At 34.1% G+C, this 72,089-nt stretch overlaps 2 long non-coding RNA genes across 2 annotated transcripts; both read left to right on the top strand.

The window, feature by feature from the left end:
• The first annotated feature begins 12,301 nt into the window (after positions 1-12,301).
• Positions 12,302-33,153, top strand: LOC129228252 (uncharacterized). Its single transcript, XR_008580907.1, has 4 exons — positions 12,302-12,347; positions 13,062-13,154; positions 21,642-21,827; positions 32,948-33,153. It is a non-coding gene; the product is annotated as an uncharacterized LOC129228252 (long non-coding RNA).
• A 4,812-nt stretch (positions 33,154-37,965) lies between these two features.
• On the top strand, positions 37,966-71,730 carry LOC129234455 (uncharacterized). Its single transcript, XR_008581541.1, has 5 exons — positions 37,966-38,011; positions 47,260-47,350; positions 64,218-64,400; positions 68,328-68,410; positions 71,656-71,730. It is a non-coding gene; the product is annotated as an uncharacterized LOC129234455 (long non-coding RNA).
• The last annotated feature ends 359 nt before the right edge of the window (positions 71,731-72,089 follow it).

The following is a 72,089-nucleotide window of genomic DNA, read 5'->3' as shown; positions in this document are numbered from 1 at the left end:
ACATATTGAATATTGATATTTTCTTATTTATTACAATTTATGCATTAACTATGCTTTGCAGCATTTTCACCACGTTTGTCTTTATTTGCAGTACACAATTTTTCATCGCTATTTCAATCGATGTTTGCAACTGGCTAATTTCAGCCAGAGTTATGAATTCAGCCTTGATTTTAGATTCGAATTTTTCCATACTTTCCTGAATAGCTTTGTCCATAGCTTGTTTGGTAATAAGCTTACTTTCCTCACCCTTGGCTGTAACCTTTGCATAAGTGATATTGCCACTTTTATATCTTCTCCTCGCTTCACTTAAACTTAAGTGATTGACGCATTTGAATTCCATGATTTCTCCTTCTTTTAGCCTATTTGGGCATGAGTTGAAGTTAGCGGGATGTGCATTTTCGCAATTAGTGCATTTTGGAGGAAAAGTGCATATTTCTTTGTGTCTCTCGATGCAATTTATGCAATTGCTTACAGCTGTGCATTTACTAGTGACATGGAAAAATGAGAAACAGTTACAATGAAGAATGATATTTTCTTTCTCATCATTAACATTTTTTCATAATCTGGCACTTTATGGCCTATGATCGTGATTAAGATCATTTCAGTATGTATCTGCCCCTGACGGGCGCTTTTTTGAAAGCGTCGTGCTTCCAATACGTTGATTTTATTTCCAAGTTCCAGTTCAGATGCTAGGTCAGTTAACCCTATGTCATTGTTTATATCCCTGAGGAGAAAGCGTGAAGTGTAGTTTTTAGTAATTAGATGGGTTTGAACCTTTATGTTGAGGATGGTGCCGAAGGATGCGATTTCTTTGGTGCATTCATAATTATCTGTAATAATCAATAGCTTATCTGTTCTAGTAAATTTGACACTAATTATCTTTTTGGAGTATTTAATTTTCGTAATCATCGTTCTCCCTTGATAAGTTTCAGTTTGTTACGTGGAATTTTTTCCGTGTCGATAACTGATAAGAATATGGGGAAGGTAGTGACATAATTTTCGAATACTGTTTTAACCATGTCCGTAATTGGCACCGCATTAGTGTAACTGTGAGGCTCCATAAGGATGGGAGAGCATGCAGATAAGAGAAGATAAGCAAGCAAAAAACAAAAAGGGCCTTTTACCTTAGGAGACGAGACCATGGAATGTGGCTAACTCACCACCGAAATGAGGCCTGCCTGCTCACCAGTGCTTGAAGAAAACTCATACGCGAGAAAACTGCCCAGTCTCTAATAGCAATGCAGTCGATAGAGGGAAAGAGTCAGATCCATGATAAGTGAAATAAACCATAAACGAACGGTCCACATAAGGCCACCTCGCTAAGAAACCAAAGGTCGAACTTTCTGAGTTAGGCCTAACACAATAACATTCCACAGAGTTCAGAATGCAAAACCAACGAAAATAGCAAGAAGACAATTCTCAAAAAGGAAAAAAGAAACGACGGAGAACATTCGCACTCCTAACCGGAAAACTCAAACGAGAAACTTTTCGTCTCAAAAACAACGTAGAACACGGGCGAGCCTTCCTCCCAACACTACGTCTGTCCGATCGCTGCTTGACTTATCGCTACTACGGAATCTTTCGTTCTATCAAGAAAAAACAATTTTAAACGTTGCCACTAACGTGAGCACTACAAATAGTAATTAATTTAAAAGTATAAAGCTTAGCTGCAGCTGCAGACGATAAGAACTACCGACATTCCACAGAGTCCAGAACGCAAAACCAACTAAAATAGCAAGAAGACAATTCTCAAAAGGAAAAAAGAAACGACGGAGAACACTCGCATTCCTAACCGGAAAACTCAAACGAGAAACTTTTCATCTCAAAAACAACGTAGAACACGGGCGAGCCTTCCTCCCAACACTACGTCTGTCCGATCGCTGCTTGACTTATCGTTACTACGGAATCTTTCGTTCCATCAAGCAAAAAAACAATTTTAAACGTTGCCACTAACGCGAGCACTGCAAATAATAATTAATTTAAAAGTATAAAGCTTAGCTGCAGCTGCAGACGATAAGAACTACCAACCAGTACAATGGTAGGTGAATCTCTCCTCTGTCTTGGGGAAAGAGATAGGAGTAGTAATCCTGATAGGGTTCTGTTTTACATCATAAGTTAGAAAAACTTTTCAATGAAAGTCATCCTGAAACCTTATCTTTAAACGCGTTTTACTCAAAACTTGAAAACGTCCACTTACATCCTTTTGCTTCTTACTGCCTCATATGTAGAACTCAGTAAATGTAAGGGAATGTGAGGCAAAGTGAAATTGCGGAAAATTTACTCTGCTTTTAGCGCCACCTGTCTGGTAATACTTTAATTATGTAGTAACACATGTAGTCTATTCCAGTCAGGAAAACATATATCTGAAGATCAAAGAGTATGATAATACTGGAGGTGCGACGTCGATGGCCAAAACATCGATGTTTCAAAACATCGATGTTAGAAATTAAAACATCGATGGTATTGATACATCGATCTTTTTATCAATGTATAACATACATTTTTGAATATACTACACTCATTTAAGCAATAGAAAAGAATACATACCCGACGAATATTTTCAAAATACTGAACCTCAAATCATGAATATAATTTAATAAGAATAATTTCGCAACATCTTGGTATTATAGTAGGAAAAAAATTGATAATATATATATAAGACACGCACCGATTGATACAAACTAATTATAGTTATAAGGAAATATTTTCAAACTGAATGAAACTAAAAGTAAATATACATCAAAAAAGAATCTAAGAAAATATGTATCATAGTCAGTTGAATGATGAGAAAAAGTTGTGCTAATTAATTTAAAAATACAAAATTAATTCTAACAATCATTTTAAAGAAAAAGAAATATGTGTTGTTTGTTAGTTAATAATTAAACACAAGTTGTATGTAATAGAGTGACGACTTATTTTGAAAAATCGATAAGTAGCCCCGAATATTGGTGTTGACACTTTGGAAAAAAAAAGTTTGTTTACGTTGTCCCCCAGAAGCGCATTTCTCTTTTCGCAGACTATCCCACCAGTCAGAGAAACATCTCTTGACGACGGAACAAATGTTGACATCACCATCAAATACTTTAAAGCAACTTTTACCAGCTCTGAATTTTTAAAGTTGTAATTTTGACCGTAGTAACGTATAGGATTTTCCTTTAGTTCAAGAACTGCAGCCTTGAAAGACTGCAAGTTCTGGCACCAGACTACCAGTGTCTGGTTCTTCCAATAGCTTGGACCTCTTCCTCACTCTCTAGTTATTCTTCTTCTATCTTGCAGTGATCTCCCCAAAAATCATCCTCTACACAGAAAAATTGATCTTATTGAATGTTTGCAAAAAAATGATTTTTTTTTTTTTTTTTGACAACTCCAAAAGTAAACCTAATTACCTAGCGGGAAATTGGAGCAAATTTTATGATAATTTTCAATTAAATTGCAAAAACATCAATCAACATCGGAAAAACATCGAAGCTAAAACATCGATGGTCCAAAAACATTGAAAGTAAAACATCGATGTTTTAACAAAACATCGATATAAGAAACTTTCTTCCTGCTGCAGTTTTTTGGTGCTGCCATCTACTAAAACAAGCACGAAACAATTCTTTTCCAGAAGTTTTAGTGCTGCCATCTTTCTACAGCATACAAAACTTTTTTTTTTTTTTTCTGTGAGAGAGGCAAATTCGAGTGATGCTAAGGCAGAAAAAAAAATTGCTTATTCTAAGAAATTCTGGAAAGTACCCTAAGTATTAAGCATTGAAAATTTGAAACGGGGGGGGGGGGTGAGAAAGCAATGGGAAAGAGTTTCTTGCTTTTTCGTTTATTTTGCTGACAGTGGAAATTGACTTATAGAGTCATTTATTTTCGAAAACAGGTGCATATTTTACAAAAGAAGTAGGCAAAACGAGGCGGCAAATATCAAGCGACTCTTTACACAAGTGTTTTTAGGTGTTACAGAGGGAGATAAATAAACACTTTTTGTGAGACTGAACCGGAACACGTATACTAGCCACTTAAATAGATTCGTCTTTAGTAAAATTAAATAAAATTATATTAAATATTGATTGTTTCCTCGTTTATGAACTGGCTTCTAGCGTAGACGCCATGCTACCACCTATGGCGGCATATTTTAGAGGGCGGTACATTTTACGATGTCAAGGTAAAATAAAAATACATACATATTCGCTTGGGATTGAAATTATGTCATGCTTAAAACCGTACAAAAGATTTTCCTTCACAAATTTTCTGAAGCAGCCTTTGCTTAGAAACAGGGAGAGGATGAACCTGTAAATGTTGCTGGAGGCATTTACGAGCTCAGGGGACATAACAGGGAAACGGGAATAAACATATTGCTCTCCGTCATGGGTGCAAAACGGAGAAAGATAGTTTTATCTCCAAGTTGAAAAAATTAAAAATGTGAATTTAAATATTTTCCAGAAGGAAATGAAAACTTCGAAAAACGCTATTGAAGATATTTTCGCCAGCATTGATTTTCACAGAAAAGATTATAAAAGTACACATTATCTAAGTCTTTCTTTTTTTTTTCTCATTCGCTCTGGATACGAGGTAAATTACAAAATAAAAGTGAAAACTTAATCATAAAAATGTAATGCAGAAGTTAGAATACATAAAACAATCTTATATTTATTTGGAAATGAAATGCTCGATGGTGTAATCAAGAAAATTGTAGGGAATCGTGCGTCTATTTGCAGGTTTTTATAGGCTCCCCTATACGTGAATCAATCATCTTTACTAATTAAAAAGCTGAAAGTCGCTCTGTCTGAATCTCTCTCTGTCTGGATGTCTGGATCTATCTCTGTCAGGATCTCTGTGACGCGCATAGCGCCTAGGCCGTTCAGCTGATTTTCATGAAATTTGTTACAAAATTAGTTTGTAGCATGGGGTGTGCACCTCGAAGCGATTTTTCGAAAATTCGATTTTGTTCTTTTTCTATTCCAATTTTAAGAAAATTTTGCTGAGCAAATTATCACAACGTGGACGAATAAATTACGAAATTATCACAACTTGGAACTGTAACATGGGCAAGCAAATGAGTATAGCAAATTGGCGAGAAATTTATCATCCATTATTTGTAAATATACAGGCGAACCAAATGAACTTTTTAATTTTCTACTGCGGGCAAAGCCGTGCGGGTACCTCTAGTAACCAATAAAAATAGTACAGAAAAGATAGTTTTTTTTTTCTGCCTTTGTGTATTGGGTTACAGTTTTGTTTTTGTAGTATCATCATCAGGACATCGTGCTTAACCAGCTCCTTAAAAAACCAAGTTAGCTAATTACTTTGCGATAAAAAAACGCGTTCTCCCCCTTCTAGCCGCAACCATGCATAGAAAGTAAAAATGATTTTTATATGCGAAATCTCCCCTGGAAAAATTCGAAATGACTGGCCGGCATTCATGACTTAGGAAGTATAAGTATGAAGAGTGTTGGAATTAGATTGTTCAAATTCGAAATAGGGCATTTGCATTATTTTATGAAACGAGGGGGCTGCAACCCCTGTTCGCTTCGCTCGTCAACCCCCGATAATTATTGACTCGTGGAAATACTTGATCAAATGTTCACCAGTACAGGAATTAAAGTAGTGAGCATGGAGTAAAATTAGCATAACGGAAGAACCGGCGACAAAACTAGCATTGGGCACTTCTAGTCTCGTGGCAGTCCTGATTTTGCAAACATATGGTTTATGATCTTTCAGTTCGAAAAAAAAAATAAATAAATAAATAAAAGAGAGAGAGACAAAAAATATGATAGCTTACAGGGGCAGCCTATCTATTCACATATGTGATTTTTTTATTGAAAATTATTATCCTGAAAATCATTGCTAAGTTGAGAAAATTGGAAATAATTTGTGGTGTTTAGGAAATGAGGAGGGGTCAAATGCTCTCTTCGGAAAATTTTTTGGAATGAAATTCAAAAAACATATTTCTGGACATCCTTTATGATGGAAGAAAAATAGTTAGAATTCTGGAGCTGTTCCAGAATTTTTTTGCTATTAAAGTTAGAAAAGCACAATTTTAAGATATTTTCATTAAGACGTTCCAGAAGGGGATTGTGCTTATCCCAGTAATTGCAAGAAATTAAAATCTCAAAAAAAAAAAAAAAAAATACTATTATTATTATTATTATTATTTTGAATTCTGACATTTTGAATTTAAATTATGTATTTCGCAATCACGAGTTGTGACAGGGTCCTACTCATTGGAGTTATTGTTTCTAGAAACGGCTCCTGTCCCCCCAAGCTTGCCCCTCTTCCAGGGCGGTTACGTGTGTATAGTTGTGTGTGTGTGCGCGTAGGCGCGCATGCATGCATGTGTAGGCTTGTGTGTGTACGGAGACCTGTGTGTATGCACGTAGGCGTGTGTGTATATGTGAGTGTGTATGTGTGTGAGCATGTGTGTGTACAGGATATGGACGCTTCCGACCAGGAAAAGCGGATTCCGACGCGCCTGCAGAGGCCGGTGAGCGGTGGTACAGGTGTACCTGGTCCAAGCTGAAAAAGGAACCACAACGCCAAGAACGGTCAAGTAAGAACAATAAGCAATCGTGATTGCTCAAAAAAAATTAATTAATTAATTAATTTAAAAAAAATTATATTAATTTGAATTTTTGGCATCTTGAATTCAAATTATGTTTTTCGCAATCACGAGCGTGTGTGTGTATGAATGCGTGTGTGTGTTTGCGTAGGCGCCTGTGTGTGATTTTGTGTAGGCGCATGTGTGTGGGTGCGTGTGTATGTGTGTATGTATGCATGTGTGTGCGTGTGTATGTGTGTATGTATGCATGTGTGTGCGTGTTGTGTATGCAGTGCTTTGTGTATACGCGCGCGCGTGTGTGTAGGCGCTCGTGTGTGTGTATGTAGGCATATGTGTGTGTATGTGTGTGTAGGCGTGTGTGTGTAGGATATGGACGCAACCTGGAGACGGTTTCTGCAAGAGGAGCAGCATAGTGAGGCCGGTCGACGCGACGGTGGTGCTGGCGGGAAAATATAATGATAGGAATTCAAAACAGTCAAATGAGAACAATAAGCAATCGTGATTGCTCAAAAAAAAAGGCTATTTTTGGTCAAATGAAGAAGAAAAGGTAGGTAAGCGGCTCTCCAGCAGACATTTTTTGACATTAAAGTCTCACAAATGCAATTTTAAACTATCTTTGCTCTCTCTCCCTCCTCTGAGTAGAACCCTCCTCTCCCTAGTAGTGGTTTTTGAGTTTAGTTTTCTTTCAAAATGTTTAAAATTATCAAATTTAAAAAAAATCTCAGTTTATAAGCTTTTAGTCGGGCCGGGAAAAATCTGTTCGCTGGCCGGATTTGGCTCGCAAGCCGTAGGTTAAAGATACCTGATTTAGAGGGTGGCCTGTTCCCTTGCAGGGAAAAAGCTGCAGGTGGCAAATGGGGTGCTAAGGGGGGGGGGGGGTTGGCGCATTTTGAAGTTTTGCCTCACCTCGGAAAATTTCTAGATCCGGCACTACCGTCACACTATCTCCGTTATATTAAAAACTAGCTACGTTGCCCGGCTTTGCCTGGTCCACCTTGAAAATAAAAATTGTTTCAAGTGACGTACATTCAACAATGAGGCTTAAATAAATAAATAAATAAACATCATGCAAAATTTCCCTTCCAAACAGTGACGACAGATATTAAAATACTTTTAAGAAATTAAATCCAGAAACATGTGTTTCAAAAGCGTAATCATGGAAGCACAAAATAAAATAAGTTGAAGGAATTAAAATGCGAAAGAAAATGGTTAACAATTTAAATGGACATGAGATTTTTTGAACTTTATTTAAAAAGGCTTGTAACTTATTTCCTTTCGAGATATAAACTTAGTTGTTCGACCATAGGTCGAGATAGAAATGTCGCTTTTTTCAATGGCGTCAAAAAAAAAAAAAAAATCTGTGGGACATTTTTTTCACTTTTTATTGATACATTTAATGAAGGAAGTACTGCCTAAATTTCAGCTAAGCCTAAAAAAAATTCGAGATAAAAACGCAAATAAATCCCGCCGCAATTAAGTTAGAACATTGAAACAAATTGCGTAGAACGCGGGAAATTCTGCCCTTTCCAACAGTATTAATATATGTGCAAGTAATTTTTCACCCCCACATTCGGAAATTTATGTGAAAATTGGGCCTAAATTAAAATAAAAAAAGAATTACTCGTCGATTTTTTTTTTCGAACCGGTCTGCAAACCTTTCCGGGGCTAAAAGAAAATATTGTGAAAATTTCAGCGAAATCGGCCGAGTAGTTCTCGAGCTTTGCGCGTTTACACAAACAGACGCTTTTTGGAGACTTCATATTATACTATGTAGAGACTAATATGTAGCCATCACGAAGCGTTCGTCTCTATCTTTCTTACGAATTGATGGTACTACAAATTCTACTATTCAACTTAATCAAAGAGCGAAAATCGTAAATCATTTTCCAAGACTTGCTTAAATCAATTTCTAACAATTTACTTGTTAACAAATAGAGGAGGGCTACGAGTAAAAGATTTAAGTTATTGAGACTACTCCGGTCATTTGCGAATAATTAAAGCGTGAAAAAGTTTCTTTGGGCAATTGTAATCAGGGTTGTCCTATTTTGTCCACCGCGGAAAAAACCGCCGGAAAAAACCTCGAAAAAACCGTTCCGGACAAACTGTCGTTTTGTCCATTTCGTCCATTTTGTCCACTTTATTAGTAAACTGCAAGTTTTGAGTTAAAAATTTAAAGTTTGATAATAATAAATAATTATATAGAGTTTTCCTATTCAAGTAATATTTTAATATAAAATAGCATGCATATAAGCAATTGATTGTAAAATATTTTAAAGGGAAAGTGTGTTAATAAATCAAATGAGTGTTAAAAAAATTAATTAGAATTTCGACATCTTGAATTCAAATTATGTTTTTCGCAATCACGAGTGTGTGTATGTAGGCTTGTGTGTGTTTGTGTGTTTAGGGTATGTGTGTTTGTGTGTAGGGGGTATGTGTTTGTGCCTGTGTGCAGGCATGAATGTGTGGGTAGTTGTGTGTATGTGTGTGTGTTTTTGTGTGTGTGTATGTGTAGGTGTCTGTATGTATGCGTGTGTATATGTGTTTGTATGTGTGTATGTGTTTGTGTGTAGGTGTATATGTGTGTATGTGTTTGTGTGTAGGTGTATATGTGTGTATGTGTTTGTGTGTAGGTGTATATGTGTGTATGTGTTTGTGTGTAGGTGTATATGTGTGTATGTGTTTATGTGTAGGTGTATATGTGTGTATGTGTTTGTGTGTAGGTGTATATGTGTGTATGTGTTTGTGTGTGTGTGTGTGTGTGTGTGTAGTTGTGTATGTATGCGCGCGCGTGTGTGTAGGACATGGATGCAACCTGGAGACGGCTTTCGCTATAGGAGCAGCATCGTGAGGAGCCGGTCGACGGTGATGGTGCGGAGGGTGGCGGTGGGAAAATAAAATGATAGCACGCCAAAAACAGTCAAATGAAAGCAATAAGCAATTGTGATTGCTCAATAAATTATAATGCATGTATTAGCATTTATAAAACAAGCACATGAGCTGTAAATTTTAAGATGTTTATCTGTGATATGGAGGTTTATTACCCATGATAAGTGCATTTATAAAATTAAAAAGTAGGAATAAAAAGTTTTTAAAGGTTAGAGTTTCAAAACATTAGAAATCATATTAAAAAGAAAAAAGAAAAACTACTTGATATTAATAAAAGAAATGTTGGCATGAAGTGAAATCTGTTCTTGCAATACAAATACAAATGTGATGATCAGCAACAGGCTCTGATTAAGCTGTTCCTAGTCAATTTATTAGTCCCAAGTGAAGATTAATGGCCCTTTTAAAGCTATGTACCCTCTTGCCTATTGTAGCCTCGTCCAGTACACTATTCTGAATACCCACAACCCTAGTAAAGTAGTAATTTTTCTTAATTTGTATGTTATTAACATATCCATAAAATATGTTGAGTACATAAATATTTTACTATGGGGTGACATCAATAAAAACTCGAATAATATAAGTTATAAAATATTTTTAGTGTATAAATCTTTGTTTTGTATGTATGTCTCCAAGCATTTCATTTGACTCTCCCTTTGAGTTTATTTTCTACTATTGCATATAATAGTCTAATCATGCCCAATAGCTTATTCACATAGTTAAATTTTATTACTTTTAAGTAAATTATGATCTAAAACTAGCTGCACCAATGTGTAATTAAATTTTTTTTTTAGGTTTTTGAAATTCTAAAGATAATGATTCTATTTTAATTAAATTATTAATACATAATAGAAAATGTATTAGAATAATATGCTAATATTATTACACCATAGCAATAAATTTATGTATGTATAATCAGTTTATTTTTCATTTCGTCCATTTCGTCCAGTTTTGTCCATTTTGCCCAGTTTCTTCCGGCGTCCCGGACGTTTTATAAAAAAGTGGATAAAATAGCAACCCTGATTGTAATTGAAAATATTTTAATGGGATTTATCTTTCACGTTGTTGATTTTATTAAGTCTTAATAACTCACTCAAAATATGGCAAAACAGCCCCTTTTGGAGCAATTGTTGCCAAAATTGAATAAGCACCAATTTCCATGTAGCTTCACTTTTACTCTAAATTTCATCTAAATCATAGCATTACTTCGTGAGGTATAGTAGCCGCAATGAGCAAGAAGAAAAAAAAAGCTCGATTGCACTTCCTCCTCCCCCCTCCTTGGAACTATTCGCAACAAAAGTAAATCAGCTTCTGTACTTTCAGAAGCATACCTCTGTACCATTTTTTGTGTGAATCCTTGTTTTACTTCTTGCGATATAACTGTCAAAATAGAGAAATAAAACGTTCGATTGCTCCACCCTTTGAGCAATTGCAACCAAAATTGAATCAGCACCTGATCCCTCGGGGGTCTACTTATGGAACAACTTGTGACTGCATCCACCCGTTACTTCCTGGGATATTGCAATTACGCATAACGAAGAAAACGTTTGATTGCTTCACCCCCTTGAAGAATAGGCGCAGAAACTATTGGGCACTAATTCAAAAAAAGGTGTATATGTTTACCAAATTCCTTTATATTTCATGCAGTAGTTTTTGCGCTAGAATCGCCTATTAATGGGATGAAATTGGTCCTAGATCGCTTAGCATTTATGTCATTCGAAAGAGCTTTTCTTTTTCTGCATCAGATTGATATTGTTCTAATTTTCTTAATTAATTAGAACAGCAGATATAAGAGTTCCTAGTTTAGCGATGATTTAACGAAAGTTCTAAACTGAACTCAATTCAAGCCCGGAGTTCAAGAGTAAAATATTTCTAGAGATCATGAATTTGAAAGCAACTGCAAAATGGCCGTATTGCTATGTGCAAGAGACCCTAAAGCTGTGAAATTTAGTTTGGACCGTAGGGGAGGGGTGCTCTTAGAAGCGTTTTTTCCCCCAAAAAATGTAATAATACTTGCTTTAATTCATTTGTAGTATCAGTAATGCAATTAGTCTTTATATAAACTAGGGGGCTCCACCTCCTGCTCGCTGCCGCTCACCAACCCTCGGAGATTGCTTCACAATCTTATTTGGTTCACAAAGATTCAAAGTGCCTGTTAAAAAGAATCAGATTAAATAACACGTTACGATTAGAAAAAGAAATCGCTCTCCCTTCCCATAGAAAATAGGTTCAATAAAGAGTACATTAAATTTAGAAAAGTATTAAAATCTCACTCCAACCCGTAGACAAAAAGAACTTGAAATAGTTATTTCCGAGGTCAGAACTAGTCAAAAGGAAATAAATGAATTAATAAATGTAGTGAAGTAAAATGGAGCTATTTCAAGGGGAACAACTTACCCTAACAACTTTTAGTTCCGCTCTCACCTGTGGTCAAAAAGTAAAGATATGTTAATTTGAATTTAAAATAAAATATCACTGCATTTATTTCTAAGATAATGTTTATTTGTTTGTCTTGCAAATGAGAAATTCTTTAAAAAGATGCAACAAAGAGGACAAAATCTTCCATTTCTAGTAAACAAAATTCCGAAATCACCTACTTTTCTTAGTTTGCCAGACGAATTTTTGTAATATATACAGATAAATTTATCCATTTTCCCATTATTTACTTTAAACGCAGTTAGATTAGAAAAAAAAAACTTGAAAAAAAAATGTCAAAAATACTAGTATTTTTGAACAACGCACAGCTATCTTTTGATTCATCAGTTATCAACAAAAACCGTTAGAAAAAAAAAAGGAAAACACCGTTAAGAATATAACTGTCACATTTTTATCAAAAAGGTTATAAAAGATGTGACGATTTTCGTTTTACTTACTGTTAATTGAACTAGAAGCTTTTACTAGCAACATATTTTTGTCGGTAAGTTAAGGCTGAATATTGTTAAATTACGTTTTTATTTATTTTTAATAACAATAGCATTTTTGCCAAATCATAAAAAAGGATGAGTTTGGTACACTTATTTCCATGTTGTGTCCTTTTTGAAGTTCTAGTTTTTTTTGTTTGTTTTTTTAAGAGCTTAATTGTGTATCTTATTTCTTACGTTTTATATGTATTCATGAAACATTTATTGTTATCAAAAGTTTTGACACTTAAAATTTTAAAAATTGGCTTAGTACTTTACTATTGAACTTTATTAATATTTAACTTACAAACTCAAATTCTTTATATCTATTTCGCTTGACTCTATGATTACCTATAGTACATACTTTTGCTAGGATAAACAGCCTAAGAACTATGTGCCAAAAAAGGATCGTCGGGGGAGAGGGTTCCGTCTACAAGTGGTCGTATCGAAATTCGTGAATGTGGAAAACAGAATTTGAATTCAAGACGTCAAAAGTCAAATGAGTGCCAGGGGGATGTTGGAATTCCCCCCCCCCCGGTTCTCTGTTTCAGTTTAAAATGCAAACTAAAGGAACAAACACTTATCGATCTGCTCGCATTTAACCTCACGTTAGAAGCTCTTCTTTCAAAAACGAGACAAATGTCCCAGACATGTAGTATAGACTCAGACAGGTAGTTTTTTTAAAAAAAATTAAACTTTTACTTAAAAATTTACGGATTCATTTCTTTCAGAAAAGATGCAGTGGCTTTCCATTATTTGCACGGTTGCTCTGGTATGCACCGCAGTTGGTAACACGTGCCCTGATGGAAGAGTTTGCAATGGAGGTAAGTTTATTGGGGGGGGGTGGCAACTAACCCACCCCCTTGACCGAAGCATTGGGAAAAATCAGGTTTCTTTCGCCAGTTTCACGCAAAAAGTGTCAACCATTCGTCGCTATTAAGTGACGTGACTTGAGATCTTTGCCCAATAGGGTGGTTCTTTTTTTTTTTTTTCCGCTAGAGTCCAGTAGGACACCCCATTTTTTTTACACTTACTAATAGCATTATGCTGTAAAAGTTTTTTCTTCTTACTCAAATTTTAAGACGGTGCTCAATGACCCCTTAATTTAACATTAGCCGTCGTATCATAGAAAATGCCACAAATTGAAGAATATTTAATTTCCGCAGTTTTTTTTTTGTAAATATTGTTTATGTATATGCATATTTCTAGTGTATGTAATAATATGCAGCATTCTTTTTTCAGTTCGATGTCTTTTTTTAACTCCCTTCCCCATACTATTGAAGTTTGGGGGAGGGGTTAAGCACACTCTTTTAGTTGAAATAGGAAGCTAAAATTCTTCCAGTATATTGCTATCCACAAGTCTAAAAATATTGAGGGGTGTCCCGGTATGTAGGAGAAATTGTATTTTTTTTTTTTTTTTGAGCAATCACGATTGCTTATTGTTCTCATTTGACTGTTTTGATGTCCTTTGATTTTATTTTCCCACTGCCACCCTCCGCACCATCACCGTCGACCGACTCCTCACGATGCTGCTCCTATAGCGAAAGCCGTCTCCAGGTTGCATTCATGTCCTACACACACGCGCATACATACACAACTATACACACACGCACGCACACACACACACACACACACACAAACTCATACACAGACATACACCTACACACACATACACAAACACATACACAACTACCCACACATTCATGCCTGCACACAGACACATTTGCCAACACACACATACACATACCCCCCTCACACCCACACACTTATGCCAGCACACAGACATGCCTACACACACATACACATACCCTCTACACACAAACACGCATACCTCCCACACACAACTCGTGATTGCGAAAAACATAATTCGAATTCAAGATGTCAAAATTCAAATTAATTTTTCTTTTTTTTTTTTACATATATTTTTGAACCCCCTTTTGCCCAAGCTTTTGCCAAGTCAATGATTGGACTAGCTCCCTCCATTTACTAATTCTAATATTTTAATAATTTTAATTATACATATAATTAACTAGAGGACCCGACAGACGTTGTTCTGTTCAAACTTTGTAAATTGAAAAGTTAAAAAAATTCAATAAACTATCAAGCGTTTGAACCATTCTGTTTAAAAAAAATTTCAGTGACTGGAAGTACTTCTTTTGACTGAAAAAAACAACCCCATTGTTTGCTTTTGCAACTATCAGCAAGGCCATGGCCGAATTACATTAGCCCTTGGTCTTTGGCGTTCACAAATTTGGCGACAATTGGGAAAATTGCTAAGACTCCTAGTTTTCAAATTCTTCCCGCAATTTCTACATTGTCTGGGGGAATTATCATAACGTAGATCGTAAAATATGCAGAATTGGCGAAAACATTTCCCCATTGTTTAAATTCCGTGGCGCCAAGTTTGTGGACCTTTAAGAAATTAAAATGAAGCGAAACTAAAAGACGTAATCATGGCAATGCTAAACAAAACATCAGTAATTTTAATGGAGATTAGATTTATTCGAACTTTTTTTTAACGGCTTGTAACTTTTTTTCCTTTGGAGATAGAAGGTTACTTTTTCGACCGCAGGTCGAGATATTTCTGGAGTAAAAAATGTCACTTTTTCCAACGGTGTCAAAAAGAAAACTGTGGGACAATTCCTTCACTTTTTATTGATAGATTTAATGAAGAAAGAATTGCCAAAATTTCAGCTAAGCCTAAAAAAGTTCGAGCTAAAAACGCAAATTACTCCCGCCGTAATTAATTTAGAGCATCGAAATAAATTGTTTAGAACGCGGAAAATTCTACCCTTTTCAACGATATATAATAATAATATGTGCAAGTAATTTTTTACCCCTTTAATAGCCAATAATAGTCAATTTACTTGAAATTTGGGCCTAAATTTGAATTTAAAAAAGAACTATTTATTGGATTTTTTCGAATTATAGCCTATGTTACTCAGTAAGAAAGCACCTTTCATATAGTGAAAGAATTTTTCAAACAGGTGCAGTGGTTCCGAAGATTACCTCGAACATATAAACACACAAAAATCCGCCCTCTCTCTTTATAATATTAGTAAAGATTATATATATAGTAATATTTTAATAATTTATTTTAATTAATTCTAATATTTTAACTAATTCTAATTTACTAATTCTAACTAATAAGCCTGCCCGCAGTTCTTGCATTCAGCGTTGCATGCGAGTTGTATGCGAGTGTTGTCTCATGTCTCACTCTTTCTGCGAGCTTAGTGATAGCAATACCGATGAACCGAATACCTGTATTTTGAGCGATTTTGCAAGCTCGTAATAGCGGTATTTTGCTGAGCCGAATAAAACCGAAAATATTATACCGGTGTGTTTTCGGTATTAGCTGAAAATAATAAAAAGTTTTTCATTTAAGAATTTTCAATTGAACTGCGCATTTCTCTTCAGATGAGACAATACCAAAATCAATCTATTGATGTAAAAGTTAGCCTTCAAAAGCACGAATCAATAGAATATCAATGAATGAAAGTAGCGGAAAGATTACGAAACAATGTTTTCATCACTAGATGGTGTGATGAATTGCATTTTCGTGCGTTTATGCGCATCATGTTTTTGTTTTTTAAATATCCTTGTTTGAATACTTGTCCTTTTATAAAAGGATGATTGTCATTTTATAAATGTTAATTTTAAGTGTAATTACGAATGCATTTGTGCTATGAATAATTTATTCCTATCATTAATCGCAGAAATATTTAATGTTTTTTGAATAATTGATTTAACTGTACCGAATTTTGAAAAAAATATTTTCTTGTTAGTATGAAAAATACTAATTTGTTTTCACCAGTATTGGTGCGCTGTCCGGTCTCGCTATTTATCTGTATACTTGGCTAAGTAATATTTCGTAATCAAGTAGTACCTTGGGAATTTACATAAAGCAAAGTCACAATCAACAGGAACATATTTTCAAATATTTACACAATTGTAAAGAATTTTAAAAAGAAAAGAAAAACGTTTGAAAGAAACTAACAAAGATCGAATTTAGTTAAGTTAATCGTAAATATCAAGCCGAAGGTGTAAGTAAAAACAAACAAAAACCTATCCTGATCAAGAGGAAATTGTTGAAGATGATGATAATGTTGGAAAGGAATTGACTCTCGAAGAGAAATTATAACTAGTTATATTTTTAAATAAAAACATACTACACACAGCACAAAAGAAATTCACACACATACACGAATTAATTATGATTTATCCAAAATCAGTCCATAGAGACAACTGTTTGAAGATGAAGGACATCAAAGCAATTGTGTATCACGCTTTATTATCAGTAACACTGACCTGTTTGAATTCAGAAAGAGCATCTTCAGCTGCAGGAATTTGTGAAATGAGTTCCAGGCTAAAAGGCAATTTAATAGATGCATTATGTTTCTTATTATTATTTATTTATTGTTATGACATTTGTTCCTTCATTTAATAGTTGTTCACAGTAAGTTTTCATAAATAATTTTTTGTACAAAATTATGAAATATAGCAGCAAAACAATATTTTTTTTTTTTTTTTTTTTTTTTTTTTTGATAATTTTTTGAGAATACCGCCGGTATGCCATGTTTTAAAAAATACCGATATTGTATTTTCAGTCCGGTGTTGCAATCACTATGCGTGCAATGTCTTCCTTTCGAATATACTATTCGACTGCTTTTTAAGACTGTCCTTTTTTAATACTAGTACTTGAAGGTTTATGCTTTTTATTTCAAAATATGCTTACTTTTCCTTTTTTGACTTATTCTTAAATGAAAAGTAAATGGTATATAATAAAAAATCGTTTGGTGCAGTATAACCCTCAAGGGCTCTTGCGCCATAAAAATCAAATAATTAAAATCCTAAAAACAACATAGATAGCTTTTCACAGATAGGCTCGACTTTTGCATTGAAAAAGGGGTTTCTTGGAATTCCTAAACACTTGTCTGCAGTTCTTACTTCAATTTTAGTACTTTTTTTAAAAAATACTTTTTATGTTAACTATTCGCACTAAAATAAAGGCTGTTTTTTTCTATGAAGAAAATTATTTTATTATATCAAGAAAACGTTTTACTTGTTATCATGAAAAGTCACTTTTTATTACCACACGAATAATTCTTTAAACTGACTGCAAAGTATAACAGATATCTACTGTGTGATAGGGATGCGAGGGATATTAAAATTTATTCGGGAATCCAATAATCACGGGTCTTTTTAACACGCTTTTATTAGCTTCCCCTGTATGTTTGTATGTATATATCTTGTAACGGAATCTTTCACACTTTCTTGCACTTTTTCTTTTCTTCATTCCCCTGAAATGACACAGTCTTACCAGTAAAACAGTTGAGTTACCGGATCGAGTTCAGCCTTGTCACAATAAAGCCTTTCCCTGCATGTTAAACATTACCAAAACATATTATAAAATGATCATGCCGTGGCGCGAGTTTCATTGTTGAAACACGCGCGTTACTCGATCCTTTAGCTTATCTGTGAGTATAATAGCAATTTATAACAAAAGCAGTTTGGAAGTCTCTTGTTTTCAGTTGCTGTGCGGGGTTGAATCACCGTTATTCCTTGTTATATTAAAATATAAATAGGAAAATATTACAAATTGAAAATTTTAATAGGAAAGAAAATAAGACAGTACCGATTCCGAGTCACAACTGACTACAACTTTATTTATGTCGAGGACTGCATACTAAGTGCCTTGCCTCCATTATTTTTTATACCGATAGATGGCAGCACCATCACCGGATCGAACAGTTAGTGAGAATTTAGAACTAGTGCAGGAGCTAATAGCTACCTGGTGCTAGCACCACCAGAGGTATCGTTTCACTTGGAGGACATTGAGACCACGAGCATATTTAACGTCGCCCAGTCTCCTTTAATGACGACGGTGGATCTTCGACCATCAAGGTTCGAACTCAGGACCCTCCGGCCCCGAATCCGACACTCTACCGATCGGGTTACCACGGCCCTAAAATAAGACAGTAGTTTGTAATTAAGGGCTGAGGTACATTGGCGTACCTGATTGGAGCGTGGACCTTTCTCTATGTCGTTCTACCGTACCTGATGCCTTTCTCCACTGTGACTCCACGGGGGCCACAGTGGAACAACTTACGAACCTTTCGAAAATCAATTTAATAATAAAGATTGCATTGAAGAAAAATAAAGGCAAAAATCAGTGATAGCTAGAAACTTCTACAATCATGTTTCGCAATTGAAATTAATTTAGATCTAAAATTAAAGAAATGATGACAAAAGAAATGAAAACTGTTTCACTAAGCCTCCCTCTCCCCTATTGTCTCAAATTCGTAGCTTTGCTGCGAGTAATTCAGCATCACTGAGAACTATAGTACAAATTATACAAACTACATGGGTAACGCTGCTATATCACTTGAAGTAAAGCTAAAAGTAATGTAGGAGTAAGGTATATATTTTATGTCCAATTTATACCTCCCCCTCCTCTAATAGTTTCAAACCAAATAATCTGAAAAATTAAATGATTTCCTTCTGTTCATATGTGTCTTAATACTGCCGTGGCAGCAGATAGAGGGCAATAACTGCAAATTTTTCATTTTTTTGCATTCTTGTCATCTATTGTATGTCAGCTTTATTGTAAAATAGAGATACCCGCACGGCTTTGCCCGTAATAGAAAAATCAAAATGCCTTTTGGTTCGCCAGTATATTTACAAATAATGTATGGTGAATTTTCTCGCCAGTTGGCTTGTGCCCATGTTACGGTTCCACGTTATGATAATAATTTCGTAATTTACTCAACCATCTTATGATATTTTGTTCTTAAAATTGGAATAGAAAAAGAACCACATCGAATTTTCGAAAAATCGCTTCGAGGTGCACACCCCCATGCTACATACTAGCTTTGTGCCAAATTTCATGAAAATCAGCCGAACGGTCTAGACGCTATGCGCTTCACAGACATCCTACAGACATCCAGACATCCAGACATCTTCCAGACAGACAGACTTTCAGCTTTATTATTAGTAAAAAGAAGCTTGCTTATTTAGTTTTCACTGAAAAAAAAAGTCTCATTCCGAAGTTTCGCTATTGTTGATATTGAATATAAAACGCGTTTCTTCAAATATCGCGAAAACTCTTTTAAATATCAATTTGCCCCACGGGGCAATAGTTCTCGCTCCCCCCCCCCCCACTCCTCTTTTTTCCCCTCCCCTTTCTGAAACAGCAAATTTACTGCTTAAAACAAAAAAATAACATTCAACTAAAGTTTTGCTATAAAATGCAATGCTCTCTCTATATGTACTGCACTTTTCAAAATAAAGTTTCCATCTTTTCATTTTGAAAACTGTCAGTTATCTTTGCTATTTACTCTTGCCCTACATTCCCTAACGTTTGGAAGTTTAGCTTTACAATAAACGGTGGCAAAAAGCATTGCAATAAGCTTTGTAACGTTTTCCTTCTCTAAAATAAAGGGTAATTCTAATTAAAGTTCGGATTTCACAACGCTCTATAATTTTAAAAATGCTGGTCAAAATGACTTCTTATTTCGTCAGAACTGTTGTGAGACCCATCCATAAGCTCATTATTTTTTGCATTGAAAAAGGCGTTCCCTGTAACGCCGAAACACGTGTCTGCTGTAATTTACAAATTTGTGCTTCTACTTACGTTGTTTGGTTTGACTTTACCATGGGAATTTGTTTGGCGAAGGAAAGAAAAAGCTCCAAAAAGTGCAAACAGATGGCGCTGTATGGATAACTTAATAGGGAAAGCCTACTGAAGGGATTCGTAACACACGGAAATGTTGTTAGGCGAAAGGAAACAATAAATTCTAAGGGCTTGCGAAAAATGCTTTACGGTCAGACGATATTTTTCACATTGCCTTTTCCCCACAGCTTTGTATACGGTGCTCATGTTGTATCTTGGTAATTAGCAAATCTCCGCAACAATGTGAGCAGTGTTGCCAGATTGGGGGAAATTTCTCCATTTTGGGGAAATTTGGTGCTCTCCGGGGAAATTTTGGGGAAATGGGTTTTGAGGGGAATTCTTTGGGGAAAAAATTTTTCCTTGGGGAAAACCCGGGGAAAAAATATTTTTTTCGTATATAATTCGCGTCTTGACATCTGGTAGTTACATTGTTTGTATCAAACAGCATTGGTTTAGCTTTGCTCAACTTTATAGAATTCGCATTTCGCATTATGTGGAATATTATGCTACGGAATTCGCATTAATAGTTCTGCGTGAGTAACTAGTTGATACGTGAAACAGGCAAAAATAAGTGTGATGAAGAATATTCTTAGATAAATATATATATAAATCATAGTTTAAATGTACATACAGAAGCAGAGTAAGTAAATGCGAGCAGAAAAAAAATATTTGGTTATTTCTTATCAATCGATCATGCGCTTGTATTTATGACTAATGGCACCCACACGGCTTTGCCCGTAGTAGAAAATTAAAAAGGTATTTTGGTTCCCCTCTATATTTTCAAATAATGCATGATGAATTTCTCGCCAATTGGTTTGCCCACGTCATGGTTCCGCATTATGATAACTTGGTAATTTAGTCGTCCATTTTATGATAATTTTGCTCGGAAAAATGTTCTTAAAATTGGAATAGAAAAAGAACAAAATCGAATTTTCGAAAAATCGCTTAAAGATGCACATTCCCGTGCTACAAACTAATTCTTTGCCGAATTTCATGAAAATCGGTCGAACGGTCTAGGTGCTATGCGCGCCTCAAAGATCCTGACAGAGAGAGAGAGATCCGGACAGAGAGACTTTCAGCTTCATTATTACTAAAAATATAAGAAAGATAAAAGATAAAGAAGACAAAAAAAAAATAGCAAATACGGGAAGAAAAAAAAAGTTGGGGAATTTTATACGAAAATTTGGCTATTTGGGGGAAAAAAATGTTTTTTCAAGAGACAAAAATATCAGAGGAAGTCGACTCATTTTATGAAAATATTAGTGGAAAAATAATTTTTGAATTTGGGGAATTTTGATAGAAAACATCGCTTTTTGGGGAAAAGTTGGTAGGGAATTGGGGAAATCTGGATTTGACCATCTGGCAACACTGAATGTGAGTTCAGTCAGCTCCATCTATCGGAAAATTTTCGAACTGTTTTTCTTCCTTCACCAAACAAGTTCTCAATGCGCCACGACTATTCTGGGGAAATATCCAGTCATATTTAATAGTAGTTTTTAAATTAGAGCTTTTCGAAATCGGAACTTTAATTATAAGCACCCTGTATACCCGCGAGAATTCTTTATCCATCAACATAAAACACGTAGGACATCTACTTGCGTTTTCTCTAACAATTTGCTTTTCTGTCTTTCCCCTACAGATTGTTGCAAGCGGTTCGTTTTTGGACAGAAATACTGGTGCTGTCGACCACCGTGGGTCTGCTCGCATATGTCATATTTCTCATTCTGCATTTTAAATCCATTCGCGTTGAAGAGTGAATCATCCAGAGATGCTGCGACTGAAAATACCGTAGCTGGAAACGACGAAGTCAAACAACTTTCCAACAGTGAGTAGATGTTTCTTCATGATTCGAAATTAACAAAAGTTTAATTGCACTTTAGCTCAGAGAAATACAAACGTGTTTTGAAAACGAACAGCAGGACATTTCCCACATAAAACCCAACCCAGAGGCACGACAGCCAATGTGGGCCAAGGCCTACTGTGCCCATCTCAGTCTTCCTGACCAAGGGCCTCTGAGGTGCTAGGCAGATGTTCTGGTAAGGTGGTCAGCCTAACGCGAAACCCCCAGGGTTTAGCTCCCAAGCACGCTTGGTGCTTATTTTCTCTCATAAAACACAATTAAAGGATTTTTTAAAGAGGTAAAGAACTTAAGTATCAAATAAAATGCAGTAAAATGGTGTTAATTGCCATGAATTTGGTTTTATTCGAAAGATGATTCCTTGCCATTTTTATTTAAACATGATTTCCAGCATATAGCCACCTCGGCTCGCTCGGAGAAAGTCCAAATTTTCTATCACTTTTTGCAGCAATGGAGGCCGTATGTCAGTGATAAGGGGCCATTCATTAATTACGTAAGGATGATAATTTTGGCAATTTTTGACACCCCGTTCCCCCATGTAAGGATAAGATTTTTCAACCCCCGCCCCCTTATCTTACGTATGATTCCATTTCGTTTTTTCAAAATAATAAAATAACGAATCTTGCATCATTGGAATCGTTATAAAATTCACTATTATTAAATTTTTTCAATAACATTTTCGTGGAAGGAAATATTTACTAAAAGGAATCTTGACTGAATGTTTTTTCTACAAATACTTTTTGAAAATGATGCGATACTAATTAAAAATAAGATATGCCATACACAGTGCGATTCTTTTATTATATTTTACACTATTATCTGAAAAACAAGTGAAAAAACTCATCCTAATACACTGTAAAAAAAATCCGAAAACGTTTCTGAGTATATCGTGCAGCTGTGGTTCATGAAAGTTTCAAAAACGTTTCAGAGTATTTCGGAATCCTCTTTCTGTAATGTCCAGAAACGTGTCTGAGTATTTCGGAATCCTCTTTCTGTAATTTTCAGAAACGTTTCTGAGTATTTCGGAATCCTCTTTCTGTAATGTCCAGAAACGTGTCTGAGTATTTCGGAATCCTCTTTCTGTAATTTTCAGAAACGTTTCTGAGTATTTCGGAATCCTCTTTCCGTAATTTCCAGAAATGTTTTTGAGTATTCTGTGCAGCTGTGGTGCATGAAAGTTTCGAAAACGTTTTCGAATATTTCGGAATTTTCCAAACAATTTTCAAAAACGTTTCTGAGAATTTCGGAATCCTTTTTCCGCGATTTTTTCTAAAAAATAATTCTTTACTATAGTATTGCATGCCATATCAGTTTCAATTCTTTCATATCTAAGAGCAATGAAACAAGCAATTTTAGAATCATTCGTGGATTTTTTTTTTCTGAATTTCTAATGACAAATAGCATGGTTAACAGCATAACATGTGCACAGTTATAAATTTTTGAAAATTTATGAAATAATATAGTAGTTTCATTCATAATCACAAAATCGTCGGGGGAGGGAAGGGGAGTACTTTCTCAAAAGTGGGATTATTTGTTTAAACTTCAGTTTTTCTCTCAATATTTTCAAGACAAAATTATCAACATATTGTATTTTTAATGCAGAACTTAAAAACATATCTTGTATCAAACTTGATAGCTTTTATTTTCGGATAAAATTTGACAGAACTTACCTACACTTTGCGTTCCGAAATTCGTTCACGTCAAGTCAATTTCTTTGACGAACAAAGTGTACCGAAAAGTACCAACAGAGAAATTGATGAATTTAAATATGACACCAAAGTCCCCCTGCTGGAACCATTCGGGTTTATTCTTCTGTTCTTGCCCTTTTCCAGCTCATCACAAATATAAATACTTATTCAAAATAGGTTACTGATTTTATTTTTACAGTGTGCGCAAAATGCATTATATATTTTATTTATTAAAACATTGAACTCTATTACATGATTATTCCATTTCATATATACGAGAATCCCCCCCCCCCCCACCATAAGAGTGATGGTGCACCCATAAAATGCTTTGAAGCGCCCACCCCCCCCCCTTGAAAAAGCAACATCATATACATTATAAATCAAAGTATCATATAAATTATAAGTCAAATACTTTAATATGGTGTAAAAATACAAAATTATTTTATTAAGTCTTTTTTTTTTTTTTTTTTTTTTTTTGCTTTTGGTAAAATTGAGGCTCGTAAAACGAAAAAAATGAAGACACTTTTAAATACATATATGTATCTATTTGTTAAATAAATTAATACACATTTAACTAATTTAAAGCGTTTCGCTAATGCAAATATTTAAAGAGATATCGTCATTTAGATAATACTGAAGCACTATGTTCCTAATTACAAGAGATAGTTTTTTTTTTTTACTTCATACAATCTAGCTACACTGTTTACAAGAGAATGAAAACATGCAACCTTAAAGACGAACTATATCAAACCTGACAATTTGCATATTATAACATTTAATTCATAATGCTTGATACATAAATGTTCAGCCAAATATTAACTGAGATTGACACATAAAAACAAAGTACACAATAACACTTATTTAAATTTTTTTATAATATTCAATTCATAAATTTTACAAAATAAAACTAGACACACTTGCACTTTAAATATGTGTTCTATGTAATGTAAAATATTTTCAAATTGCAATAGTTCACAACGAAAAAATGATACTGAAGAAAATAGTTTTTTTTTTAACGAGATTTATATTAACTAAATCTCTTTAAAGTAATAGAGTTGCAAAGCGACTTACCTATTCGTCGGTGGTGGTCTTTTGCAGGCTTTGGTCACCAAAAAGGTGATTTTTATGACAGAATAAAATTCTGCCAACAAAAATTACCCATTTGGTAGAAAGAAGAAAAGTATCCAAGAAAAAAGTAAATTACCTACACAAGTTATGCGACGCAATGAATTTACATGGCGTCCTCTCGGCAATTATTTGGTTTATAATTTCAGTTTGTATTCCTTCCGCGAGCATGTGTCGAGAATTTGCACTTCGTACTTAAAAATAAGTGACGTAGCTTCAAATTCAATCTCATGACGATACACTGTAAAAAATCTCGGAAAACTCTCTGAATATACAAAAAAGTTTTCCGTAATACACAGATTCGTACGCCCTCCGCAGTTTTCTGCTATAATCAGAAACGTTTCCCGTTTAGCAAGAAAGTAAGAGTCGACGCATGCGCAGATTACACGGCAATTTTATAGTCCAGCAGTAAATCTAAACTGAAACTTTCGAAAGCACGCAATGAAAACAAGTGCTGACTCATGTATGCGAAGCAACACTCATCAAGGGGATTAGTAGAAGTTTTGTTCCTCGCATGAATTCACTGAAGATAATTTTAAAGTCTTATATTTTCTTGCTTATGTATCGTCATGAGATTGAATTTGAAGCTATGTCACTTATTTTTAAGTACGAAGTGCAAATTCTCGACGCATGCTCGCGGAAGGAATACAAACTGAAATTAAAAACCAAATAACTGCCTAGAGGACGCCATGTAAATTCATTGCGTCGCATAACTTGTGTAGGTAATTTACTTTTTTCTTGGATACTTTTCTTCTTTCTACCAAATGGGTAATTTTTGTTGGCAGAATTTTATTCTGTCATAAAAATCACCTTTTTGGTGACCAAAGCCTGCAAAAGACCACCACCGACGAATAGGTAAGTCGCTTTGCAACTCTATTACTTTAAAGAGATTTAGTTCATATAAAAAAATTTAAATAAGTGTTATTGTGTACTTTGTTTTTATGTGTCAATCTCAGTTAATATTTGGCTGAACATTTATGTATCAAGCATTATGAATTAAATGTTATAATATGCAAATTGTCAGGTTTGATAGTTCGTCTTTAAGGTTGCATGTTTTCATTCGCTTGTAAACAGTGTAGCTAGATTGTATGAAGTAAAAAAAAAAAAAACTATCTCTTGTAATTAGGAACATAGTGCTTCAGTATTATCTAAATGACGATATCTCTTTAAATATTTGCATTAGCGAAACGTTTTAAATTAGTTAAATGTGTATTAATTTATTTAACAAATAAATACATGTATGTATTTAAAAGTGTCTTCATTTTTTTCGTTTTACGAGCCTCAATTTTGCCAAAAGCAAAAAAAAAAAAGACTTAATAAAATAATTTTGTATTTTTACACCATATTAAAGTATTTGACTTATAATTCATATGATACTTTGATTTATAATGTATATGATACTTTGATTTATAATGTATATGATGTTGCTTTTTCGAGGGGGGGGGTGCTTCATAGCATTTTATGGGTGCACCATCACTCTTATGGTGGGGGGGGGTATTCTCGTATATATGAAATGGAATAATCATGTAATAGAGTTCAATGTTTTAATAAATAAAATATATAATGCATTTTGCGCACACTGTAAAAATAAAATCAGTAACCTATTTTGAATAAATATTTATATTTGTGATGAGCTGGAAAGGGCAAGAACAGAAGAATCAACCCGAATGGTTCCAGCAGGGGGACTTGGTGTCATATTTAAATTCATCAATTTCTCTGTTGGTACTTTTCGGTACACTTTGTTCGTCAGAGAAATTGATTTGAGGTGAACGAATTCCGGAACGCGAAGGGTAGGTAAGTCCTGTCAAATTTCATCCGAAGATAAAAGCTATCAAGTTTGATACAAGATATGTTTTTAAGTTCTGCATTAAAAATACAATATGTTGATAGTTTTGTCTTGAAAATATTGAGAGAAAAACTGAAGTTTAAGATTGTTTAACAAACAATCCCCACTTTTCAGAAGGTACCCCCCTCTCCAATTCCCCGACGATTTTGTGATTAGGAGTGAAACTAGTAGATTATTTCATAATTTTTCAAAAATTTATAACTGTGCATATGTTATGCTGTTAACCATGCTATTTGTCATTAGAAATTCCAAAAAAAAAAAAAAAAAATCCACGAATGATTCTAAAATTGCTTGTATTATTGCTCTTAGATATGAAAGAATTGAAACTGATATAATATGCAATACTATAATAAAGAATTATATTTTAGAAAAAATCACGGAAAAAGGATTCCGAAATTCTCGGAAACGTTTTTGAAAATTGTTTGAAGAATTCCGAAATACTCGGAAACGTTTTCGAAACTTTCATGAACCACAGCTGCACAGAATACTCAGAAACATTTCTAGAAATTACGGAAAGAGGATTCCGAAATACTCAGAAACGTTTCTGAAAATTACGGAAAGAGGATTCCGAAATACTCAGACACGTTTCTGGACATTACAGAAAGAGGATTCCGAAATACTCAGACACGTTTCCGGACATTACAGAAAGAGAATTCCGAAATACTCAGAAACGTTTTCGAAAATTTCATGAACCGCAGCTGCACGATATACTCAGAAACGTTTCCGAATTTTTTTTACAGTGTACATATGCAAGAAAATATAAGACTTTAAAATTATCTTCAGTGAATTCATGCGAGGAACAAAACTTCTACTAATCCCCTTGATGAGTGTTACTTCGCGTACATGAGTCAGCACTTGTTTTCATTGCGTGCTTTCGAAAGTTTCAGTTTAGATTTGCTGCTGGACTATAAAATTGCCGTGTGAGCTGCGCATGCGTCGACTCTTACTTTCTTGCTAAACGGGAAACGTTTTTGATTATAGCAGAAAACTGCGGAGGGCGTACGAATCTGTGTATTACGGAAAACTTTTTTGTATATTCAGAGAGTTTCCCGAGATTTTTTACAGTGTACGTATTATACCTTCCAGAAGCAAATGAAATGTGACCCCTGCGAAACCACCTAACCGCGCGATTTCTAATATAAAATACGGACTTGGAAATTATTATGTAAGAATGAGTCTGACCCCTCCCTCCTCCCTCAAGTAAAAGTATCCAAAGATTTTTCCAACACCCCCCTCTCGGGAGCCTTACGTAATTAATGAATGGCCCCTAAAGTGGCGAATGTTCTTTCCCAAGGTGTCAATCGTCTGTGGCTTATCGCTGTAGACCAGAGACTTCAGCTGTGTTAAATCGCATGACCTTGCAGGCCAATGGGATTGTTTCCTTCAGTCAAAAGTAGTACTTTTTGTCACTGAAATTGATAGAATAAGCAAACATAATAACATGGACTCAAAAAATACTTTCACTTTCCCAACAGTTATTTTTTAATTATTTTTTTTAAAAATGTCCGATTCTTCAAACAAGGCGTAGTCTTTATGACGTCACAAATGATGCACTATTGGCGCATCTTTCTACCGCATTTCCACGTTATGATAATCAAGAAGCGAATTACAATTGCGCTCTACGCGTGCTATAAACCGTATCGTTGCCAATACACGTGAGTAAAGATGCGAATTAAACATTTTGGACCGTGAATGGCAACACTGAATGGCATTTCATCATTTGTGATGTCATCGGCAGAAGCGTTAAACGGTGAAAGAGCACCGATTTAAATAATTTTTAAAAAATATTAAACTTAAAGTAATTATTAAAAAAATGGCATAAAAACATAGAATAATCTATGTTTTTATGCATGCTCTTTCAGAAAAAAATACTTTTAAAATTTTGGAAACCACCCCATTGACGTGTCCATTACGCGAAATTATTCGTTCACCGTAAAATGGACGAAGAGCGCGATGAGTTTTTTGAACTGAGCCATGTTTTTCGTCAAAAATCTGCACTATTAATAGGCGTTGTTCAGGTGCCAGTCTATTCATGATGAAATGGCAAGCCAAACTAAACACAAAATAGGCCATTCATTAGTTACGTAAGGGTTCCGAGGGGGAGGGAGTTTGAAAAATCTCTACATACCCTTACTTTGGGGTGGGGTGGGGGGTCAAACCCATTCTTACGTAACATTTTCCAAGTTTAGAAATCGCGCGGTCAAGTGGTTTTGTAGGGATGGTAAGAAACTTATTAGGATGAACTGTTCTATACTTGTTCAACAAAGAATGAATAGTGTAAAATATAACAAAATAATCGCACTCTGTATGGCCTGTTCATTTTTAATTAGTGTCGCATCTGAAAAATAAAATCTTTGATTTACGTATAATTGGGAGTTTAATGTAACTTATCCTTTTCTAACATTTTATTAGTTTGAAAAACGAAATGGAAGAATAGGGGAAGAGGAGTTTCAAAAATCTTACGTACCCTTACATGGGGGGAGGGGGCGGTTAAAAAGTGCCAAAATCCTCCTTAAGTAATTAATGAAAGGCTCAAAACAGGTGACAGCTATCAAAATGGCGCACATATCAGTGTTTTGCCAACTTGAAATTCTATACCTCTAATAAAAACCTTTATAATCCAGTAAAAAAGTGAGTTGAAATGTAAACCGCTGCGCACAAAGAATGTACGTTTCAGAAAAGAGCGAAATCATTTTAATCAACGTTATCCCAAAAAAATTAATATAGTAACCATTTAAAAGAAATGTGTCAAATAAATGAACTAAGTTACAGCTTCTAGCCGGGCGGGGCTAAGACAAAACTACAAGCAAGTACTGGCAGCCCGGTCACGACATCCGGAGACTGAAGTTTCACCCTTGTTTTGGGCTCATCAATATGAAATGGTCATAACTATATAACCGTAACTACATAACCGCCCATATATATGCGGTAAATAAATTTTGGCTACCAGTGTGAAGATAATCTCAGTTTCACTCAGAAAACATCTACCTCCAGCTCGGTTATGGCTATCATAGACTGATGAACTCAAAAACAAGGGTGAAACTGCAGTTAATTGGTGTCGCAACCGGGCTGGTGGAATTAGCTTGTGATATTGATTGGACTTCGATTTAAAGTCACATAAATGAAAATCAACTGAATTAGAACCTGCGAAAAAATCTAAAGCCTTATAAACCTTTAGTGATCCAGCTGGGTTCTGTAGACACGCCAGCAGGCGCTCATGGTTTAGCTGCTAAAAACCGTTGCAAACAGGAGTTGCTGAACTTCAGCAACTCTTATTTTTAAAGTATAGTCGGGCAAACCTAACCTGACAGTATTGTGGAGACTACGCGGAGCCTAACCATGGCATTATAACACGGGTTTGTTACGATTCGGCGCGACCGTTTCGGCGCGGCCGTTTCGGCGCTGACTATTTCGGCGCTGACCGTTTCGGCGCCAGACTTTTGCATTCTGAACTTTATGAATTTCAGAAATATTAGTTCAAAAAAGAAAAAAGATTTCTGGAAGAATTATGAGAATTTGGCGCTCTCGAAGCTAATTAAAATTTATTTTAAAAGACTGGAGGGAAAGAGGTGGCATTTGTGATCCACGTATGTTCTACTGCGGTAACATAAAGGAAAATATCTTGAAAAATTGGTAAATAATGCAGTACCAGTCCTACCTCTTAGTCGATTTTTTTTTTATTAATGCTGAGCCGTTTTGTGTTTTTGTGGTGATTTCTTCTTTGTTGTAGCAGCTATTAGAAATAATTTCATCAGTCTTCTTCACGTGAAAACACTTTTCGAACTAACCAAAAAGCTCGACCCAACTATTGCAAACCCATGTAAGGACATCAAGATAAATTTAAGGCAATGTTTGATTTTTTTTATTAACTAAAAAAATATTTATTTTTGAAAGTTAGTTCTAAACACTATTATTTTTCTGTAATCAATTTATGAATGTATTACTTTTTCTTTACTTTTTCGCAATATTTTTTCTAAAAAAGTTTTATTATTACTATTATTATTGTTGTTGTTTTTTTTAACTAAACATTTAGCCGGCAATTTAGTGGAGTAGACCAAATACAGGAAATAAAATAAAATGACACAAAATATTTTATTTTAATAAAAAAAATAACTTTAAAATATTTTCTATTCATTATATTATGAAACTGAAACATTATATGTCTTTATGAAACTTAAAAGCAATATATAATAATAATCTTTACATTACATAATATATATTATTTGTACCTTGTGGTCTTATAAGTTTTTTCTTGTCTATCCTGTGTTCAAAGCACGCTACACAACTTAAAACTTTATAGAGAGCAGGTTTACGGGTGATTTTCTCAACACGTTAACTTTTGTCAATGACTAATATAAAAAAAAATCACCTTATTATTAGTTAACAGTTTTTAATTTTTATGTAAGGAAAAGATATTTAAGTAAGTGCACAAATTAATGATCAGCAACGAAAAAAAAAAAAAAACTCAATTTAAATTTATTGAGTTTTAAATTTAAATTGCATAGAAAAATGTTAATACTGTCTCCTAACTTATCTACTTCGAAAAATTATGAAGATGTTTTCAAAATTTTATTTTATCAAATCAAGTAACAATAAAAAAGAAAACAAAATGCATCTTTAAAAACATTATTTCATAAAACTTTTTACAAAACTTAAAAAACAAAAGATATCTAGAATTTTGAAGCAATATTTGGCATATTTTTATGCAGACCATTTCGTTTTTTGAACAGGTCGTTTTGAAATGAGTCGCGTCCGCGTCGAAACAGCCGCGCCGAAATGGCGACGCCGAAATGGGTTTCGCGCCGAAACGGCCACGCCAAAACGGCAGCGCCGGAATGGCCGCGCCGAATAGTCCGTTAGAATGAGGGTGTCAATGAGTTGTTGCGGCATTGCTGCCCATTCGTCTTGCAGCGCCAATCGAAGCTCCCGAATCGTTACTGGTGGTAAGGTACGAGTTGCCAAGCGTCTGCCTAGAAAATCCTATACATGCTCGATGGGAATGAGATACGGAGATCGTGCCGGCCAATCCATACGTTCAATATCCTCACTCTCTGAGAGCTGTTCGGCAGCTACTGTGCGATGACATGGTGCATTGTCGTCCATGAAAAGGAACTGCGGACCCATAGCGCCTCTAAAAAGACGCACATATGGAAGAAGAATCTCGTTACAATAACGGGTCCCGTTGACTGAACCTGCGTCGAAGATGTGAAGTTCTGTACGACTACCAAGCATGATGCCTCCCCAAACGAGAATACCGCGACATCCATACCTGTCCCTTTCAATGATGTTCGAGGGATTATTTGCTGCTTCCCCACTCTCTCCAGATGAGTATGCGATGAGAATTGTCTCTCCAATTCCGGTGTTCCCGGCACCACAGAGAACGCCTTCTCTGATGGGCAGGCGTTAGAGGTACGCACCGTATAGGGCGTCGTGCAAACAGACCACCACCGTGCAGTCTTCTGGCTACGGTAAAACGCGATATCGGTCGTCCAGTCGCCTGTGTCGTGTGTCTAGCGATTTCTCCCGTTGTCTGCCGCCTGTTTCTTCTGGCCTGTAAGACAATATACACATACAGGTCATCTGCGGGTGTGGTTCCTCGTGGACGACCACTACTGAGCCACGGGATAGCTGTTCCTGTAGTTTTAAATTGTCTCCAAAGTCGTGAAACGATGCTGTGAGCAATTCCGAACTCTGCAGCCACACTTGTCACACTGCGGCCTTCCTCCAACTTCCCAATGATTCGACCTCGGGTAAAAGCATCCAGATGTAAAACTAACAGATTGATTATTCGCCATTTCTCGCTGAGGCAGCAACGCAGTGTGATTTTAACTGCTATACGGCGTGCAATCTCTTTGCCAGAAATACTGATCTTACACCCACAACATGCTTTATACTACTCAGACACTCCCCCATTACGTCTGCCTGCATATCTGCACATGTGCTACCGTACATCACATTACTTAATCTCCTGCTTGGTTTTTCTGTCCGCTCTGCCTCTTCGTTCAGCTGATATGCTAAGTTTTCGACTTCGTCCTTAATTTTTGCACACCAGTGTACAACTGACTTCAATGGGGAGTGGCTTAAAATGACGTAATACAAAAAATAAAAGGTAAGCGAATCAAATCATTCAATAAAAAGAAACCATAATTTTCGCTTCACAATGAACAATGTCACAACGAACAAGCTCACCCCTTATTTGCTTCCTTGCCGCAGATTGCGGGACCGCATGAAAGAATGGATAGGGAGTGCTATAGGTCTGCAAATGGTGATCAATAAATACTCAGCCTCGTTATGAACAACTTTTAAGTTGTATTGGTTTTTATAGCAGTAGTTTATAAGTTAGATTTTCGCATTGATTAATGTTTCATAAAATTCTAGTTAACCGGAATGTTTTAGGCAATTATCATCCTGTATTTTTCTCTTTTCAGTTGAAATGCCTACTCATTGGGAAAATCAGTAAGATAGAGTGATTTAGGTATGGGACCAAGAACTGGATTTAAACCTACTACATCACCACACTCTTGCACGGATTATTAAATTGAAGAATCATGAAAATGTTTCAGATTGATTGAATAATTTAAGGTGCCCTTTGATTGTACACCTCTGACCAATGGTGTGAAATGAATAAATAAGTATGCATGTCTCAAAGTAGTTTCTTCTTATTTTCCTCACACTTTTTCCCTTTTTTTTTTTAAACTATATTTTGTTATTTATCGGGAGTTCCTATGCCGCGCTGTAATGATAACGCTGATACGAAAATTCTACAATTTATCACAGGAAACAATCCACATTTAAGCATTTATTTGAAAGAATAATAAACGGTAAAAACTTTAAAAGAACATAAAAGGTGAAAACTTTAAAAGAACATAAAAGGTAAAAACTTGAATAAAAATGGATTCAAGTCCTCCACAGACATAGCTAAGAATCGTGAGTCTCTGACCTGTTTGTTCTTTTCACCTTGAATTCTAGCTCTCTAGCGACAAGTTACTCAGTTCACTTCACTTCACAATCCTTCTGGTTCGCGCAATTGCATGGCATTTTGTGCCGCCACATTATTCACTAAACTTCTTAAAAATGCAGAGTTGAAATTGATCTATAGCTCAATGTGCGGGGTCCGTCATATCAGCCTCCCGTATTTGGAGAGGACGCTGTGGGAGTTGCGTCAGAGAAATGGCGGCAGAGATAGATAGCGATATACAGTCGACTCTTGCTAACTTGAAGCCTTATAACTCGAATATTCCTTTATCACGATGTTTTCTTTCCGCCCCAAAAGAATTTAGTGTTTTCGACACAAACTTGTCGATACATCTCGAATGTAATCCTTTTAAGTCGAAGTTTTAACGAAAGTTTCGTTTTCATTCTATGCATAAAAATGCAGCCAAACTAAGAAGAAAAAAAATTCCCTTTTAACGTTTTGCCTCGCTAATCAGCTCGTGCAAGAGGAATAATTTATTTACAATAGTGCTCTTCAATTCTTCAATGCGCACAGTGTTGAAAGATTGCGTGAGAAGTAGCTAAACGCCTTACTTTCTGCCAGGACTGACTCCCAAAAATTTTATTCGTGACTAATCTTTGAGAGACTTAAAATTTGAGCAAACACTAACAAATAGTAGTCTTTATTTTCTGAATGACGAAGATAATTTGCTTTTTGGACAAAGCGACAATTAAAATAAAGACTCCAACAAAAGAAGATTATCTTACTTTTTACCTTCTATGCAAAAAAAAAAATGCACTTACTGGTTTCTGAAAAAAATTAAAAATAATAAAATTAATTTGAATTTTGACATTTTTAATTCGAGTTATGTTTTTCGCAATCACGAATGTGTGTGTCTGCGTATTAAGGCATGTGTTTTTGTGTCTGTGAGTAGGTTTTTGTGTAGAAGTATGTGTATGTGTGTGTATGTATGCGTGTGTGTAGGATATGGACGCAACCTAGAGACGGTTTTCGCTCGAGGAGCAGCATCGGGAGGGTCCGGTCGACGGGGAGCTGCAGAGGAAGGCGGGGGGGAAATAAAATCATAGAAACAGTCAAGTGAGAACAATAAACAATGTGATTGCTCAAAAAAAAAGAGCGAAAAAAGCAGAATTATCATAGGAATTTTAGGAATTTTTCAAAAGTTTCATACACGTATGAGAAAATGTTTTAAAGATTTTTTTTTAAATCATGCTACGTACTTTCATTTTAGAATAGGTTTTAGATTATCGGATTTCAATGAGTTTAGTTACAGAAATATTTTTTTTTAGAAAATGAGCAAGGTCCCCGTTTAAAACAACCGGTTGTGCGAAACGGAGCATTTATTTTAAAGCAATGAATATTCTACCGATAGCTGGAGCAAACCGAACATGGTAGCGTCGTAATGCTGTGATTGGTATCTGCGTAGCCCTCACTATGCTGCTAGGTTAGGTTTGCTTCAAACATAGCTCTTTCATTCAGTAAAATTACCGCCCATTAGCCAGGGCTAAAGCAAAAATACATGAAATACACCGCCAGCTCAGTCATTTCCAGCCGAGGACTGCAGTTTCGTGCTTATTAGCACTCATCAGCCCGGCATAGGAAAGTGACTGAGCTGGAGATGGAAAACCTCTTAAGGAAGCCAAGAGTGCGAAACAAACTGGTAGCTAATATAGAATTAGCAGACCAGACGAGTGACCGAAGCAATGGTTCGGTTCAACTCGAAGATTGAACGCCCTCGCGTTCAATCTTCGAGTTGAACCGAACCATTGCTTCGGTCACTCGTCTGGTCTGCTAATTCTATATTAGCTACCAGTTTGTTTCGCACTCTTGGCTTCCTTAAGAGGTTTTCCATCTCCAGCTCAGTCACTTTCCTATGCCGGGCTGATGAGTGCTAATAAGCACGAAACTGCAGTCCTCGGCTGGAAATGACTGAGCTGGCGGTGTATTTCATAGCTCTTTCAGTTTCCTCCCCAGAGTTGTTAGAAAGTACTCAAGACCTTAAACTCTCCATATTACACTCAAACACAAATTTAAACAGCTTGAGCTATGTTCTCCTGATACCAGTTTTGTCTATCAGTTTCTCTTTGATAGCTACCCATTATCAGAAATCTGAATATAAAATATTGTGTGACGCAAAATAACTAGATAAAAATTTGTTTGTACTTAATATTAAAAAGTCTTTTACTTGCAATTATCTTTAATATTTTTTCCACATATTATATCCCATATTTGTATTACTATATTGTTAAAATTAAAATTTAGAAGATATTTTTTCTTAAACTCTAAAGTATGCTACAGAAAGAGTAATTTCAGCTGAACTAAAGTAACACTTAAAGGACTTTCTGTCACATATTTGTCATAGTATTGAAGCATAATGGAAGATATTTCAGTAAAATTCCATGGCGCTCAAAACGGGGAAGACCCCGTTTCGGACAACTAATAGATATCTCTATTGAAGCCACCAGTGACTTATTTTTAAACAATAGTGCCTCTTTTCAGAGGATTTAGACCATTTATCTTGAAGTAAAGTAGCATTTACTTGAAACCTCGAAGAATCAATTCTGTATTTGCAAAATCATATATTTTAAAATCACTTTATCAAGTTAAATTCGGTAAAAAAATGAAAACCGGACAAAAAAGTCGAAAATTTTTGAGAATTTTGAACAAAAGAATAAACCGTCCAATACTTCAACAAATAGATTCAATCTGGTTTCCGATTGATAAGGAATAATATTCATATCTAGTACTGATAGTTCCAGCAATACTCATTAAGAAACTTAATGTTCACATTGGACCCGCCGGCCGTTTCCATTTCAAGTTGTTTTCCCCTACTTGAAAATGGCTACCAGAAAATCGCAGCAACTTGAACTATGGATTTAGACATGCACACATTTATAAAATAACTGCTTTTTATTATTATTACAATAGTATAATCTGTAAATTTGTTCAATAAATGTGACACAAGTCTGAATACGTGAAGAGGTCATACACACAATACAAAACTATATACAATACAATAAACTTTAATCATTATTGTAGTAATCAAAATGCAGATGGTTTTAAATTTCGTTTTTTTAATTTTTACACAAATAAGTAGTTAAAAATAACAAATAATAAAAAACAGCTAATAATAAAGAATAAAAAATAGACTGAGCTTCGCGGGTCACATATGGCCCACGGGCCGTAAACTGGAAAACACTGGCTAGACTGGCTAAGAACACTCTCAATCAAGTCACTTTATAAACAATAACAATGGCCCACACGGATCAGTTTCATGAGCCAAATACCACCCGCGGGCCGAAATATCTAAAAATTACAACAAAAAGCAATAATAATCTGCAGAGACTTTACATTAAAAAAAAAACATTTACACACTCAAATGTTCTATCGATTGAAGCGATGCCTACAGTTCTGGATACAGTTTTACAATAACTATCGTCGATTAAATTTGTTGCATAAAACGTGATCGGGCGTCATACATTTCTTTGTTACTTTTCATTATACTGGATCCTGAACACAGCGCCGCAGACTAAATCCATCTATAAAAAGTTGATCAATGGTTAATTTTCACTATTTCTTTTACAATTTGAAATTCGCTATCAAAAAACAAATAAACAAATTAATAATAATAATAAGTATTAGTAAGATTAAGTAGTAGCATAACTAGAAAATTTTCTGAATGATAGTTTCGAAATTGAAAATTTAAGATATTTTGTCCCCTGAATTTTTTAGTATGAAAGTATTAATTACTATGTATAATTATACATTTCTACGTTCAAAGAATTATTAATTAATAAAAGTAATTAAAATTAATTGGTAATATATATATATATATATATATATATATATATATATATTTTTTTTTTTTTTTTTTTGAGAAGGTTCAGACTTTGCCTTTGGCAAAAATGGTTGTTATATGGACAAGAAATCCCAAAATTTCAATTAATGAAATTTATATAAAAAATAAATAAATAAATATTCTGGGATAAATTAGCTCAAATACACTTGATTTCTTATTTTTATTTACTTATATTTTGTATATAATTTTGATGAAAGATATAAGCTAACTCAGAAATGATCTTTAACAAAAACCCACTTTTCACAAAAACTCGGGTGGGTTTTTGTTGGTGGATCCGCCCAGAAAAATCCGCCCGGGATTTTCTGGGCTGGGTTTGGCTGGATCCACTTTGCCAACCCTGATTAGTGCAGCTGTCCCATTCCTCCCAAATCTCCCCCCTATGAATGCAATCGCTCAACTGTGACTCAACGCTAGTTGCAGGGAAGAAAAACCGTTGCTCAACTTAGCCACTGATTTAATAACTGTACCTTCTACGCTTTGTGTTAACGTGATAGTATTTGTCATTTAAACCGTTATCTTTCTTGCCTATTCCTTTGGAAATGAAACCAATTGAGGAAAACGTTATTAGTGTAACTGCCATCACACACACTCTTGATAAGGAAATGTATAAAAGATACCAGAACATTCCTTCTACTGTCAAAACCTTTTTTTAGCTTTCGTTTTCGCATATTTTACTCGGTAAGTAACATTTAAATATTAATAAAGGAATTTACTCAGTTTTGTTTCAATGAGATAAGTCTCTTTTATTGTGAAGATGTTAAAAGAAGAAATTTTGTCAAATGCATTTCAAATCGTCTATCCGATTTGCTTTATGTAGCGAAGAGTAACCTTCCTTCAAAAATCAACTATTCACCTGTCGTAGTTGCTTCTGCATTAAAGCTAGACCTAGTAAAATTAATTATATTGGGTCAAAATAAATGATTATTACAACGTTGTTACGGCGTGAAGTATGAAATTTTTTGTAGGCACTTGTTATGTCTCATATGATGAACGGTAAATTTGCCATCAGAGAAAACAGTAAAAATGTAGTTTATTTTTCTGAGAATGAATTGTTATCCTCATTCGGGAGGTTTCACTGCTGATACGTTCAGCAATACCGAAAATGTGTAAAAAGTATAAGCCTTCTGGAAAACCATCACTAAATATTGAAACACAGAAAATTGGGCTTTAGAAGAAATTGAGAAAATGTACATTACAGAGGGCAAAATCCGCTGGAGTTGCATGAATGCAATACTGGAACGATTATGCAAATTTAAGAAATGCGTTCGAAACCTTTAACTTACTAAAACTGCACAATATTTTTTTCCGAAGAAGAAAGCAATAAAAAATTTAACATTATTTTTTATTTATGCTGTCTAATATGCAGAAAGTACCTGTCGATGTCTTTGTCATCGTGAAGCTAGTAATTATTAGCTAATATAAATGTGAGGGGTACTTTGAAAATTATGTTGGAGGAATTAGCTGAGCAATCTTCAATATTTGGCACGATTATAAAAGAGACAACAGAAACTTAGGTGAAACATTAGATGACTCGCATGACAGTGTAGTACGTTAAACTTTGTAAAGTGAGAGGTAAAGCAGCAAAATTTTTCAAAAACTTTTGCTAAGACTCAGAGCCCAATTTCCCAAAATGCAGAGTAGGCAGCTGCCTAGGGCAACAAATTTTTTAGGGGCGGCAAATTTTGCTTCAGTCTCATTTTTTAAATTATTATTCTTGAAAATAAAGCATCAGTTTTTTTTTTAATTTTTCCCCAAAAACAGCGACATACAGGTAATTGATCCTAACTTGTCAGCGAACTAGAACGTAATTGTCGAAACCACAGAAAATGCGGTGTGACTTCCGGTAACGAGTAATCAGTTTCATTTTTAGTTTGCAGTGGGGAAGGAGTACAACCCCTATAGAAAACATACTCTTTACGGCCGTTTCCATGGACACTTTCGACCCCGGAAAAAACCTGCTTTTCATCGCATCCCGGTTATTTGCGGGGTTTATGTGGAATCTTTCTGCTCCTGCTAGCTTCTGGAGTGAAAGCGTTGTTTTTACCCAGAATGCGTTACGCGAAACAAGCTTGTCTACTAGCCGCTAAGGATGTTGGGTAAAAACCGCTTTCTCTGGGACAATGGGAGAACCTCTTTTTACATAGAAACGGGGAATTTTACAATCAGTTTTTTGTGGAGCCTGGGCGGGGATTTACCGGGTCGAAAAGTGCGTTATGAACGCGGCTTTTGATCTACAGTGGCTCCCAAAAGTGTTCGTACACCTACGACTTTCCATGAAATAGGCCCTTATCCATTGGTTAGAATTAATATTTCGGAATAGGTATTTTATTATAAGATCTATGATCTATTTTTAACAAAATTATATAAAATTTTTTAATAAAACATTAAAACTTAATTTTTTAAAAATCAAAAACCAAAAAGTGCCGGAAATTTTATCTCACAAAAGTCTTCGTACACTTTGACAAAATGTCAAAAAATTAGTAAATAATCTAACTTTTTACTAAGTTATTATTTAGTAGGATATCATGCAGTAACAACAACAGCTTTTAAACGTCTGGGAATAGATTTCATTGTTTTTTCTTTTTTTTTTTTTTTTTGTGCAATTTCTGAGTACGTGTTCAGCCGCACTATGAGTCTTACTGTTTCTAGTTCGCTTTTTGTTTCAATGGTGTATTTTGGTAATCTAGCCACCAGATATCTCCAAATATGTTCCATTAAGTTTAAATCTAGCGATTGAGAAGATATTTCTAAGCTTAAGGACAAATTTTGAGGCACCAAACGCGAACGTGTGCTTCTTATCGTTACCTTGATAAAAAACAAAGTTGTTTCCGATTACCAAATTTTGGAGTAATAGTTTAAAATTGCTTCTTAAAATATTTAAATGAACAGCATAATTCATTATTTCATCAAAAAATTCCAAATTTCTAAGTCATGATGCTGAGATGCACCCTAACACAAGAACACCTTCACCGTCCTGATTAACCGATCCAACTAAGTTCTTAAGATTAAATTCCTCATTTTTTTCTTTCATTTACAATTATACAACAATTTAACCCAAAATGTTGAATTTATTTTCGTCTATAAGTAAGACGTTGTTCCAAAACGTTTTGAGCTTATTTATCACTGATTTTACGACGAAAAGTGTAAGCTTACTATTTTTCGTACGAACAAGAAAATTTCTGCGGGTAGAGGTCCCATTTAATCTAGAAAATCAGAGAACTTGGCAAACAATTTTAGGTAAAAATTAAACGTAAAATGTTTCATTCAATTCTGCAGAAACTTTTTCAATTCTGAAATGTGTATTTTTCATATTTTTTTTAACTGTAAACCTTCGATCACTCTTTGTTAACTTTGCCAGTTGACCTTTTCTTACCTTCTTTTCGATCCTATTCTTGTCTTTAAATTATTTTATCAAGCCCTTCACTATAGAATGGTATAAATTAACCATTTTAGAGACATTTCAAACCAATTTACGGCTACTGTGAGGGAAAAAATAAAATTTCGAATCGTCTTTGTTGTTTTTTACGCATACCTGCCATTTAAAAATATTAAGCAGAATATTGGGGAATAAATACACAGAAAATTAAAGGCAAATGACTTTACAGTATCATTACAATGCAAAAATAATAAAAAAAAAACACATATGATAATTTTAATTATGAATTTATTTGAAACTATTTCAGTGTACGATGACTTTTGTGGCGTATTTTTTCTCTGTCTCTTCGTTTTTTGACAAATTTCCAAAATAAAATCTGGCAATATTCTAAAAAAAACTACTGGGTTTTATTCAGAATGACATAGGAATGATGTGAAAAAAAATTGGACTTCATATTCGAGTTCAGTTTTGCGTTATTTTGGTTTTACTACAAAATTTCAAGGTGTACGAGCACTTTTGTGAGCCACTGTATACCTTCCAAGAATTTCTTTCCCTTAACTCAAATAAGGTCCTACCGAAGCGCATCAAGAGGACCGGTAGCCTCCTTTAAAACATACATAACATCTGGTCTCTCTTAAAAAGACTATGTGCAGCACTGGAAGGGCTGAGTGACCATTATGTCTTTCTGCGTTTAAAAAGAGCATTTTATTCCTCTTATACCCTTAGAAATGTTCATCACGAAACGTTACTTGAATGTTTTCAGAATTAGAAAGTCATTTAAGGTTATTACTTCTGCTCCATAAGTTAGTTAAAAGATAAAACCTACTCCGTTTGGAAAAGCTTGAATACTGTTTTGTCTATTTATTTCTAGAAACCATTTATTTGTAAAAAGATTAAAAATATATTTTAAATTTTTAATATGTATTTTTTTTATATAGGTGACGCTTTAAAACGCCACAATTTGATTGTTTTAATATACGTACAGTGGCTCTCAAAAGTTTTCGTACACCTTCGACTTTCAACGAAATAGGCCCCAATTCGTTGATTAGAATTAATATTTCGGAATGGGTATTTAATTATAAGATCTATCATCAATTTTTAACAAAACTACATCAAAAGTTAAAAAAATATTAAAACTTAATTTTTAAAAAATCAAAAACCAAAAAGTGCCGGAAATTTTATCTCACAAAAGTCTTTATACACGTTATAAAATGTCTATATATTATTGAATAATTTAACTTTTGAATAAGCTATTAATTAGTAGAATATCATACAGTATTCATAACACCTTTTAAACGTCTGGGAATATATTTCATTCTTTTTTCTTCTTTTTTTGCGTAATTTCTGAGTAGTGTTCAATCACATTTCGAGTCTTACTGTTTCTAGCTCTATTTTCGTTTTAAAGCCCTATTTTCGTAACCTAGCCTCCAGATATCTCTAAATACGTTACATCAAATTAAAATCTGGAGATTGAGGGGGTATTTTCTAAACTTTAGGACAATTTTCGAGGCACTAAACGCAAACGTTGAAAACCGTGTGCTTCTTATCGTTATCATGATAAAAAACAAAGTTGTTTCTAATAACCAAACTTTTGACTAAGAGTTCAAAATTGGTTTTTAAAATATTTAAAGGAACAGCATGATTCATTATTTCATCAAAAAATTCCAAACTACCAAGTCCTGATGCTGATATGCACCTTCACACTAGAACACCTCCACCGTCCTAATTAACTGATCCAACTAAGTTCTTAAGATTAAGTTCCTAATTTTTTCTTCTACTTACAATTATACAACAATTTAACCAAAAATGTTGAATTCATTTTTATCTGTAAGTAAGACGTAATTCTAAAACGTTTTGAGCTTATTTATCATTGATTTTGCGACGAAAAGCGTAAGCTTTCTGTTCTTCGCACGACCAAGAAAATTTCTGCGGGAAGAAGTCCCATTTAATACAGCTAATCAGAGAACTTGGTGAACAATTTTAGGTGAAAACTAATGTAAAATGTTTCATTTAACTCTACAGAAACTTTTACAGCACTCAAGTGTGTATTTTTCATAATTTTTTTAACTTTAAATCTCCTATTACGTTTTTCAACTTTGCCGGTTGACCTTTTCTTACCTTGTTTTCGGTCCGATTTCTTTCTTTAAAGCATTTTATCAAGCACTTTCATATACAAACAAATAAATTAACTACATTAGAGACACTTCAAACCAATTTACCGCTACTGTGGGAAAAAAATTCAAATTTGGAATGGTGTTTGCGATTTTTTAGGAATTCCAGCCATTTTATAGTAATAAGCACAATATTAAAGAATAAATAAACAAAAAAATAAAGCCTAATGACTTATAAGGGTCAACACAATGCAAAAATATTAACGGCATATGATAATTTTAAACATGAATCTATTTGAAAATATTTGAGTGTACGATGACTTTTGTGGGGTGTTATTTCTCTGTCTCTTCGTTTTCTGACACATTTCAAAAAAAAGATCCCTCAATATTTTGAAAAAAAAAAAAAAACAATGGGTTGCATTTAGAATGACATAGGAATGACGTGAAAAAATATTGGACTTCATATTCGAATTCAGTTTCGAGTTATTTTGGTTTTACTAAAAAATTTCAAAGTGTACGAACACTTTTGTGAGCCACTGTATTTGAATATTGAAAAAAAAAAAAAAAAGTAAGTAAACGAATGATTTTGAAATTATAGTGGTTTTCGTTGCTCAGTTAAGTTTGTTCGGTTATTTTGTTAACGAAAAAACGAACTAAATTCTGTTTTTGTTAATTTAAATGCCGTTGTCACTGTCTTATGAAAGTGTTCACGAATGCAAAATTTCAGAAACACAAATGCTAAAAGGCAGAATATAATTGTAATAAATAGTTTTTTAATTCATCACGTTTTTGAAAGAAACTAAAAAGAATGAAAAAAACTCTCTAAGCCTTGTGTAGGTTTAAAGCTTCATAGAAATTCAACATGCCTTACAGATTGCCTGAAAAGTTTGTGATTTTGAATTTTAATATCAATCAAAATACTTGCTATATATGAATACTATTTTGATGAATACTATATCAAAATACTAGCTGACCCAGCCACGCGTTGCTGTGGCGAAATAGTTGGATTAAAATAATATTTTACTCATTATTTTGATTGAATTAAATTAATATTTGAAATAGAGCTTTAAATAATATAGCCAATTTTAAAACATATGAGATTAATCATTGGCATGTTTCAATGTAAAAACGATTCATAAATGTTTCTGAAAAATAATGGGCAGCTTATGTGACTAATTTCTGCCAGTAACATGTCTTGCCAAAACCAGGAACGTTTTCCGATAAAATTCAGTAACCTTCGTGAAACTGTCTCGGATGCCTCCTGAAAAGCTCAAAGATTTTCCCGTTTGAAGCTAGTCGTGTTTCTGGAACTTTAGTGTAAACTAAGGTCAGTATAAAAAAGCTTTGCAACTTTCTGATTCATTATGGAACTTCTATAAGCAGTAATGCAAACATAGCCAAAGCTTAGCCAGAATTGCAAGCAAGTATTGCAAATTTTTAATCAGTAACGTTCCTCAGTAAACTTTTCCTTCAAAATTGTTGATTTTGATGAAGAAACGTGTACCGTTGCATTTCTAGGTGGGTTTTATCACGAAAAAGAATAATTTGGTGAGCCAATTTTCAACCGGAAATCGTGTAGTCGCACTTCTGGTGTATCCAGGGAATTTAAAAATTCAGTTGGAATGTTTACGGCTTTGTTTTCATCAACAACTGTACAGCCTTGTTCAACATCAACGGTCAGTATTTTTTTTCCAGCCGTCAGTAATGGCTCATTATTTGCAATAATTGTAGCTAAGACAGCGTCATTGCACCGTTTTTTCTCGTTGCAAATCAGTGTTAACTAAGTTGGTGGCCTAACGATCAAGTGGCGGCATATCATAATGACTAAGTGGCAAATTGATTTTGAAATTCAAAAACCTTTAGTCAAAATTAAAGCTTCATATTCATCTCTGATGTAAAATCTGGATTCGGACATTTGTGATGCGTTTGTTTAACTTTATGAAATATGTCTTCAAGCATAAAAGTTATATAGTTTCTCCACAGAAAAGATGATTGTGTTGGATATTATGTCGTCAAAAATGTTTTAAACAGTTTACGAATATTTTTTGTCGTTATGTCAAACCTGCATTAGAAAGTGTCAACTCCCAGTGACTGTGTGCGACCAATAAATAAAACTTGCGACATGCATCGTGATATAAGTTAAACACTCGACAATTAATGGTCCGCAAATATTCCTGTATGTTCGGGAATGTTTACCGAAAACAAATGGAAACAAAATATTCACTTTGTTTTGGATGCAGTTTTGTTTTGGATGGAGTTTTGGTCCCAATGTCGTGGCTTTAATTATGCCCGAGATTGATGAATGTTGCATTCTTTGTTTACGTGGCTTCCGTGATTTTCTGATTTTATTCAACACTGTAAAAACATTTAAAAAATGCCCTGAAAAATAATGGGCTGGAAATAGACCCAATTTCTGCCAGTAAAGTAGGAACGTTTTCCATTTAACGTCAGAAACCGTTCTAAAATTACTCTGAAATCTTTCCGAAGAATTCCGAAACCTCTCCGATTCGAAACAATCATTTCACTAAAACCTGCACAGATACCCTAAGTAACATAAGTTACTAAGGCACATTTTTCGACTCACCAAGAAAGTACAAAAATAATAATCGCAACCATAGCCACTGCTAGGACTTGCAAGCATGCACAAAGAATTTTATTTGTTTGTTACTCTTGGAAAGTTACGGAATCCAGAGACTCACTTGCTCCCATTGGGAAACACGTCAATCTGGACGGGCTATGACGAAGGTATTGAAGTCAATTCTCATGACTAAAATTCATTAACCTTCCTGAAAATTATCCTGGAATCTTTTTGATGAATTTAGCCATCTCCCTGTCTAAAAGCCAGTCATGCCTGAAGCCACCTTCCTGAAAATTATCCTGGAATCTTTTTGATGAATTTAGCCATCTCCCTGTCTAAAAGCCAGTCATGCCTCTGGACACCCCCCCCCCCTCCAGAGAAAACCCAGGTAAGTTTAATACAAAAGCTTGACACCTTTCTACTTTTCCAAGAAAGCACCAAAAGTATTACTGCAAGTATGACAAAAGGTAAGACATAATTGCAAGAAATTTCTATGAGACTTACTCGCCAGCGACTCCTGCAAAGCTACTGAATCCAGAAGCTCATTCTCTCTCATTCGGAGCTTGGACACAATACACGAAACATAATCTACTTGAAGCCGATACACTTAATAAATATACTCAGTTAATCTTTAAACTGGGAGTTGAAAATATTTTTCACAACAGTGAGATGTCTGCATTCATGACGTTTGTATCAATTCAGGAAACGTTTTGACGCAGATACTTGATTTTCAAAAGACATTGTTGAAGACCTATTAAATCCCGACACGTTCCACGGAAATAATCAGTGACATTTCGTATTTTTTACAATTCATGTAAAATAGCGTGGAACATTAATAAATAGTAAATTGTTTTATTTCTGAGAGTCGGACTTACACATTAGTTTTTTGACACAATGTGAAAAAAAAAAGGTTTTTGGTGTTTGAAGTGCTCTTCGTAAAAAATATCTTTGGTAAAATATACTCGTTGGTCGTTTTCGATATTTCGTTTTGTACAGCAAGATGCTGGACAGAAGGTTTTCTTTCGTATATGGGGAGACTAAATTATGCCAGATAATTTCGCTACTGCTTATATAACGTAATCATCTCTCAACGCGTAATTTTGTTATTTTTGTCCATATTTCGTACATAATATGCGACCTAATAAGAACCTTTAACAACGTATTGGCGAGAGTACTTCAAGGATTTCTTCGAACAGCAAAACTCGACATTAATATGAGCCTCATACGTTTTTAAAAGCAGTGGTGAGTATGGAACTATCCGCCGCTTGACAATTTTTTACTTAATTTGTAGAATTTGACATTTACATTGAAAAGTGTGGCCACTATTCTCATCATTTCTACGGCGATACAATTGCCATCAATATCCGTAACATAGTATATTATGCAAATTTTAATTAAGAATAAAGAATTTTGAGGAAGAATTAACTTACAGCGCCATCTATAAAGAATTTATAGAACTAAACAATTAATACACACTATTAATGTGTAATAAACTTTTAATATGCAATTAAAAATTATAAAAACCATCCTATCTTTTAAGTTGGACCAATTACAGATAGGTATGAAATTTGATAAAAATCGGTTCAGTAGTTTCGGAGTTTACCCCGAACAAACATCGTGACACGAGATTTATATATATATATATATATATATATATATATATATATATATATATATATATATATATATATATATATATATATATATATATATATAACAGTAGTAACAGTAACAGTTAAACAGCGCAAAATTAATATACAAAATGATGTTCAATTACTTAGCCTTCAAAACATCAAACCAAATTTTGATCCTCATCTTTCATATTTTGACTTTCAACTTTATTACTTATATTATCTTTCAGAAAATGCAGCTGTTTTCTGTTATATGTTTCATTGTATTGGCATCTACAGCACTTGGTAATATGTGCCCTGACGATAGACCTTGCGATGGTGGTAAGTTCACTGGTTTTTGTCATTAACAAGAATATTTTCGAACCTGGTTACAAAGTCATCCATCCCAGAGTTCTTCACAAAATAAACTGTATAATAAGGAAGGTAGACTTATAACGCAAGCGTTAAATTAGAGATTTTAAAGAACATTTATTATATTCTCTAAGAGTAGGCCTGTTTTTCTCCACTTTTTTTTTTAAAGTTGTTTAAGAGATTAATTACTACAGACATGTTTTAGCTAAATCATCTTTCTTTTTTTTTTGTCGGACCCCGATTTAACAAATTCATTGGGACCGCAACTTTTATACGTTACATCAGGATTATTCGTAATATCAGGGTGCGAAAAAAATGCATAAAAATATTACACTTAACTTATCTAAAAGTCTTAATAAGCAACCGCACAACAATCCATAATTACAGAGTGTACACGTTTTAAAGATAAATAAATACCTTTGTGCAGAACAGTAAAGTAAGAAAAAATAACGTCAAAAGAGCACAAATTGCCGATTACAGCATACACGTGTTTCGGCGTTTCAAGGAACGCCTTTTTCAATGCAAAAAGTAATTAGCTTATGGATGAAAAGATATCCGACACACACACACGACTTGTGTGTATGAGCGTGTGTGTGTGTGTGTCTCCGTGTGTGTATGTGTGTGTATGAGCGCGCGTGTGTGTAGGATATGGACGCCATTGACCACGAGAAACGGATTCCAGGAGGCAGTGCTCGGAGCCGCGCCTGCAGAGGCCGGTGGGCGGTGGTGCTGGTGTCCCTGGTAAGAGCTGAAAAAGGAACCACAACGTCAAGGACGGTGAAATGAAAGCAATAAGCAATCGTGATTGCTCAAAAAAAAGTAGGATTTAATGGGAGTTTAATTAGAGTTTTCTGAATAAGAATCGCTATTCATTGGTTGCCTTTCGCCCATCGAAAATTCCAAGAAAAGTCTCTATCTGCTTCAAAAAGGATCGATACATCATTTGGAAAACAATCCAATATTTCCTAATGCAAATTATCGAAAAAAAATTTTTTTTTCGGCTGTTAAAATAATTCGTTAATTCGGTGTTAATCATTCGGTAAATAGGGGGTTTTGGCCTTCATTTCACTCGGAGAAAAAGGAAAATTCGCTAAATCGCGAAAATTGTTAAATAGAGGTTCGTTAAATCTAGGGCTCTTCCGATGGCATTTTTTGGCCGATGGGCCGATGCCGATTGTTCAAAGACGGCCGATGGCCGATTGTTTACCTCCAAATGGCCGATTGCCGATGGCCGATGCCATTGGCCGATGCCAAAAAAAAAAAAAAAACAAACAGAAATAAATTGATAAGATTATCAGGGATTTAAAGGATCATTGATTTATTTCACTTTACTTCCTTTCTAGGAATAAGGAAGCGTAATCACAAAAAAAATCAGATTTCTCGACCTAAATTTCTATTTTACGATCACCCAATTTAAACTTCACAAGTTTTTTCGGCACATCTGTACATGCCTATGTACCTAAGAACATATAGATGACCAAAATATCCATTTTGAACGCCTCCTCAGTTAATTATCGCAAATTCTCTTGTGATGTCTTCATGCGCGTAAACTCGCGTCACTCAAAAACGTTAGGAAGTAGTAAGCTGAAAACGCATATACGTACGTAGTATGATCTAAAAGTTCGAGGACAAGTTGTATAAAACCTTACCCTGAATAGTTCACATTACCGAAGCACATTTATCTACAAAATAACCTTGGACGACTATGCACTTCTGCCAACGTTCATATAGCTTTTAGAAGCACTCCTGGAAGACATTTTTCGCAACCTCCTGTAAAGCCTCTTGCGCTGCTGCTTTAACTTCATCGTGGGGAAGAAGGCGACTTTCATGTTGCAGATGCAATGTTCGATTGGTCAATACTCTGATATGCCAAACAAATAACCTAACGTTTCGTCGAACTTAGCTCCGTGTGATTTTTACCTGTTCCCAGCAAAAAAAAAAAAAAACATTTGCATGGACGCCGCTTTCTTCCGTCAGGAGAAGATAAAAATGCATCATAGAAGGTAGCGAAAAGTGGCTTCTAGGAGTGATTCCAAAAGTTACATGAACACTGGCAGAAGTACATAGTCCCTCAAGGTGACCTTTTGAAGGTGGATGTGCTTCAGTAATGTGAGCTATTCTGGGTAAGGTTTTATACAACTTGTCCCCGAACTTTTGGATCGTACTACTTACAATTTGTATAGGGTGTAGTTATGCTTCTCCTTTTTTGACTGCTGTATGATGAAATAGAAAGAACAACAGCCAAAAAAAAAAAAAAAACAGAAAGAAAGAAAAAAAGGAAGATAAACAAAGAGACTGTTTAATAACCTATTGATTTTTTTAAATTGAACATATTACTAAGATTTCAGTAATATTGAAAAAATGTATGGATTTAGGTACACTAAAAATAGTTTAAAAACATTAAATTATGTTGTTTAATCATTCAAAAAAAAAATAAATAAAATAAAACTATGAAACCGTCAGCAAATAACGCAATTTAAGTGGAAAGATTGCACATAGACATTTTTTAGTCATCAAATTAAACAAAAAAGACAACAGATAAATTACAATATTAAATCATAATAGGAATATTTTCGTACTTATTTAAAATTTATGAATAGAAAAGTTTGCATTTTTCATAAATTTTGCTGAAAAAAGAAATAGCCATGAAAAGAGCGAGGTTCTTAAAACGCAGCTACAATAAACAAACTCAATATTTACACCAAGTTAATAACTGAATAAATATACTATACTCGATTGCAAGCTTTCTTGGCTATGGAGAAATGAGCTGCGGCCAAGTGAAGGAAATAGTTCCTTGCGCTTTGCCAGATAATCGGGGGAAATTACGCACTTTGCTTTAGAAATCGGATTAGTTAGTTAAACCGACGCAAAAGGGACATTTTTTTGTCATAATTTCTGTGAATCGTTAAATATTTTCAATTTTAAGAGCGGTGCAGCGCGGATCCATACATTCATTTGCAACTGAACGAACCAGCCAATCAGAGCTCACAAACAGTTGGCGATCTCCGGATATTCTGCGTTTGGCGCGATTTTGCTCAAGTGCTCCACTCTCGTTCGCTCGTCGTCCGCTGTAGTTCACTATTTTTGCTCGTTTTATTTTCTATCTTACTTGCTCGTTTTTCTATTTTCGTATCATTGATAATGGAATCTACGATGCCAAAATTGAGCTATGTGTTTCAGCCACACAAGCAAGGCAGCGCTTTGAAGAGCTCTGCAAAGACTATAGTTATGAATGTGTTTCATGAATTGCAAGTAAGAAATCCCAACGATTCTGTCACTGAAATTTTGGATAAAACTTCGGACTTGACAGGTGTTTCAACCCGCAGCATCTTACGAATGCAAAATGAATTTAAGATCCAAGGCTCTTTTTCCACACCTGGGAGAAAAAGGCCCGCAAGAAAAGGCAAAGCAACGCGAATGCAAAAGTTCGACGACTTCGTCCTGTCTGCCATTCGAAGGAAAGTGCATTTGTTTTTTAAAAGAATTGAAATACCAACGGTGGCGAAAGTCATGAAGACTATTAACGAGGACGCTGACCTACCAAATTTGACAATCGCCACAACAAGAAAAATTGATGCAAGATTTAGGGTTTGTGTACAAGAAGAGATCAAGGAATTCTATGCTGATAGAGAGGGAAGACATCCAAGTCTGGAGACGAAAATATTTGAGGCAAATTCGCCACTACCGAAATGAAGGAAGGACTGTGTACTATACAGATGAAACCTGTGTGAATTTTGGCCACTCAAAGCAAACAGTGTGGCAGGACACTTTCATCAAGAGGCCGAAAGAAGCATTTATGTCTGGCCTCTCAACGGGATTAAAAGCTCCTACAGGAAAAGGATCCAGGTTAATAATTACTCATGCTGGAAGTGAGAAAGGCTTTGTGAAAGGAGCTGCTGATGTATTCAAGGCAAAAAAAAGCAAAGGAGATTATCATGAAGAAATGAATGGAGATTACTATGAACAATGGTTTAAAAATAAATTGCTTGATGGAATGTGAGATACTGCTGTTGATAACTTGATAATTCATTTTGATCCCGATTCAACCGACACTGCTTCTGAAGGAATGCTTAGTACAGAAGAAGTCATGTCATCCTAAAAATTAAGGCTTCTGTAATTGCGGGTGGTATTTTGTCGAGTTTTTTGTAAAAGGTCTAGAACAGCAAAAGATATTGGACAAAATGAAAATCCAGATCTATGTTAATGAGTAAAATTATGGCTATGATGCAATAGAACTATTATATAATTCAATTCAATTAAAACTTTATTGCAATATCAAATATTTTATAATGTTTCGTAAAATATTTTAAAATTTATCAACTAATAGAAATAAAACGATTGTACACTGCTCAAAAAAATTAGGGGAGCACACGGTTTTAACAAAATTAAGAAAAATATTATTGCGGAAACTAATTTCCAATAAAGTCTCAATGTTTTCAGAAAACATGAGAATAAAGCGTAAACTTTGGAAACAAATCAACTTTTCTGTCGTCGAAAAGCAGAAAAACGATGCAAGCGCAGAAATCGCGATTTGACAGAAGCCCATTTTTTCGCTATTTGGGAGCCGTAAAATTCAACCGTTCATTTTTTTTTTTTCGATTCAAAAATGCTACGACACTTTATCGGGGGACTGGAATCGGGACAAACAGAAAAAACTAGCAGACGATGCTGGAAATGCATAATTTCATGTTCGTTTCACTGTTCTAGAGGAGTAAAGTTCCCAGTCAAATTATTTCTGCTTCTTTTTTGCTGTATTGCATCTTAATACACACGTAAACTCCATTTTATGCCTTTGCAAGGCTATTTCACAACGGCTTCTTCACTTTTGTGTGATTGCTCCGTGCTCCCCTAATTGTTTTGAGCAGTGTATATGAATCATAATCTTTTACATTCCCAAAGGAAATGCAAATAACGCTTTGGTTGTACTATAACATTTTCTTTATCAACATCGACTAGTTAATTCATCCTATATGACTTTTGATTCTAGATTCAAAAAACTTCAGACATTTTTTCTTGTTTTAGTTGTTTATATGCATTATCGAAGATGAAATTACCATGTGACAGAGACTAATATTTTAAAATTTACAGCAAATACACATGTTTTATTAATTGTTATTTAATGTATTTTAATTTGATTTCAATTACCAATCTCCGAATAAACATCTCGTCGTAAAAAAAAGCTCTATTTTCACATCAAGTATTTCACACACAATTGTATGTAATGAGCAATTTAAGTGTGCTATTTTGTTTTATAAATTGTTCCTTAAATGAAAAGAATCAACATATTCATTTATAGAGATGCACCGAATATTCATGCTGCGTTTTTGGTGGATAAAACGTATATTGGGTTCTATCGAATACTTCAATATTCAGCAACTAATAGTAAACAAATTCAAATATTTGATAATTAGAAATCAAACTTTTTTTGTCATATATTGAATGAAAGTTACAATATAGTATAATTCAAAATTAATTGAAACTGTTACTTAACAATTTTATCATATTATAATAATTTTAATGAGAGAAAGAAAAAAACTCTCTTGTTAAATTTAAATTGTGTTGCTTTTCAATGTTTTCTTAATTCTTAATCATTATTTATTATCATGTTATTAAAATTTAATAACCCTTTGCACTTATAGAGAAATCAAAAATATCTGGCAATGTTGGACTTTCTTAATTTTAATGATGATCATACAATTTATCAGTTACCAAAGAGAATAACAGACCGCAAAATCAGTTGAAAAAATTGTAATTTGTAATGATAATTTAAACAACTTTGGTTTCTATTTGTATGTAAGATAAATGCAAGATTCTTTATTTATGACATAACAGGTTGCCATGATTATGAGTTCTCAAATCATATACAGTGCTTATATGAATCATGTTTGTTCTAAACTGTAAAGCAGCTAATTCAACAAAGCTGGGTTTTGTTCGGATTTATTTTAAACTTTATATATATAGATTAACAATTACACTTAATGTGGATAAATTTGCGATGTAAAATGGAAATGCGTTTACATCCCCCCCCCCAAAAAAAAACATTGGCATAAAATTGATATTTTGTCTGGGGCAGTTTTTTCCAGCGCGGAAACAACTGACATGAAAAATAACATATTATAATTAGGCAGGACATTAAAAAAAATTAAAAAATTGATTTGAATTTTGACATCTTGAATTCAAATTATGTTTTTCGCAATCACGAGTGTGTGTTTGTGTCTGTGTGAAGGCATGTGTGTGTGTGAAGGTATGTGTGTGTGTGAAGGTATGTGTGTGTGCAGGCCTTTGTAAGTGTGTATGTGTGTGCGCGTGTATGCATGCGTGCGTGCGTGTGTGTGAGGGATATGGACGCAACCTAGAGACGGTGCTCGCTAGAGGGGCAGCATGGGAGAGGCAGGTCGACGGTGGTGCTGCAGAGGGTGATGGCGGGGGGGAAATCAGCTAACATCATTCAACAGTCAAGTGAAAGCAATAAGCAATCGTGATTGCTCAAAAAAATGAAATAGCAGAAAATAAACCTAAAAAATACAGTATTATAAAAAGCAGAAAAATTTCGCATTAAAAATATAACACTGTTATAAAATCAAATGTCAGAACGAATGTGATTTTTATTAGCGGCTGGTGCTGCAGAAAAGAAAATATTACAGCGTTAAATCCAGGGCTGTGGAGTCGGAGTCGTTAGAAAACATGCCGACTCTGACTCCAGGATTTTTTTTCTTTCATTTTCACTGACTCTCCTTACATTTTTTGAAAACTGACCACCAATTGGTTCGATTACATGTATAAAAAGCTACAAATGAGAAAATAACTGCCGTTATGGCAATCAGCTAGCATGAGCGCTTACCGAACATTCTGTAGCCGTCCCCTAGTTTGCTTGCTTTTTAACTTAACTAATAGCAACTGCCATCAAACGGTTTTGTTGCCTAGCATTCCCAAGTAATCACTTTCAAATAAAAATAGAAGTATAGTGTTTTGTTTGATCTCAGTTATAAAATAGTAAAAGGAATGTAACAATATAGTAAGCGGAGACCCGTATCTCGGGTTTAAACTTTTGAGGGTGTTCGGCAAATTCAAAAAAGTTCTGGCGCGAAAGCACGAATCCAAAAGATCCGATGAAACAATCTAATGTTTTTTAAAAATTATTATTAAGAATATTTCTATAAGCTTAGTTCTCACTAAAAAGTATGGAACAAAATAAGTGTAAATGATTTCTTGGTTACAACACTCAATAATTACAGTTACTAATCTTAAAAGATTCACATTAAGGGTAACTCTAAAGCAGCCAATAAAATTTAAATTAAATATTTAGCGAAGAAGAAATATAGGTATAGCAAAAGCTATTCGTACAAATTTATATACTGCCGTATCTTGGGTAAAATTTGCTCCCGACGTATATGTGCCCTATTTTCGTTGAAATTTTATTGATGAAATATAATTAAAAATATATTCGGGAAAATTTTCGGAATTAAAGTATTTATATTTTTTATAAACTCTGAAATCAAATTCGGGTGACACCTACCAGATAGGTGTTACCCGGGACAAACGACCCCCTCTCAAGAACTTAGACTTAGAAAAAAAGCTTTTTTTTTTCTCTCAAGTTACAGCTTTCAAAAATTGAAAGCACACGATTTGATCAATATATATTTGTCAAACATTAAAAAGGGGCAAATTACAAGTAATCCTTTTCAATTTAGAAAAATAGGGGGAGGGGGAATTTTTGAGTCATCTCACTTTTAAAGTCGTAACTATTGGGAAATTTAATTTTTAAACTGAATTTCTTATGTTGTATGCATTTTGGGTTAATAATAAAATACAAAATGCGAAATTTTCATAAAAAGGAATTCTTTTTTCAATCTCTGTTTTGTGGTTTTACCCCTTCCCCTGAAGGGGGAGCAGGAATGAGAAAATAAAATAAAAATAAAAAAGTCCGGAGTTGGAGTCGGAGTCAGCCGCTTCAAAATCCAGGAGTCGGAGTCGGCCATTTTCCTTCCGACTCCGCAGCCCTGGTTAATCCCATAAATAGGCAGAGCTGCATACACATGTTTCGAGTTTATAGGCGTGCGCACGGGGGTCACCAAGGGTACCGTGGTACCCCCATTAGCTTGTAGAAACAAAAGTTAATACAAAAATGGCTAAAATTTTAGATTTTTGGTTTCATTACCTTCTTACCTCCTACGCTTTTAAAATGATTTTTTCTCACAATACTTAAAAATTTTCCTTAAGCAAGCAAGTATGGGAGCCTTTCCCATTGTAATTTCAACCTCCCTGTACAGTGGTACCCCCATTTTTGAAGTCCTGCGCACGCCTGTGTTCAAGTTTACAAAGAACCTCTCATTGAATGCACCAAAACAATTACATCTGTGAAATTTATTGAAAGCCTATTGGTACGTATTTTACTTTTATATTTAAAGATGCGTTGGATAACGTAATACAGTTGATTAAGATCATTCTTGATAAAGTAGCCAAAACTAAGTTCAAAAGGAAATTGGAAACCCAAGATTGCTGTGTCAATTTAAAGTTGGCTAAGAAGGAAGAACTAGTATCACTTCATCCTCAGTAATAACTCCAAAATCATCTGCAACAAGTCAATAAAAATCGACACAATTTCTTTTAGTTCTTGCGAATTCAGCAGTATTTTTTTTAATTTGTAACATCAACTTTCAACAGTAATTTATGGTTTTCTTTATGTAAGTTTCACAAAGACAAAATCACCAGTTTTAGTACTTCTGTAGCTGAACTACCAATTCATACTAGATCGTCATAGTTGTTGTGTATTTCACTAATATAAATATTTCATCAGAGTTGCTATTGATTATAAATTCCTCACTATTAGGATTGGACCCACTTCCTATATAGTAAAAATGTACGGGGTAAGTGAAACCCCTCTTCTTAAACACTTATTAACAATAAAAATTCTTGCTGCAATATGCACTTTAAGTTAAACTATACACAAAAGTTTAATTATTATAAAAAAAAATAAAAACTAACCTGGAAACACTTCTTTGAAAAATTCTTGCTGCAATATGCACTTTAAGATAAACTATACACAAAAGTTTAATTATTATAAAAAAATAATAAAAACTAACCTAGAAACACTTTTTTGAAAAATGTTGCTTAAACTCGCAAAAAAAAAAAAAAAAAAAAAAAAATCAGATTTTTTTTTTTTTGGACAAAGTTTGTATGACCTAGAAAAAAATTCCGAGAAACCAAAAATATATGCAAGACCAATCACTGTAATGAAATATCATATGATCAGTGTAAAAAAGTATAAAAGCTATATCCATATTTCAGTTTTAAAGGGGTGACCCACTTTTCCCAAACAACCCCAAAAGTAATTTTTAAAGAAGTTTCTTGAATATTTTAACTGCATTGCATTGCTTGAATATTTATCATTTCAAGGGCATTTTAAAGGAATTTCGAGGTTACCAAAAACTTACCAGTGGGAATCATAAATATATTGTGTTTTTTTACCCATCCCCCTTCTGCTTTTCTTTGTTTCAAAGTTCTTTTTATATATCAATACAAAAAATACTTTCCTGCAGTTGAGGCAAACCTAACCTGGCAGTGTCTAATGCTGTGATTAGGATCTGCGTAGAATTTATATTGCTGCCAAGTTAGGTTTGCCCTAACTATAGTGATGTATTAATGAACAGTTATTAAGTCATAGAAACTTTGGATGAATATATTGAATGATATTTTTACATTAGAACTGAATAAAAATAAAAATCAATAATTTTCGATTTTGAAGATTCCCCAGTAAATTTTTCTGGCTGCGCTACTGACCCACGAGACCGAGTGGATGCCCCCCCCCCCCTCCTTGAAAAAAAAAAGAAAAAGTAATCATTATTCATTCTCTGTAGTGTAACATACTTGATCACATAATAAATTTATGTAGAAAGTTTATGAAGTACATTTTGCAAGTTTTTCTCATAGCGTAAGAACATTAATCACATTGCTTACCTAGGTTTCTTTTTTTGAGTAAATTTTAATGCATTACGATTGTTTTTGAGAAAATTTGTCAAGCTTTCTTTGAAATAAAAAAAAAGTAATAATTTCTACCAGTAACGACTTTTATATTTCTGAGAAGAGGAAATAATTTTTAGAACAAAATACTTGAATTAAATACCGTTTTTTATAAAGTGGTGGGGAGGGGGAGCATTTCTTATTCAATAAAATGAAAATCAATTGCTATTCTGTCATACCGCTCATTGGTTTCTCGACTGAAAGTAGATCCAGCTTAATAAGTCCCCCCCCCCCCCCCTTCTTCTGCCGAGCGTACCAAACATTTTAATTTCTCATTTTTATCCCGTAAAACTGCGATTCCATGTACGGGCTCGACTCTAACATAAAAATGAGTTCCGTGTGAAGTATGCCAAAGCGGATTAATTCGCCAAGCAGGCAACTGCGAGTGCGGTGTCTTATCGGAGATCCTCCTTTTACAAACCTACAGGCGGTCTTTTCACTCAGTGTTTTTCCTCCGCGCGTAATGACGTCACTGACAAGTTAACTTGCAAGCTAGTATACTTGATCTGTTGTTTACACACATAATATTGAACAATTTGGTTGTTTAATCTTTTATGAGGCTTTACAAAGAAGTTCAAATTAAATTTTTCAATTTAACAATAATTTTCTGAAATTTAAAAAATTGCATAATAGAAAGTCCTTGAAACTTTTCTATAAAAAACGAAAATAACTCATTCATTGATTTTATAAAAATACATAAAAATAGTTACTTACAACAGAAAAAAAATCGATCGCTATTAATGATGCAAAAAAGATGGCGCATTACGAAATATAGGTGAAACAAGTACGAGAAATACGCAAAATGACACTTCTTGACCAAAATAAATAATCGCTAAATGTTTAAGAAATGCTTGAAACGACGAGGGATGGTTTGGGAAGGGGGGGGGGGGGTCACCCTCTGTTTGTGGAGTAACTCACACTTCGGCTCCAACTTCGACCTCATGTTTTTAGTACAGAACCGCTACCACCAACGCCTCGGAAGAGTTTCTGAATCTACTTCAGCACTTCCGAAGCAAAAATTCAAAAGTCCCTTTGATTTCCGAAATATGTCACCATTCAAAACGTCTTTAACCAATTTCTTACATTAATGCTCTAAATTCTTTCTAAACAATAAATTAAGTTTGAAAATCAAATCTTTAATTTTATGAATGGTGTTAGTTTTAAACAACTCAGAAGTACAACTAGAGTTTAATTTCAGAAATTAAGGGAGTGGGAGGAGGGCCACACAAGTGTTCTCGGAAATTCAAAAAATAATCGTAAAAAATAAGAGTTCAAAATAATTATAAACATGGAGCAGAAAAAACCTTTTAAAACTTGCACCCGAGTTTGTTTTGACGTGCAGTGGCGGATTTAAAATATAGCAAATGTTGCAATTGCGCGAGAGGCCTCATAACCATAGGGGCACCGTAGGAGTTACAAAAATCCTTATGCTATAGGTTTTACAGCTTCCGTGATAGAGAAAGAGGGAGCCAAAATGTATTTCAACGGGCCCCAAACTTGTAACTCCGCCGAAGCGATACAGAAAAGACTGCATTACTGTGATTCATATTACAAATATCAAAAAATTAAAAATTACCGTCGGTTCAACGGGAATCTAGCAAAATGACCCAAAAAACGGTTTCGCCATCTCATATTTGTTTCCATGGTCTCCAATTCGGCAATATATCACCAAATAATCGTCAGTCTAAGACGCTATATTAGTTTTGCATTGAAATATGTAATTAATAGCCGCAAAAAATGAGTAAAGTGGCTTTTAGAACACCCGATCGAAAACAAAAAGGAAAGTGCACAACTGGAACGTACGCACACCCCACATGCGAAAATTTAACCTTCAACAGCTTAACATTTTTGAGTTATGACTTATGAGAGATATATACGTACATCCAGCTGCAAGAAACAACGCAATAATTAACTTGTTTGTACCTGAATGAAAAATTAAAAATTCCTTCAGGGGTGACTAAAATAAATTCATACTGAAATTCAAGTAAAAAATTTTATTAAGAAAACAATAACTCCCTTTACTATGTATTAAAAAGTAAAACTGCAAAGGTCCTTTTTTTTTTCAAAAACATCGGCCAATTCCATCGGCTTTTCGATGTATTTTAAGGCCGATGGACCGATGTTTCCTGCAAGTTAGCATCGGCCGCCGATGCCGATGCCGATGGCTAAATTGTTGAACCATCGGCGCCGATGCATCGGCCAGGCCGATGCATTGGTCGAGTCCTAGTTAAATCGGGGTTCGACTGTTTAAGCTTTCAGCAGACATTTGTTAAGCATAAACTCAGAAGTTTGGCATCAATTCAGTTTTCTAACGCGTTCAATTTGAAATGTTCATCACAACTCTTGTAATAGAGAAAAAGGTTCTGGAAACATCGAGAGATGTCAAAGAATCTAGTTGAGAAACAAAAAGTCATAATTCGACACAATATTTACTACCAATAGCGGTAGGGTTTGAAGTGGGGGGGTGTTCATTGTTCCAGCATAAAATGAGGTAAGGAAAAGGAGCAAAAAGTATGAACATTTAACCTTTATGAAAATGTGGTTTTATTTATGAGAAATACTTGATGGAAACTACCACACATTGTCATACAATAACTTTTCATATGATTTCGGAAATCAAATCCATTAAATCTTTTGCTAATTTATAGGAAAAGTAAAAGAATATATTTTAAAGTACGTAGATATATGTATATATTATGAACTTTATTAACAAATGATCTCAACCCTAAAAGATGCAGTAAACTTTATTAATAATAAAGCTGCAAGTCTATGTCTGGGTCTCTGAATATCTGGATCTCTGGATGTCTGTCACGTGCATAGTACCTAGACCGTTCGGTCGATTTTCATGAAATTTGGTACAAAATTAGTTCATAGCATTAGTTCATGAGCACCTCGAAGCGATTTTTCAAAAATTCGACTTTGTTCTTTTTCTATTCCAATTTTAAGAACATTTTATCGAGCAAAGTATCATAACATGGCCGAGTAAACTATCATAACATGGCAGAGTAAACTATCATAACATGGCCGAGTAAACTATCATAACATGGCCGAGTAAACTATCATAACATGGCCGAGTAAACTATCATAACATGGCCGAGTAAACTATCATAACATGGCCGAGTAAACTATCATAACATGGCCGAGTAAACTATCATAACATGGCCGAGTAAACAATCATAACGTGGCCGAGTAAACAATCATAACGTGGACGAGCAAACTACCATATGGATGCTTCACTTGCCAAATCGAATAACTCCATAAAACAAAAAGGCGAGAAAAGTGACGAAGAAGATAGTGTTATCTAATAGGAGTGAATGGGTCCTCGTGTTACATTTTCTGCCATCTCATGGTCAGAAATGTACTGAACCAAAACTTTAGTATAAATTCACATGCTAAGCATTGATTAAGCACTATTAAAGCAGAAATGATGATTTTTCCAAAAAGTGGAGGAGTTAATCGATTTGCCAACTGAGGCATCCATATATGACTATGGGCGAACTTGTAAATATACAGGTGAACCAAATGATCTTTTAATTTTCTACTACGGGCAAAGCCGTGCGTGTACAACTAGTCCTAAATATTTCGCATAACAAGATATTAAATTAGATCAACCATGTGCTCGTAAAAGTTATTACTGCCAATATACCGTCACTTGATATCAAAAATCCTTACCTAAAATTATAATTGAATCATTCAAAATTTAATTTTTCAAAAATGCGATTTTATCACAAATGCAATGTTTCAAACTGCTCACCGTTCAAAAGAACGGTAGTTCATTTTTTAGGTGAACGAACGGATCTGTTCATTTTAAGGACTCGCTCTTTTTGACCCGTTCGTTCATGAACGACACATCCCTAATATTCAATAACATAACTTGTTACAGGATTCAAATAGTGCATATTTTGTGTGTCGGGATGAGAATGGATCTTTTTGGATTCCTCTTTCCTCCATCCTTTTGAAAGTTGATCTATGAATTTACTGATCTCTTCGAAGTGTGTTTAACGGTTATATACTGTTTCAACAGTCCTTTCCTGTGACTTGTGGCAACAAATTTGAAAGCAGTTTCAATATTGCTATTGTTCCAATATAACTTTCAAGTTTTTAAGCATATGTTTCTGCTTGAATTGGCTTGTCATATCCCAAACATGTCACACCAAAATGATTTTCACATGCTTAGGAGTTTTTAAATGTTGTTTTCATCACATACAATAGAAGAAATAAAATCACGGAACATTTTTTTAAAAAATTAAATAAAAATTTGCGTTTTAAATAAATGCACACATACTTTTTGTACAAATATTACTTATATATGTTATAAACGTGACTACTACCTCTAAACAATAGGGTTTTTTTTTTTTTAATACTAACAGTCTAAAATTTTACTCTATATCAGCTTATAGTTAAATGTCCTTCCGTTACCGTATTTGTTTGTTCTTCCGTTACCATTAAAAAACATATAATTTAAATATCCATTAAAAGTATAACTATGCCTCTTTGACGAGGGGCATAGTTCTGCTTTGCATAAAAAAACATTAGTTTTTATCAGGGCTGCGGAGTCGGAAAGAAAATGGCCGACTCCGACCCCGACTCCGACTCCTGGATTTTGAAACGCCCGACTCCAACTCCGACTCCGACTCCGAATTTTTTAAAAAATTTTTAATTGTATTTTTTTAACTCCCTCTCTCCATTCAAGGGAAGGGGGGAAACCTCTTAACACAGATTGAAATATTAATTCCTTTTTATGAAAATTTCGCATTTTGTGTTTTATTGTAAACCCAAGACGCCATACAACGTTAGAAATTCAATTTAAAAATCAAACTTTCCAATAGTTACGAGTTGAAAAGTGAGATGACTTAAAAATCCCTTTTAAAATTTTTAAAAAGGATTATCTGTAATTTTCCCCCCTTAAATGTTTAACAAATAGATATTGATCAAATCGTGTGCTTTCAATTTTTGAAAGCTGTAACTTGAGAGAAAAAAAAACCTTTTTTTCTAAATCCAAGTTCTTGAGAGGGGGTGATTTGCCCCGGGTGACACCCATCTGGTAGATGACACCCAAAGTTAATTTCAGAGTTTATAAAAAAATATAAATACTTTAATTCTGAAAATTTTCACGAATATATTTTAAATTATATTTCATCAATAAAATTTCAACGAAAATAGGGCACATATACATCAGGAGCTAATTTTACATAAAACGCGGCGGTATACAAATTTGTACGAATAGCTTTTACTATACATATATTTCTTCTTCGCTAAATTTTTAATTTAAATTTTATTGGCTGCTTTAGAATTAACCTAAATATGAAGATTTTAAGATTAACTGCAATTATTGAGTGTTGTAATCAGGAAATCAATTCCACTTATTTTGTTCCATACTTTTTAGTGAGAACCAAGCTTATAGAAATAGTCTTAATAAAGAAAAAAACATTAGATTATTTCATCGAATCTTTTGGATTCGTGCTTTCGCGCCAGAACTTCTTTGAATTTGCCGATCACATTTAAACGTTTCAACCTTAGCTACGGGTGTCGACTTACTAATTTGTTACGTTTCTTTTACTATTTTATAAGTGAGATCGAACAAAACACTATATTTCATTTTTATTTGAAAGTGATTACTTGAAAATGTCTGGCAACAAAACCGTTTGCTGACAGTTGCTATTAGTTAAGTTAAAAAGCAAGCAAACTAGGGGACGGCTACAGAAAGTTCGGTAAGCATTCAAGCTAGCTAATTGCCATAATGGCAGTTATTTTCTCATTAGTATCTTTTTATACATGTAATCGAACCAATTGGTAATCAGTTTTTAAAAAATGCAAGGAGAGTCAGTGAAAAGGAAAGAAAAAATGAAGCCCGGAGTCGGAGTCGGAGTCGGCATGTTTTCTAACGACTCCGACTCCGACTCCTTTATCCCAAAATCAGTCCGACTCCGGCTCTTCGACTCCGACTCCGACTCCGACTCCACAGCCCTGGTTTTTATACCCAGTAGGTTCTTGGTGAACTAACTGAGATGTAGTATTTTTGGTAACAGTCACTTTAGTATTAGACCTATTTCATGGTTGAAAAAAAAAAGAAATTTTAAATTACTTACCAAACAGTTTAACTGAGCATTCAAAAGATAAAAGTTAACCTAAATATTATATGCTGATAACAAGTTTATTGAAATTACAGTATATAAAAAAAGAGATATTTTGCTCTGTAAAAACACAAAGAGAAAACTTGATTTTGCCCTTGACTTTCTGAAAGTCATCAAACTATTTGGGAAAAACAGGTAAAGATTCAAGAAGTTCATTTATTTCTGAAGAGAATGGTATATGGCAAGTGACAGAACATTAAGTTTTAAAGTTCAAGTGTCATGTCGCCTTTTTCCTGGAATTCACCATTAACGACAGAAACATATATTTGATGATTTTTTTTTTCGTAAAAACTAGGATTTTTTTTTTTTTTTTTAATTTTTATTTTTCCCAAAATTAAAGACTTTTTTTTGAGTCTGGACGGTCGTCGTCCTGCTTCTTCTACCAGGGTCTTTACGCCAAAATGGCGAAATTCCTTACAATGATACATGGAATTCGTTTTTGAGTAATTTAAAGTCGGTTTTGTGTGAGACTTTCAAAGATTTATAAACTTTATGGTGATATTTTAGCGAACATCAACTTTGTAGACTTATTTTTTGTTTCCCCACTTTTCTTCACTTCTTTACAGGAATTAAAAGCGAATCGATCAATAAAATTACAAATGATGTTACTTATGAATCATACCAAACCAAACTTACACAGAAGCGAATTGCCTCAATATTTTGCTTTCTTTATACCTTTTCAGAATGTTGCAAACGATTTATATTTGGACAGATGTATTGGTGCTGCAAGCCACCTTATGTTTGTAGACGAGAGATAATTGGTTCATCCTGTTTTCTAAACACCATCTCGTCAAATGATGCCCCTGCAGATGCTTTAGCTCCTAGCATTTTTTCGGGAAGCAATGACTTCGATCAACGTTCAAATTGTAAGTACCCATTTAATCCGTTCTGAAGATTATAAACGAAAGTGGACAGTTGGAACCTCAGCATTATTTTTGGAGATAAACATTAAATATTCTAATACGGCCCTATTGGAAAAGATTCCAAAACTGAGTAGTAAAATAACACTACTGAAATTCAAAAGTTAAAACTTACCTGATTTACACAGCACTAATAGTAGAAATAAAGATGACTGCAACTTCTTTAAAAAATAAAATGTAGAAGTGGCCAGTTTCCTCAGTGTTGTCTGACAAGTTAAATAAATTGTGGATTTTTTTCAGATTTGTAAGAATTTACATAGTAGGAAAACATAATTTTTCCCACTATGCCCCGTTTCTCACTGTACCAAGGTCTCCCCTATACCCGCCATATTGTTTGTTAAATTAATACTATTGTAAAACGGGGTGGCTTTGCCCACCGGGGTGACTTTGCCTGATTCCTCATAAAAGTAGTGCATCAAGATTCCGCTTTGAGACTCTAAGATTGTATAATATCATCTCTGCTTTGTGCAGAATGCACGAGGAATAGGCAGAATTATCTCTACATAGTATAAAATGAAGTCTCCAAAAAGCGTCTGTTTGTTTGAACTCGCAAAACTCAAGAATTACCCGGCCGATTTTGCTGAAATTTTCACAGTTTGTTCTTTTAAGTCCTGAGAAGGTTTGCAGACCAGTTCGAAAATAATTCGAGGAATAGTTCCTTTTTTATTACAATTTGAACCCAATTTTCACATAAATTCCCGAATATGGGGGTGAAAAATTACTTGCACATATTAATATTAAGTATCGTTGGAAAGAGTAGAATTTCTCGCGTTCTACGCAATTGATTTCAATGTTCTAACCTCATTACGGCGGGAATTATTTGCGTTTTTAGCTTGAATTTTTTAGTCTTAGCTGAAATTTAGTCACTACTTTCTTCATTAAATAAGTCAATAAAAAGTGAATGAATTGTCCCACAGCTTTCTTTTTGACGCCATTGGAAAAAGCGACCTTTTTTACTCCAGATCTAACTCGACCTATGGTCGAAAAAATAAGCTTTTATCCCGAAAGGAAAAAAAGTTACAAGCCTTTTTAAATCAAGTTTAAGAAATCTCGACTCCATTCAAATTGTGAACCATTTTCTTTCGCATTTTAATTCCTTAAACTTATTTTATTTTGTGTTTCCATGGTTACGTATTTTAAATCCATCTTTCTAGATTTAATTTCTTAAAAGTATTTCAATATCTGTCGTCATTGTTTGGAAGGGAAATCATGATGTTTCTTTTATTTATTTTTTAAACCTGATTGTTGAATATACGTCACTTGACACAATTTTTACTTTCAAGGTAGACCGGGCAAAGCCGGGCAACGCAGCTAGTTAGTAATAAAGTTATCAGCTAAACAGGTTATTTTGTTGTCAATACAACCTGTGGCTATGCAAGGAAATTTTAGTGTGCTTCAAATTACATCTGCGATGTCCACGTGTTGATTCAGTAAGCACCGCCTGTTATATTTTCCAGTTGCTCTTATAAAATGGAGGAAGTAGCTTTTTTTTTTTCCTAAAACCATACAAAGTGGGTATACTCCTTGTAGGCAATTTCACCACGGTTTTTACAAGAAATTTGGGGTCACTTTGCTCACTTTATCAGTACAAAAAATGGATCCTTGCTTGAAAATGTATGAATGAATAATGATTACTATTAATCTGTGTCTGCATTATTATTTGTTTCAAACAATTTTAGCGAAATGCCACGCACATATACAGGAAATTGAGGCACCGCCAATATGACTCCTACACAAATGCTGTCCTAGACAAGGCAATTTGAGATATTGTTGAGCTGGGGTTGTCGATTTGGCAAAGTCTTCTACTTGGTTGAAAAGTATGGAATTCTCCGAATAACTTTTGGGGAATCTCAAGGTAAAAACTGTAAACAACCTAGAGGGAAAATATGCATATCAGTACCGGAGGAAAGCTAAATAACCAAACACATTTTGGTGTGCGCTAATTAGGGCATGCCTCTGTCATTAATCACTATTCGGTTCATTGCTAAAGATTACTTGTCTCCAGTTTTCAGAGTGTGAGTGAAGTCCAAGAGTAACTTTCTAGGGAAAGATTGGCTTGAGTCATTTTTGAATCGTCCTAAAAAATGATCTCTCACAAAGTAAATGTCAAAATCTATCCCGATCAAGAGCTGAGTAGGGCTTCTGAATCTTCTTATTTCAATCCTCAATATGAATCCCTTTGTACCGTTCCACCCGAAAACATCCCAAGCTACGATGAAACTGATCCTAGTGATGACCTGTGTTCCAAATTAATGATATTTCGAAGTGGAGTAAAGTAAAGTAAAGTCTTGAAAGTAGTATGAATAGCTCCAAAGGAAGTATCTCTCTAATCTTTGCCAATACTATTGCTTGTGAATTACTATTGCTGTTGGTATTTAGCTACTATTGCTGACTAATACTATTGACGGTGGTACATTGCTTTGTAGTGTATAAAACAAAACGTTTTTCATTTTTTTTTTTCGATTTTTCTGTACCTTTCAATGTTTATATTCATTTCCTGCACTTCTTTGTTCAATAAATATGTTTAATTAGTAGAAATTTTAGTTTTATTCACCCATGAAAAAGTTGACTTTCTCCAACAAAAGAGTTGAAGGCGTTTTCCTATGAAAAGTATAAGTGAGCAATGTCACCCTTTTTAGCAGGTTGACTTTACCCACCTAGTTTTTTATTTTTTAAAAATATATCACGTGGGTCAAAAATGAAATTCACTAGCGATTTCGATTCTTTTTACCTTCCCCTAAACCGCAAAGATTTCATTATTCCAATGTCCATGCAGCAAGTATGAAAAAAATTGACTCTGAACTTGAAAATTGAGCAATGTCAACCCGGTTTACGGTATACTTTATTGTACGTTCTATGCAGGGCTTAAACGTTTAATCAAAACAGAAACGGAATATTTGGCGTATTTATAGTTATGTTCTTACAATCATAGTTTAAAATTATTATTTAAGTAAATATATGTATTTTTTTCCTTAAAAAATTTGATACAGAGATCTGGAGGAACAAGATTCAACTGCATAGCAATAGTTCTGTAAACTAATTTCCTGTTTAAGAAACAGAATGGATGGTTCAGTTTTAGCCTGCTTAATAAGGGCCTGCGAAAAAAAGGAAGTTGTATATTGTAGTCATAAGTAATTAACAATATATATATATATATATATATATATATATATATATATATATATATATATATATATATATATATATATATATATATATATATATATATATATATATATATATATATATATATATATATATATATATATATATATATATTGAAATTGGCTGATATATTCTGACTATCCAACGAGTTAGAATATTAAAAAAAAAAAAAAAAACAATGTCAGCGCTTTTTTGTGATTTTTTATCCCACGTTTTCGCTGAGGGGTAGAGTCTTTCTTTCTTTTTTTTTTATAATTATTTTCCTCTTTTAGGGCTATGCGCCAAAAACGTTGCAAATGTTGCTACTATAGCGCATAAGAAAAGTAATTTAGGTTGTCTTTATTTGAAGACAACACGTACATAGATTTTGAAGGTATCTTACATTTGCGCTAAACTTTTATTCTATACAAATAAGAGCCTTTTTTAGATTACTTTCTCGAAATTTGAAAGTAACAGCTTTTTTTTTCTTTTTTTCAATTCATTGGAGTTTATAAAATTAAATATCAGAATTTTGGCTGAAAAAATAGCAGAGGATATAAAACAGCAACTTAGGAAGACTAAACTAATACTCCAATTGAAGATTAAAAAATATCCGATTGTCTACTGTTTAAAATCGTATTTACCGCAAAATATTCTGTGACGCAATATGTTGTTTATAATACACATCAAGCGTACTGATTGTTGTAGAATATTATTAATTGATTTCAGCGCCATCTGTGAATGTATTGGAGGTTTTGATGACAGAAAATGAAATGCGTAAAATGGGACGCAACAGGATGTAATTTCAAAAGGTATTTTCCTTTTCTTGCCTCTTTAAAGTTTTTCTCTTTTTAAAAAATATATTTAAGAAACTTTTGAATAAAATATATTAATTGGAGGAATAAGTTATTATTTGGCTTCAAAAAGCCTGTTTTTGCAAGATAAAAAATGGAATAAATTCTCAATTATTTCGAACATTGTTTCAAGACGATGTAAATTCTTGATGAAACGTTAGAAACTATGATATTTACAATCGTTTTTTCTTAAAATGAAGTGTGACTTTGTGCTCATAAGTGACTATCAATAGTCGACCTACTTCCCCTTGGAAGAGTTTTTTTTTAAGAAGTAAGCATTTTGTTTTTGTACAAAAGTAAATGATGAATCAAAGCAATTAAATGTAGAGACAAAAGTTAAATTTGCACACATGCTTATTTTTACTTGATATTTTTCAACCAATAGTCGCGTTCGCAACTTACTTTTCGACCCGGTAAATCCCCACTCTGACTCCGCAAAAAAAAACGATTGAAAACTTCCCCGTTTCCATGTAAAAAGAGGTTCTCCCATTGTACCAGAGAAAGCGGATTTTACCCAGCATCCTTAGCGGATAGTAGACGAAATTGTTTCTCGTAATGCATTCCGGGTAAAAACACCGCTTTCACTCCAGAAGCTAGCAGGAGTAGAAGGATTCCACATAAAACCCGCAAATAACCGGAATGCGGTGAAAAGCAGGTTTTTTCCGGGGTCGGAAGTGTCCATGGAAACGACCCTAATGAAGGGGTTCCGCTAATCACTACACACGTACCTACATTTTTTTTTTTTTTTTGCTTATACAAGGTAGGGTCTCGAAACTTCTAGGTAATTGGGGCTCACGCCACCTCGGATTATTCGAAAAATTCTTTGGACTACATAAGAACATGCACAGTTTACTTCCTTATGCTATTAAAAGGAAATATTGTCTCCTTGAAAAATTTATCACTTAAATTTCAACATAAACTTATGTTTTAACTAACCCTAAATGAGTTTTGATTAGTTTTTTTCTTGATGTCTACACGAAGTTGTGTGTTAACTTGCAGGCAACCAAGAAATTCCCTTTGATCGTCCTAGAATAAATTTTAATGAGTTTTGTCGTGACATTTTTGTATATGTGTGAGCGTACGTATGAACCTCGTATAATACAAAAACGTAAGTCATAAAATAATGAAATTTCGTATATATGATTCGTACAGCATCAAGTTTTGCACTTCCCTTTTAAATTGCAATCGAATATTCCAAAAGAACTGTTTGTTCGCTCTTTGAGGCAAAACAATGTTTTAATTTCAAGTTATTTTTTGTATTTACGTATTTTCTACTTTCTCCAAGGCATCTCTTAATCCATCTATAAAAGTCAATAAATATTTCATGTCACTTGGCAAGTGTTATTGACATAAACCTTTTAATATCTTTCTATTACCTTATTGCATGTTATTATGGAAGTTCTACATTGCAAAATATTTCGATTTTCAGATTGCAATAGTTTTTGTGTACAAAAGTATACCTTAAAAATATCAGAAAAGCACCTCGAATTAAGCGGAACCTCGGACTTTGGAGACTCGGATTTTCGAGATTCTACTTATGTGCATTCAATTGGGGGCTTTTTTTTCCTGAAAGAACATGGTCGAAAACATGGGATTAGTAACTTTTTTTTCCTTAATTTTGACTTGTTTTCTTTTTTCTAAAAAAATAATCTTAAAAGACGTTCTGTCACTATTTTCATTTTTGCTGACGTCACAAGGGAATAAGAAGCTAGGGTTACAAGAACAAAGTTACAGGACATTCCCAAACTTCGCCAAATGAATATTTTATTTAACTAACAATTCTCGTTCCACTAATAAACTGCTCGCAGGGAAAAATCACCAAAAGGCAAAATCTTGCCAGAAAAGACAACCACGCCCTTCGATTCAAGATATCTTCACTTGTGACGTCACACGATAAAACAATTTTTTATTAATCTGATATTTTGAAAAACTAATTAAAAATTAAGTGTTGGGAGAACAAAAGTATTTCCTGGCTGTGTGTGTCTTTTTCGGTTATTCTATCAATTTCAGTGACAAAAAGTAGTACTTTTGACTGAAGGAAACACCACTTTTAAAATGATTTTCTGTTTTATTGCTTCATTTTTATTTGTGTTTTTTTTTTCCTTTTACGTAATAAAAAAATATCAATAATTACTTACATATAGGAACAGAAATGAGAAGATTGCCCAAACCAAGCCTACTTTATTTTATTTAAAATATCATTTTCCTCCTTACTCTTACCAAGAATACAGCTTTGACGTATATTCAGAATTTTTAAAATGATCAATACAGATTTTCACAATCAAAGTTAGTTTCTGTAAAAGCACTTATTTTCGCGAGCTAAAATGTTCACGGAAATTAAGATATCGGCGATTTTGCGAGGTAAAAAATTTCGAGAATTTTACATGAACAAAAATGGTAAAAAAATACTTCGCGAGAATCAAATTTTCGCGATTACGATCGTCTTGCAAAAAATAAAGCAACGCGAAAATAAGTGCTTTTACAGAGTTAAATTTTATTTTCATAAGGAAAATGCATTAGTATATTGTTCATTTTATAGAAACGTACTAATAATTTTATTTTGTTAAAATCAGATTCTGAAACCGGGCGGATCATCAAAAGTTGTTTTATTATTATTGTTATTATTATTTGTTTATTCATTTTCAACGGTTTCTCGGAGAAACCGTTGGTACATACCCGTCCATTATTTTTCCTTAGATCTTTTTTCAAGTTATCTATTTACTCTCTCTCTCTCTCTTGGGGGAAAAAAATCCGCCGATTTCTAGGGTGTCTGATTGCAAGCTCGATTGCATATAGCTAAACTAACTAGAACATATCAAGTTTTTAAACATTAATAAAGGTTTTAATCATTTATACACTCCAAAATACGAGCAATAATTTATTTGTAATGTTCAACTATAACAACATTGGTTGCGTCATTAATTGCTTCAGGGCTATGATAAGTATTTTACTATTAATCAAATCTTCAGTCAAATTACTTCTCCATAACAGATTTCCTATCAACAGTTACTACTGATGATTTTGCTCTTTATTTGATAGGTTTGAAAGAATAGAAAAAGTTTTTCTAATCAATTCTGAAATGTATTTGATATTCTTCATCTGCTATCATTTATTTATTTTTTTATGTTTTACGATTTAAATTTTTGCGTTGCTTCTTAAATTGCAACTCCTTTTTAATAAAATATTTTCCTTTTATTTTCCAGCTGAAATTCCTGTCTCTTGAGACAATTATTAAAAATACTAAGAGAACTGATAACAGTATGACACAAGAACCTATCATAAAGTATTACAAAAGAATAGTTGTGATTGTGTTAAGAATTATCTATCGTTCAAATGTAAGAATATTTATGTAGTAAATAAACTAAATTAGATAGAATGACTTCTTTTAATGAACTCGTAGTTCTTGCATTATAAGAGCAATTCCACGGGTAACTGACTGACATTTTTGAAGCAAAACAATACGTACATGAAATGCACCGCCAGCTCAGTCATTTCCAGCATATTGGGCGGTAATTCACTGAATATACCATGCCTCGCCTTCAATCTTCGAGTTGAACCGAACCATTGCTTCGGTCACTCGTCTGGTCAGTGCTAATTTTATATTAGCTACCAGTTTGTTTGGCACTCTTGGCTTCCT

The sequence above is a fragment of the Uloborus diversus genome, chromosome 1, assembly GCF_026930045.1.
Source record: "Uloborus diversus isolate 005 chromosome 1, Udiv.v.3.1, whole genome shotgun sequence".
Classification (NCBI taxonomy): domain Eukaryota; kingdom Metazoa; phylum Arthropoda; class Arachnida; order Araneae; family Uloboridae; genus Uloborus; species Uloborus diversus.
Note: the sequence above shows the minus strand (reverse complement) of the source record. Positions and strands in the feature narration are given on the sequence as shown.